Here is a 69,011-nt window from a genome sequence, read left to right as displayed (position 1 = left end):
CGTGCGTCCCAACTTGATCAATTTCCATTATTGACAGCGATAGCTAAACCCTTTTAAATCATCGATACTTGAAGTCATAGATTGATGCGAGGAATATTGTTGAAAATCATTTCCTATGTCGTCAAATATTGGACAGAAGAACTTTTCAAATAGCTGAATCTATTCATCTTTCAATTATCAACATTTCATATTTTCTCTGCAATATTCTCCGTTTGACAAAGAGGGGTAGGAGGAATGTCCCTTTCATGGTTGTTGAAAAGGGGTCATGCCTTTAGAGAACAGAAAGAGAGAGAAATGGGGTTTAAGGTCCACTCGACATAAACTAGGTCATTTCGGGACTAACATGGTTTTTAATTTTATTTCAATAATTCGCTTGCGCGTAGGCGTCTTTAACAGTGGGAGGAAACCGGAGGACCCGGAGAAAACCCACGAGGTTGGGCAGGCGACCCGACCCTACTCCTCGTCACGTACAACTGGGGATTCGAAACCACGCCAGTTGACTCAATGACAGGCCTTATAATACAGTGCGCACGTGCTAAGCATTCGGCCACCCCTCCCACCATGTAGAGAACAGAATAAAACCTACATAAGGACTTGAAAGGTATAATTCATTTTTTTAGTAACCATCAGTTATCCCCCAGTTTTGAATTTATTACTAAATCAGAAAATAATCCCCAAAGCAGTAAATTTGTCATTTGAAGAAAGAGTATTTTTCTTACTTTAATTATTCACGTTTGTTACATTAGATTTTCAAACATACATTCAGTTTAAATCATGGAGATGATAATGATTAATATTTAATATTTTATGATAAATTCAGAAGCAACTTGCACTGAAGGGCGAGATATAGGTAAACAAACAATGTATGGGTAATATGAGCAGAATGTTATACACCTACTAGTAATTTAAAAAGCTTTTAGTATAATACAATAATGGATTATAACGCTATATAGTTTATAAATAATAAATACATTTTATTTTCAAAGTATTGATACTAATATCAGTTTCGCTTGTTCTATTAGCAGTATATACAAAAGCATCACCTAGGGTGTTCAGATACCAAAAGGACACAAAACATCCCAGAACACTATTATGTATACACGAACAGATATGTTGTCCCTTAAAGGTAAATTCCGCAAAGTGTATAATTCGGCCTGGGATCATAATGGACGTATGTTACAAACTTTTCATAATACGCCGATCTATAAATGACGCAACTTCAATTTCCATTACTTTAATAATCATTCCAAAATATGAAATATTAATCACGCCAAATAGTACCCACTTACAATGTTTATGGAGTTCAGTTTTCTGACAGAGAATAAACATGTGAATATCTTATATTCTACCAATAAAGCTTCACACTGCATTAACTATTGGATTAACAAAATCCCATGTCGGAACAAGATGTAGCAATTATCAATAGGAAAGGGGTTAGGTCTAAATATTAAGGTCACCGGTAGATTTTGTCACGGTCACGAGATATAAACAGGGCTAGCGTTAACCCTAGACCTAGCCCTAACCCTTACCTTAACCCACAATCACGTGCCCTAACCATATTTACATCTCGTGACCTTGAAGAAATTTGCCCGGGAACGTTATGTTGAAAGGTCTTACAGTATACTTTAATATACTAGATCGCTTCCGAGTAGCTGTCGTTATTATGTATCTTATGAGTTACGTTACAATATAAAACATTCATCGACGAAAAGACACGCTCTTTCTTTACAAACTTGTTCTTCATCTGGCGGGTTGGGATCATCCCACACATGAGTTGGAGGGATCGCTACATATGACTTCTGCTTTCGTGTAAAGAGCCCGAGTGGTGCATCATAAACACGTTGAGCTGTACTGGATCTGTCGTACATTATGACCACAAACTTCTCCAGCATCTCTAGGTCACCATCGTCAATATGTGGCGGTTATTTGCTGAACAAAGACGAGCGATGGTTTCGCTAGGCCAATTTATCGAAGCACTGGTAATGTACTGTAATATCAAGGACATCGGTGTCATTAGCCTTGATGAGAAGACCATCCTCATCTGGCTGACATGAACACAGATTGTCGTATCTGCTTCTTCCGGGTTTCAAGAAGCCAATTCATCTAGATGGTTGCTAACAACAATTGTCCCTTGGTCACAATGACTGTGTTCGGTGCCTTCATCTCTGCAACTTTGTCGGCCAGGAAAAGGAAGGGTTCTGTTTTGTTAATGTCATCTGCTAAGTTCTAGGGCAGTTTTCTCATACCTTTCATCCCACCCCGCCTCACTCCCAGCCCTAGTTTGGACGTTGTTTCTGTCTTTAAGCTGTCTGATCGGGAGACGTGAAAGACAATGTCTGTTCTCTTTGAGGAATAGGTATCTACTGTGGTAAGGACACCAAGCAAAGTATTATCCTCAAATGTCTTGGATTTCCTTGTTGACAAACCACGCTGCCGCCCACACTCCTGAATGCAGGCAAAATAGTTTTCTAGTGTTTGGGTTAGGATCATAAAGTATAGTTTTACAGAACATGTGGTCAGAGGGCTTTCGTCGGGAAAAATTTAACAACTATTTCTTGTCTATCTCTGGGAAAGAATTTTTTACGAAGCGTTTATATCCCGAAAAACGTCAATTCAGTAATGGTAGAGAATAAATATTGTATTATCTGATAACCGAATTACATAATCGTTAATTAAATAATGGGCACTCAACATTAATACTTTATGACGATTATTGACAGTATGCATAAGTTATCGACCACACATGGGTATATATTGAACTAAAACTTGTGTCGTGGGTCGGAACTTTTATTATATGACGATGTAAAAGGTTTTCTCCCCATGCAGGAATATAATCGAAATATTCTTTAAAAAAAAAAAAAAAATGGCGGTGTTTGTATTGGGGTGTGGAGGAGGCGGGAGTATTTACGTCTACAGATGAGGAGTTTGTATTCAGCCATGTATACACGTATTAATATTTTAGTATTATTTCGACATAGAAACATTAAAAGATGCATTATGTAAGATTAAGATAAAGAGCTAGCCGTGTTTGCTATAATAGTTCAAAAATAGATAATTCAAAATTAATATTTTGAAAGTTTCATTCAAATTACTTTACTCTGAGCGAAGTTATCACTGTTTGAAGATTTGACATAGATTGTTTATTATTGTAGCAACGTTACGTTTTAATCGAGACTCAGTCTCGCTTTTGCATTTTAAATTAAATCATTAAATAGCGACCGTATTTTAATCCATTTCCATCTGCCCCATTCGATGGTCTAGAGAGTTGATTATAGGCTTGTCATGTGAATAAATGTCTAAATAATAATTTATATAACAAAATAAAGTAAAAATAAAAAGCTGTAGGCAGATTTAACTCTTGCATAGAGCACCTTTAAATGGTATAGAATATAGTAATAATAAGAAGCATCTACGTTGGGAGATATCCGATATATTTATTATTTTCAATGTTTTTAAACTGCCTATTTTACACACTTTGAAAAGCGCAAAGAATGTGTTGTATATTCAGATTCTTCAGATTTTATTCAGTTATATTGATATTTTAAGGTGCGTGGACTATTTGATATATTGCACAGCGTCAGTGTTTCGCTACAAGAGCTGGGGTGAATTAACAAATTGAGAATCATATTCAGATTGATTCCTGCGAAAAGATATTAGCAACCAGCTACAACTATTTTGACTATCATTGGAGGGTAGCGCCAGCTTGAAGTGCCTCATGTATTACAGCTGACAGGCTGGAAGTTTAACAATAAATGACAATTCATTGATCAAGATGGTCCCATCATGACTTATATCGAATTTTTGCTTTTAAACATTCATTCATGTAATTTACAATACTTGAAAGAAAAATCAATTAAATACTCAAAACTTACCGTAAGGATTTTATCTCGTATTCCCTCTAAAGTTACTTAAAACTGCTTACGTCTATCAGGCTAACTAGAAAAAAAACTTCCATTAAAGCTTCCATCAGAAAGTTTGTTACTACTCGGTGTACTAACACGTCAGTATCGGTACATCACAAGTGTTAAACAGAAAAAGTGATAAATATTATATTGTAACCAAGCAGACACTATTCACGCGTTTATTTCTGATACAATCGCCAATCAATCTTTGAATAGACAACAGATCAGCACGAGCATGCGCAACACGTGGAATTACCGCCAGTGATTCCTTGCGATGGTAATAGACTTGATTAACTAGGCAATCATAAAGAAACATATTGGGAATACATATCATCAAGGCTGAATTCTACCCGAACGACCAAAATATTCATGTTTTATGGAACTGTCATTTACCGAACAAGGAAACACTTTTATTGAACATTGTCTCCATGAAAAATCCTGCTATACATCAAAACGCGTCACAAAATTATATACTTACCTAAGTAAACTTTGCATAGCAAGATGTGTGATTTTATTTCAAATCTATTTTTAAGTTTTGTGCAAGGTATGAAAATTAAAAAAACAACGCATTAGACAATTCGCATCCTTGGTTACCAATCATTAAATAATGAAAAAGTCATTTTTTCGGAATTTAACGTAAGACTCTTTAGTTATTTTTAAAATTGAATCCATTAGGCTTACCTCATATTTTTTTCAAACCATCGATTGCCAATTTTGCAAAAAATAAATTTCACGGCTTTATCCACGCTCAAATGTATTAAGTTGATTATTTAACATTATCCCCCGGCATGGATTAAAAGAAAGACCCATCAAAGATTTTCACGAGGATTGTAGGTATGGCGCTGGCTTACTTTCACCTTTTTCCGTTTATATTGCCTGCAGAGGTTGCCGAATGTTGACAAAATTTCATTTCATTATTTATATTAATACTGAACGGAATTGAATCATATCTGGGCTGGCATTTTGTTTTTAGAGATGAAACTTTCATATTTATTGCTGTTTACAAGGGTTAAACATGTTCCAAATGACGTTCAGAGACTTTAACTAATTCGGTACGCAGGTTTTGATGATCATCTTTGGCATATGGAATTAATCCATTTTACAATTATTCATTACTCAATATATTATGTGGAACATGTGTTGCCTATGATTTAATTTAATTACAGACAGGTTGATTATGTTCGATAACAACATAAATTCCTACACATGTTATTATATATTTAACGATTTTACCAGAATCTTTTCAGTATGTGAGAATTAATAACAGTTTACCTTAGGTATATTTGAGTATAATTCCTTGTGTCATGATTAAAAATATCGCTAACCCTGACTGATTCCTGACTAGGTTTCCTGAAGGCGCCATAATTTATGTAGCCTAGCTATTTTGTCTATCGGGATTTTCGAATTTACAGATTTTGATAGATGAGAATATAAATCCAGAAATGGTTCTAATCATTAATCTTCCCCCCCCCCCCCCCAAACCGCGTGGTTCTTGTTTTCACGCCCCTCCTCTTTTCGCCGGATTCTGAAACCAAACAAAATAAAATGGTTTTTTGTTGCTAGTGAACTTTATCGCTATTCTCCGTCTTGAATGAATCTTCTTTAAAGAGCGAGCTCTTGCTATGGAACGTTTACATAAACGAAAATGGGTCTACCAGCCCATATTAATGTAATATGAATGTATATAAATGTATATAAGGTGATTTACATCCTATTTTATTGTCATTTCTAATCATCTATTTTCAGTAAAACACGCGAACAGTCCAAATTGAACAGCAGTCGTCTGCACATAAAAAATAATTGTAATTTTTAATCAATTATTTTATTATTTTGTCGTTTGCGAATCAGTCGTAACTACTTCAGTTGAAAACTACTCTACTGTTGCCTTACTAACCTATATATACAACACTATGTTTTTATCATTTTTCATAAATGCCGGATTTCTAATTGCGGATTGGCGTGACTCGTGTTGATTTAGTTACAATGTAGTTTCAGTGTGATAGATTTAAGGTGTAATAAAGCAGACATAATTATCGATATAAACACTGTCTGTAAAGAAAACTGGTTGAACTCAACGTCAGTGATCAACGTTGTCTTCCATTGAGTTTGGACCAGTCCTATTGCCGGCAGTTCAGCCCAGAGTGTGGGTGTGGGTTTTTTTTTGCTCTTCTTCTTGGTTATTCTTTTTACAAGCCTATACTTCCAAACTTCAAGGTATTCTGCATAAATTTACATTTTCGCTTTATAAAAATTACAACCTCTTATTTAATATATGAGCCTTTTATTAATACCTGAATATTAAAACGCTTTATCACCGATTTTCAAACTTGAACAAATACATGTCTCTATCTAGTTGCTTAAACATGCATTATGCAAGAGCAAAATCTGCTTATTACAAGTCTTTCTTTAGGCCTGAAATGTTATCTAAATTATCAATTAGACATTAATTAACTCATCCAGACCATAATAAACTCTCGATGTCACGGCTAGCCTGCGATGTTGGCTGGATTAGATTCCTATATGCCGCTAACGGCTATTGATAATTAAATCAGAAAAAGTGGATAATCGAGACTATGCTGTTTATATTAATGATTTTAGTAATGATGACCGAGACTATGCAAAAATTTCACCCGCTTCTTTCTTGACTCATAGTGGATCAATTTGACTGAAATTTCCAGCAAATTACCTTTACACTATCTAGTTTTTAACTATTATAGCGAGAACTGCCATCTCTTTATCTTATCTCCCATAATGTATCTTTAAACATATTCATGTAAGAGAGTAAGAGAGAGAGAGAGAGAGAGAGAGAGAGAGAGGGTTTAACGTCCACTCGACACAAACTAGGTCATTTCGGGACTAACACATAGTTCAATTTTATTTCAATAATTCACCTGTGCGTAGGGGTCTTTAGCAGTGGGGGGAAACGGGAGAACCCGGAGAAAACCAACGAGGTTAGGCAAGCGACCCTACTCCTTGTCACGTACAACCGGGGAATCGAAACCACGCCAGTTGACTCAATGACAGACCTTATGATAGAACGCGCGCGTGCTAACCATCCCCCCCCCCCCGCCCACCCGCCCGCTATTTATGTAAGAGGTGGCGCGAATAACAGCAATGATGTCTAAGTTAATATTTCGTTTTTGAAACAAGATGATCCGGAATAATTTTACATTTTTGGTTTTGAATTTTCGATGTTACACCACCTTACTAATTTCGCTTTGAGTGTCGATGTTTCCGATACTATGGTGGCTTGATAATCGTGAGTCAGAAATGTGAACCACTGAAAATCTTATGTTATGGTTAGAACAAACGAGGGTGTATAAAAGAGGGACGGCCTTGTGTAAATAAAATAAACGAACTAGTTGAATAACCAAATTCGCCTACAGTTCTGTCCATTTTCATTGGAAAATTCCAACGAGTTAACCTAAATGTACTTGCAATATACATGTATGTTGCCTGTTTGAGACGCATTACGTTATTCTTGTATCAATCGAATAGTGTCAATAATTTAGTGTTTACTAATGACGGCCAAGGCTTCTTAAAAAACAAATTGATGAGATCGTTAAATAAGTAGTGTCTTGATAATCAAGACTTGGGTGTTTGTATGTAAAGTAAAGCTATAAACAGTGTACGTGATGGTTGTTAGGAGACACTCCAAATCTTTGTATACTATAGAATCGATTAAACTATTGTCTTTGGAGTTTATATAGAAAACGTGATCTAGGTTCTGTAATTCCGGTATTTAAGAGATTATCAAAGGAGAAATTCTACTTCTTGATTGCCTAGTAAAATATAATACATACATAATGTAAAGTGTACTCTAAACACCCACGTTTTATGTAGAATTACATTTTTTTATTCTGTCGGTCCGGGGGATAATAGATACTTTTCAGTCCACTTTTAAAATAAATTTTTAAATGACCGAAGACTTTATAGTGGAAAACTCATAGATGTCATTAACTATTTATTATAAGTTCAATTGAACACAATCGCCATTAAGACACCAGGGGGTTAGGCGGTCGAATAGTCTAACATCTGTCATTGAGTCAAGAGGCGTGATTTCGAATACCAGCTTATACTGTGCTAAGGAGTGGGGTCGCCTGCCAAACTTCATTGGTTTTCTCCGTGTCCTCCGGTTTTCTCCCACTGTTAAAGACCCCTACGTGCATTGAAATAAAATTGAATCATATGTCAGTCGAGTCGACGTTACTCTCTCTTTCTCTCTCTCTCTCTCTCTCTCTCATGCGCGTCGTCTGTCTCTCACTTTCATTACCATACTTCCAAAAATCACTTAAGAGATCAAAATGACACAGAATAACCGGCCAACATTCCTTCTACCATTGATCTACTTAAAGTCTTGTCTTTCAAAATGTGTGCATGTATATTTAATCAATAATGTGTTGAGTCAACTTCAGCCATAGAGCTCACAGAGCGTCAAGGCCTTGTAGTTTACGATCATTTGAAATCAATTAAAATCATCAACGCAAAAAAATCATTCATTTCATGTCAAACACTTTGATATGTAGCGTCATGCTACACGTTTCTTAAAACCAAGACTGTGTTTCACAAATCGTGGCATAATATTGATTAATGGAATTATTATTTAGAATAAAGGACTTATAATGATCAATATAGAGTGATGTACTTTTTCAGACAAATGCATAGATGTAATAAATTTCTGAGCAAGATGGCCATGTCAAATGAAGAGCAATACTTCTGGACAGTATGGTGGTATATTAGATTCAAAGTGCTAAATGTATTATGTCGTGATATCGTCTAAATTTTTACTTCTATTCTAGACGATATTACGTACTGAACAAATTTGGAAATTTGAATCTAATCAACTGGGAAAATTTAGAACAAAAGCAGCGTCCCCGAAATAATATATCTACTATCCATTAAAGCAGCAACATTTTTATACCATAAAACAAATCCATATTATTCAGCCTGTGCAGTGAGTAAAACATAGACAAACATAACCTCCAGGTTTTCTCGAGTTTGTTTGCAGGGAGTGACGTTCTCTAAAGATAAACAAAGCATAGTCTTCAATTGGATTTGCATGTAACGGAATTTAGATAGTTAGAATTTCTAAATCAATTTGTATGATTCAACAATTGGTATGGTTAAGGGGTATTTACTGATTTACTAGAGAGTTGATTCTGGGCTTGTCATGTGCATAAATGTCTAAATATTATTTAATATAACACATTTGAAACCAGAGAAAAGGCCTGCAATAGGAAGATTTAGATCGTACATAATCTTTCTTTAAAGAAAAAAAATATATATATTCTATCTATATTTATACAATTCTCGTTTGTTTGTTTTTCCACAGCAGAAAAATTCGATCAGACTTTCGCGAAACGATTTTCTAAAAATGGGCTATTGATTAATAGAATTTGAATAATTATTACAAATTATGTTACAAGGGAGCAAAGATATCTTTCGAAAACTCCACAAATGCATTTACAGTTTAGCACCATATAAAACGAAGTTTTCAACAATAGAGATGTATTGACACCCATGTGTAATGAATACAACTCAAATTTGTAAAATAACATTTTATATTGGACTATAATATAAATTTGATGACACCGGACTTGGAAATTTTACTTACCATTTAAACTACTGCCTTGTTTGTTGCCAATATAATATTCACATCATAACCAATCCTATGCTCTGTACTATCTCTAGATATATTCTTGAATTCCAGAAGGTTACCATGGTTACAATTACATGCAAATAATTTATAGAATTCCATTAATGGGTCTTTGTGTAAATGGCAAAGTTTCTGTTTTACGATTTTTAATGATAAATAAACAAGAATAAGCCATATTTGTTTCGTTTTTCCCGTCTTTCTATCTTTACATCCAAATCATCAAGCATTTGTGAGATCGCTTTGTCTTTTTCTGTTTCAATCCTTTTTGGAAACGTCAGTCTCCAATTCATCTAATAATGATCGAATATTCTCTTTTTCAATAATTGCTTCACATACAAAGTCAATAAGTAGCTATGACATTTCGTAAGCTATACTAGGAAATGAATATTTGGAAAAATTATTTTCAAGGAATATTGAAATAAAATGGATATATTTATATAAAATGACGACATGACGTGTAAAGGACATCGGAGGTTATTTTACTATAATCATAGAACTGGAATTTCCGAGACCTTTTAAGGCTAAACCAGTCTCAACTATATAGTAATGAAGAGCCATGATATATAGTTACTGAATTTTATCACCCTTTCCCTGAAAGTTCCACTCGCAAATCATGTCATTAAATGATACACATTACTTTTCTGCCCCAGTCGGAATACTAAAGAGAGAAATACGCCATGCAGTATGCTATGAGGGGAATTTTGCCCGGACAGCAATGGAATTCCAAAGGTCATGGGTTCTATTTTGTGCATGCTACGAGGGCTGGCTGAAAAGTTCTAAGCAGACGTTGCAAGGTCTGGATACTGGTCAGGGAGAAATTTACTTCAGCCACCCTAAAATTTTTAAAAAGTCGTGCACAGCTGATACGACGTCATTATTAGGAAAATGACTCTTGTTGAAAGTGATGTCATTCCTATCGCGATAATGCGCTCAACCCTCTTATGAAAGATGCCCACAACACTAGCAATATGTCGAGTGGTCAATCGTCGATCAGCCATCACCATGCCATGCACCCGGGTAATGTTTTCTTGAAAGGTTGCTGTTGATGGCCTTGAGTGCTCTCTCTGCCACGTTTAAATTCGACAACCCACTTCCTTACTGTGGAAAAGGAAGGGACATCATCATCATTTATCTGTGTTGGGGCTAGTAATTTCAGTTGCAGGTACTTGATGACTGCCCTGTACATGTATAGCTAATTTTGGTGATTTCAATGGGTAGGTTCACAAGATGATCTGGTACGAAGACAGTAATAACACTACAGTTGCAGTTTTTATGATCATGATTCATTCAGTGATTGTACCTCTTGGTGGCAACAGTTTGTTTCAACCCAATTTATATATCCTTTTCAGGCTTAGAACTTTTCAGTCAGTATACGCTGTTCCGTGCCAGACTCTACGTCCAGCACAACTATAAAGGGAGACTTAGGCCAGAAAATCCCGATAACTTTCTCGACCAACGCAGAGAATGGGATCGAACACGTAACCTCCCAGGTTAGTGAGCCAAGGTCTTAGTCACTGAGCCACACACTAAAGTGATAATTCAGGGAGGGTTTGAAGAACTCCAAACAACCAATTTCATAACATCTACGGCAGAAGGTCAATCTAAGTTTAGTATTTTGATAGGTATATGTCCGGCATTTCTTCATGTTGATTCGTCGCTACAAAGAGGTAAGTGGATCTGCATTGTAGTCCTGGTCAAAGTGCGATATGTTTTGTGGGTATTGGATCTGGGATAATTGGCTGATGCCTTTGCTATTGGAAACAAACTTATATATTATCGACAAAAAACCCTTAATGACTACAATCGAAAGAAATACACAGTCTCTGTAGATCGGCTATACCAAGAGAGGGAGATCGAGATCGAGAGATCGATAGAGAGAGATTGTTCAATTTTATTTCAATAATTCACTTGCGCGTCTTTAGCTGTAAGGGGAACCGCACTGGGGGATCCAGACAAATCCCACGAGGTTGGACAAGAGACTCTACTCCTTGCCACATACAGGCGATGAATCGAAACCACGTCATTTGACTCAATAACAGAGCTTATGGTTTCACGTGCACGCGTTAAACCATTTACATCATGTACCGATTTACATTATTTGTATACTGATCGCATCAGGCCCTTTTAAATGTATTATTTGAATTTGTTTTTATAACATTGGAGAATATTACTATACCAAGCTGTTACAATCCGATATCCTTTTTTATAACTCATGACAAATTACAGTGTCAAAGGCATGTTTACCAAGCCATTGCCTTTGTTTAATTAATACATAAATCAATGACTAGGTAATTACTTGTTAGATTGTAAACTTAGATAATCAACTATTATAAACGTGGACAATTAGTTGTTCGAGAGTATAAATAATCTTTATGTTTATTCTGTAAAATATAACTACGTATTATTTCATGTACATGTTTTATAATCATACAAGCAAATTGTTGATAATGAAATATAACCCCGGAGGCAGAATAACCTGCATGAACCTGTACTATCCTTTATATCACTCCACGTCTGATAGACCACGACTTTGAATTTCACTAGAGTATTGGAGTTTTTACTTCGCTCTAGCAAAACGATCTTGGTCAAGTTGAATACAAAATTTATTAGCCCATTCCTGTGATGTGCATTTACAAGGGTGTTAGCTACACAGGAAGCAACTCCACTAAAAGTCGTTTCGATAATTTGGACCCACAAATTGGCACATAAAAAGTGGGAGTATAAAAACTAGTTTTATGGATCGAACAGATAATCGAAGGAAAATACCTATCGACATGTCTCATCTCTTTATAAGCAATCGAACATATTTTGAAGAAACAACTAAAGAATTGGTCAACAATTTATACAGTAAAAAGTTATATAATAACACAAATACTGCATTTTGTTCTAAATTAATAAAAGAATGATAATTTTGATGAAAGATACATACATAATAAGTATATGATGTGTTTATCACAGATAAGCTTTATTAACAAAGAATAACAATAATAAATGTTTTATGATAATATTATAATACAAATAATTTCATATTTAAAGAATTTCATATTTAAAGTGATTCTATTATAGAATACGCAAAAGATTAAATTTTCAACTTACAATTGGGTGCATACAAGGTAAGCCCCGCTCCTTCGCCTCTCGCAGTCGACCGTCACCGCCCCTTAACATTCATCGAGCCCGTACGCCTATGATTAGGCTTGTACCGAACCTTTTAGTTGTATTTTTTTAAAAAGAAAAGACGGGAAGTAAACGAATTACATAATGCTATATGCAGGCTATAGATCAACTTCCGACGCAGAAAACATGTGGATTTAGGTGGGTGACATAGGGTAAACTGTTCCCCAATCACTATTCGACCGCAAATAATATATTTTTACTATATTATACTAGAAGAGCGGTTCTTAGACTAAGAGTTGATGACTCGGTCTAAATGAGGTGAAGATGAAGACATAACATAATTAATATAAAAGAAATAATAGATAGGTTTTTTAAAATTAAAGCTATTTCTTATAATAATACTTGAATTGCGTTAAACATGCAATATGCAAAAGCAAAATTTTCTTATTGCAGGTCTTTCTTTAGGTCTGAAATGTTATCTAAATGATTACTTCGACATAAATTAACTTATCCAGACCATAATCAATTCTCGATGCCATCGTTAGCTCGCGATATTTAGTGGATTTGAATACATTTTGTGATGGATAATTTAACGTAAATTGGATAATCAAAACTTTGTTTTTTATGGTGCCAACGTTAGTAATGACGACTGAGGCTAGCCTAAAATTGAATCGCTAATATCTCGGTTCAGGGTGAATCAGTTTGACTGGAATTTTCAGCATATTCTGTTTTCATTATCTATCTTTTTTAAAAAACTATTATAGCGAGAACTGTCAGCTCTTTATCTAATCTTACCTAATGCCAGTTTAATCACCTATTAAGTCTTTCATAAAAATGTTTTTTTTATTAATTAGTATGCTTGGTTACCGATATTTCAGTCAGAAGCTTTAAAAATATACAATTATTTTATTCCTTTATGATGCAATTTCATATGCATTTTAGCTCATAGTCTGTACTTTAGAAATTCACCTTTATGTGACCGTAAACTTGTAATGATGACATTATGACGTAGAAGATCCATAAGAAGATTAAAAACACAGCACACACATATTTGGTAACTTTAGGACCACCTAGTTCAGCACGCCCAAATATAGATGTATATCGTCTGACCATCAGAAGAGCAATAGCTATTAAAGCACACACGGTGTAAAGTACCACACTAAAACTCAACGATCCTGCTGGCACTGCAAACGTTTTACCCTGAAGGAGAAGTTTGAAAAAAAAAACCATGTTAATCAGGCCTACACTGTAATTACTGGTGATGCGTCGGTAGAGGTTGAACAATGGGTTCTCTTTCGCTAGTGTTTTGTCTTGACAAAATGCATTTAAAGCTCACGAATAAACCATATGGAACTACAATGGTAGACTTGACCTACCAGGTTTCATTCCATTAGGATAACGACACCAAGTTTGCTAGAGTCTACTGTACAGAATGGGTCTGCAATTGTGCCGATTAATATTTATAACCAAAACTTCAAAAGAATTCAACCCTTTATTTTGATTTAGAGCAAAGGGGCTTGGATCCTTTAGCGTGGTAAAGTCGATTCCTCAGCTTTGAGATCATTCTTATATTTTGATCCCTGGCCGTAATGAGATAGCGAATCTTTAAAAACTTACCTTTAATGTCCAATAAATAGAAGCTATCAACCATGGTAAGCCCAGGCCAAGGAAAACGTTGACAGAATTACTTCCAGTAACGTTGCCAATAGAATTATCAGCATATTTTTCTCTGACGGCTGCTTGTTTACTTGCAAATAAATCTGGTAAACTAGTTCCTAAGGCAACAAATGTGATTGAGGTGACTTCATCCTTTAAACCTACCAGACAACCGAATGTTCCCGCCAAATCGCCAACAATAGCCGTCAATCCGCCAATCAATCCAAGGGAGGTAAAAAATGCTAACCAACCACCCCATATAGATGGAGGAGGAACAATAGCAAAAATAACCTGTAAAATATAATGTATGTAATTATCAAAAATACGTAGACCTCGACAAATAACTTGTCAATAATTCTACAGTCCTTTAAAGCTTAATAAATTCATACCATCGGAGTAAAGGATACATCTATTCTGATTTTACCTCCTAAGATAGATTTGGATTTAATCTAGTCTTACGCCACAAATCACCATTGACATCCCGATTTATAAAAATGTCTCAAAGAAATAAACTAACTTAAAATACAAACCTTCCAACCAAATGTTAGAAAATGCATAAAATAATCAAAACCTCCAGCATTCTCTATATCTCCACCATTAACATTCATAGCTTCTTCAAACTGTTGAGACCATGTCACAGTTTCTAACCTCATGGCATCTAAATTAGCGTTTGTAAGATGCACAACGCGGCTAACAACCCCTTTAAAAGCTGAAAAAAGATAAATGTAAATTTATATTTGTGTTTGCGCTCCGTCTATTTTAGATTTTTTTAATTTTTTACAAGCAATATTTTATTCAGATTTGTATCTGAATAGGGATTGGGGAACAGGCATAGCCTATATTAAACCCCTCTCCCTGTCAGATATAGATACATGTATTTACAGTTTAGAAATAGATAATCAATGTACACCTGCAAGTATGATTATAGTGAAAATATATTTACAATGAGTGTTTATAGTTGTCCCTGGAACCGTCTGGTGATTTCGAAGAACGAGTGGACAGTTTTAAAAATATTGAGTGAGTTTTTCACGTCGTCAATTCCGTGCAATAAAACAGTAGTCGATAAATTATTTATTGTTTTATTTCGGGCATCTGAACATAAGGAGCAATTCAATAAAAAATGTTCAGTGTCTTCAAATTATAGTTAATAGTTTTAACTACGGTAATATATATCACACGGGCGGCTGAAATCTACACTGTCAGTGTCGCGGTTGGGCTCGGTACGCCGTTTGGCTTGGTCCAATGTGATGTGACTTTATAAAATGTTCTTATTTATTTTAAGGTCTATTATGTCAATTCCATACTGTATTGTACAATATGTGCCTACCACTTACTCGCAAAACTTTCTTATATTCATTATAAAAAATTAAGTTACCGAACCAAAGGTACAGAACGAAACCGTATATCGCTGTTGGGTATAACGGCAAAAGTTTTCTATTTACCATCATCATTCATTATAGTAACAATTGTTCTCTTGACTTGACCAATATGTGCACCTTCAGATACTCTGATTATTGACAGATCAAAATGTTCATCTTTCTCAAACACCTGAAAATATAATCAATTTTAATCTTGCTCGACGAAAGGCTATCTCATTAAAATACAGATCTATATTTCCTTTCGTTTTTTTATACTTTCGATGGCATACATTACATAAAGATCTGACCAATTGTAGTGGGAGGTCGTGTCAGGGGTCATGCGAGCGGCTTTTGACCCTATGACGCCAGACATTGATTAATCAACCAGCGTTAACGTTTCTAGTTGTTTATCCACAGTTCTGTGCATCGCACACATCAACCAGAACGCGGCTTATATGGCCACAGATCACCAATGATTTCCCCACTCACTTTAATGTTAATTCTCGTCTCTTAGACCGGCTCTAACTTTTTCCCAAATTTCTGTTCGGTAGAACGTTTTCTATCCCGGATGGAGCAACATGTGGCAACCACTTGCTCAAAAGCACGTATGAGGTTCACCAAGGAAAACTTGAGATACACAAACTTAAAGTAACGACCAAAAAAACTTCCGCCTCATAATTTCCATGCAAAAGGGGAAAAGGGAAAGGGAGAGCAAGACTAAAAATAACCTTCGCCGCTGTGTCCATATAACAACTCTTCCAGACCCTAGTATTGTGACAAGTAAAGCGAAATTTGGAACTATAAAAAACGAAACGAAATATGATCTGTGTTTTAATCAAATTGAACGAAGTGGTTTATTTGTAAAGGGAGGCAATCGCATTTTACAACAAACAAATCTGGATTCGATCTACTAACTGTTTTGTAGTTTCATGACACGAATGTTATGTATAGGATTTTAACCTACCCGAAGTTGATATGATAGAGAACACTCCTCCGGCGAAGCCCAAGTGTTCTTTATCATATCAATCCGATGGAGAGAAGGTTTATATTCGACATATACAACGTCATAGTCTTAAATTAAATAGTCTCTTCCATTAAAAGTCAACAATGTTTGGATAATTGCTCGATAGTTTCCGCCAAATAACGAAAATTACTGAACTAATCGCGTGAATGCATGTCAATTGTTTATACTCAACTGTTTATACTGTCTCCATTTTTGGAGTAAATATAGGTTCACTTGAATTGAAATCAAAACCAATATGGACAGTAATACGTTATCAGACAAATAATCAATCCTATTTAGCCAACAGATTGACGGTGGAATAGATGTGAATGCAATTTCCGACGAGGATCTACTAGTTGCTAGTCAAAAGGATAAAGAAAATTTGAATCAAAAGGCAATCTTTTCCGATAATTCTGACAGTGAACCGTGAAGGTTTTCGGTATGTTCTGATAAGGATTTGACCGACTGTGTAAAGTGGACTGTACCCAAAATGTGGACGAAAAGAAAATTCTGAAAGATATCTTAGACATGGAGAACCGATCTAAATATGTCGATATAAGTACGCCATCTATTTCGGTGCTGAATGCTACAAACTGTAGCATACAAATTTTTAATTGTCAAAAGAATTATTTCTGTTTTCTTTTTATTATTTCGATCATCAACGTCCTCAGCGGTTGATATGAACCGAATATCAACCTGAGATGACGTCATGATAGGTTGATATGAACCAGTCAATCTATGATGACGTCATGACAGGTTGATATGAGATATAACTTCTATGCACATCCAAGAAAAAACTACCGCCAGTTACTTTTTGGTCTATAATATTGATGAAAATAGCTGATTCAGATTTTCTACCAGGTTGTGGTGAATGTTGACAATTTTGAAGCCGTGGTATCAGGAGATAACATAAATGTAGGTTGCCTTTGTAAGTAAACAGTTAAGCCAGTTCAATATTTCGTTCAGATTATTATGACATATATATGGTGTATGGCATGAAAGTACCACTGAGTAATTGGTGGACATAGCTCCGCTCATCTAGCAGTATTTAAGAAAAAAGTCCAGGTAAGTTCAGGTTAAATAATTAAACACGTGTAATTGTTTTACAACTCAACGAGAGTTCCTGTAGCCAAGGCCTCTTATGTTGTCCATTTTTTTAAAAATCAGACAGCGTACACAAAACCACATTGATGGAATATATTATATCAGATAAAATATACCTGATCATCGTGAATTTGAATTTCCACCATTTTTCTCATTTCACCATGTTCAAAGATGAGTTCACCTTCACCCCCTGTGAAGTCTCTGTTATTGATAGCCGTCATGTTTTTTGTCATCCATGTTACTACGACTCTACCGTCAGCACCATGTGATCTAATAACAGGAACACAAGCAAGACCAATACTTTCTTTAAATACATAACTTGGTTTCTCAAACTCAAACGTTCCAGGCTCTGAAGAATGATAAAACAAACAGCTCAGCATTTCAAAAATATTGTCGTACATTTCCATGTCTGGTCCTCTGCTCGTAGTGTATGTGATACCAATCGAGGTCCGTCACGAATGCAGCAGGAAAATAGAACGTTAAACAACATTTCAATTGAACAATCCAGGTTTCGTGTTGGCGTTGCTAGTGCACTAAATGATCCTTAACAGGCGGAATTCATTGAATAATAGGCGAAAATACCAACGGCCCCAAACTCCCCAAGCATGCATGCGTCACTACAGAAAATAAAAATGGCCATGTATCAATCTTAATAACGACGAATATGCTGATGGCCTGGCAGCGTAATACAGATTTATTTAGTGACTATAAGATCATAATGGCCAGACACTGGGAGCATGGTGAGAAGATCACAATAACGTCATATATGTAGATCGTGTCGATTCTGCAATGGCTTTCATGTACATCATGTTGATTCCACAACTTACATGTAGGGCATGTTGACGATTTTCTTGTAGATTACGACGACTTTCATGTAGATGATGTTGATAGCACTACATTCGTGTATATGCTGACCAGTTAACGACATGCATGCAGTGATTTATATTAGATCATGTTTTTGTGACGACTTACTATGTAGATCATGTTTTTGTGGCGACTTACATGTAGACCATGTTGATTTGATGATTATAAGATCGGGAAGATCATCCACGCGAATTTATAAAAACAGAAAAACATACCATCGTCGTTTAAGATAGTTATCTGACAAATGGATCGTGTACCAGTCACTGCTAGTTGATCGGTTTCTACGCTAGCTTTAATAAAGAAAACCTCATCTGGTTCCCAAATATTGTCATCGATAATCTCTATATCGATATGTTTGGATGTTTCACCCGGCTCTAATACAATCGTTGTTTTAACAGGTACATAATCCGAGTTAGCTTCAGCTGTTCCATCAATTGTTTCGATTCTAAAGATAAAGAATACGATGACTTATATTGCTAAAACAATGGAGCATAATGTTCAAAATACATAGGGGGGGGGGGGGTGCTAAATGAATAAGACGCTGGCTCGCTAGCCTGGCGGTCGCGGGTTCGCTCCCGGTAATGGCCGAGGTTCACCGGGCTTTCCGGGTCGTGGTTCCTCTTGCAGGTCATCTGTCTAGTTAATGTTAATATTATCATACCTGACTAAAACTCTATGTTAATGTTTTAATACCTGACTAATTATGTTAATATTATCATACCTGACTAAAACTCTATGTTCTGTATTTCCATGTCTCATTAAAATAACTTTAGCTCGACCTTCCTTTTCTAAAACAGCTGTAGAGGTAGCAGCGAATTCTACAACTCCTAAGCTTCCTCCCTGGGTTAGTTCGGTTAAGGTTCCAGTTGAACCGAAATCTTCAGAACTCAATATTTTCTCAAGTACCTAAAAATAAGAGAGGTACATGATATCCTGGGCACGTTGCTCTTTTGGAAAGTACTAGTAATATGATTCCGGAAGCGTGGGGATCAGCCATGCATCACACCATGGACCCGTTCCTCTGTCTGGAGGTAAGCAGGTGTCTTCTTTGTAAACATTAGATATATCATAAATAAAAATACTTACCGCGCCTTGTTTTTCATTGACCTGTGGTTCAAGTTTGGCACTACCAGTTAATTGTCGAATAGCGTTCATTTTATACCAGCCTGGACCATGTGACATATTCTTAGCAATGATATTAGCAGCAATCTTAGCTTCATCTTCTTCACTAAGGTTTGCTTTACTACCCATCCTCTGTATAAAAGAAAACTAAAACTATCAGTTTGCTATAGATAATACGGTATTTTCTGTATTTGTAATATCAAATATGCTCTGGTTATATCGTTGTGGTTCCCTTATGAAATTAACTCCACAAATTACATGGATGCATGCAAACCGAGGTTGATATCGCAGATAAGTTGTCATATTTTTTTTATTTTTATCATCTTAGCGCACACGCAGAGATCTTTCCTGTGGGAGGCAATCGGAGTACCCGGAGAAAACCCACGAGGTTGAGAAGGTACCCATCTCAAAGCCACATACGCTCACATCGGAGATCGAGACTACGACCGCCAAGGTGGCCGACCAGCTAGAGCATGAAGCGCGACACTCTAGACCACTAGGTCATCCCAACCCTACCTTCGACCTATTTTAGCTAAACATATACTTATTAGTTGTAATTTTAATGATGTCACTTTTGCGCAGAAATATCAATCTGAAAAATAGTATAATTATCCATTAAAGGACAATATTCGTGCCAGTCAATATAATATATGTGACAGAACTGGTTAAACACGTTCCAAATATTATTTCATCACAGAGATCATTGCTACGATAGATGTGGAATCAATGTTTCAACAATCGGAAGTGACGAACGCAAAAGGAAAACACATGTTATTCCTCTATATAACTGATTGAAGTGACGGGTGATAACAGGTACATGTGCGAATTTCTGACCACTAATAATTCCTTCGAAGACCAAAAGTTGTTGCGTGAGACTGTGAAAGGATATCTGACAATTAAAAAAAAATTGACTGTCACTAGGTAAGAGAACATGAAAGAAAAATAGAAAAAGTCCGTGCATTACCATGTTTTTATAAGGATAGAATGAATAAACACGCGTGAATGTACGGACTGTTTCTATTTTATTCGTGTTCTCATATCTAATGACATTCAATTACTTTTTTAAATTGTCAGATATACTCTTACAGTCTCATATAACAACTTTTAGTCTTCGAAGGAATTATTTGTGAGCAGAAATTCGCCCATGTATCTGTTATCACTCGTCACTTCAGTCAGTTATATAGAGGGATAACTCGTGTTTTCCATTTTAGTTCGTCATTACCGATTGTTGAAGCATTGATTACGCCTCTATCGTAGCAATGATCTCTGTGATAAAATGATATTTGGAATGTTTTAACCAGTTCTATCACATATGTGATAATGACTGGCACCAATATTGTCCTTTAACGATTTGCGCTCGAAAGCGACCCCAACCCTATTTAGGTAAATATATCTCAAGACTTACCCGAAGCACTTTGAGTATAGTTTCTTCATCAGCATGGACAATATTACCAACATCAAATTTAACTGAAATTGAAATAAAATATTTTTGTATTCCTTTTTTCCAACACGTCTTCAATATACCGGTCCAGAAAAGACGTTAAACCCCATTTCATTTCCATTCTCAAGATATTATACTAGATCAGAAATGCTAATTATTGGCCGCAGTCAATGAGTGACCAATAAAATTAGTTTATATCCAAACCCATTCATTCATAAATATAACAGTTAAACAATAAATTCAATTCATAATATATTTCCGGATTGATATTTAAATATGATTTAAATGTTAATGTCTATGCTAGAACATGCTTGGTATATTAATAAATTAGTAATAACATAAAAATATAATTTAGATAATTATGTACCCAAGGAGGAGACGTTTATAAGTTAATGCAACTTTTGTCTAATCCCCGTGTATTGTACAATATAATGTTGATGCAATAAAATAAGTTTAAACTGAAGTAAACCACACAACTGTTATGCAAGAATACGTGTACAGTAACATGCCTGTATAAAATTGTGTATCGTAGATATCAATGTAAATATCCAATTAAATATTATTGAATAATGTTAATTAGTAAAAAAAAAAAGACAAAAAAAGAAATTAGTTAGTAGAGGCTAGTATATGAACTGTAAAAGTGGAGTAAGGTACCATTCTTGCCTGGATCTCTTTCAAATGCTGTATATAAATAAACAATAAATAATTTTATATGCGATTTATGATAATACAATACATATTGTTTGTAGTAAATTTGTCATTGCCCATCTCCAACCGCCGCGTTATACCATTGGAATTAAATGAATGATGTTTCCCTTTGATGTTATTTGCGTTTGGCGTGGTGGATTCGGTTTATTACATTATTCTTATTCGGAATTTTGATATTATCATTGCAAACCTTAGATATTGAAAATTACAATGTTGACGTAAGCGTATCGACTGTTACGGTCAACAAAATATGTGTAGCATGTGCGTAGCGACGCCAAAAATAAATAAAACATTATCAATAATTCACGATCATGAATCTGATTAGAAGGTTATTACCCATCTAGTACTGATCATAATCGATAAATCGATAAATCAATAAATTAACCGTGATCTTTGGCTTCAGCCACAAGGAACATGTTTATGACACAAAGTGAATATCTTTAACAACATCTTTACACAAGCATTTCTTTTGTCAAAAGCACCTAACGAAAGGTGGTCGACAAGGACACATATGTTATAATTGAAATGATTTCTTGAAAAAAATGATAAAATTATGGATAATTGAAATTTTGACAAAAACGGTCCAATTAAACATACATTATGCAAGAGCTAAATCTGTCTATTGCAGGTTTTTCTTTAGGCTTGTAATGTTATCTAAGTTTTTAATTAGACATTAATTAACTTATCCAGACCATAATCAACTCTCGATGTCATCGCTAGCCTGTGATATTTATTGGATTAGGTTCCGATTTGCTGTTCGACTTCCATTTTAATCGTATCGACTTTAGTAATGATGATCGAGGCTAGGCCGAAAATTCAATCGCTAAAATCTCGGTTCAGAGTGGATCAATTTGACTGAAATTTTCAGAAAATCCCCTTCACATTATCTAGTTTTTAACTATTATTATAGTGAGAACTTCCAGCTCTTCATCTAATCTCCCATAATGTATCTTTAATTACCAACAAGAACGGGTAATTGGTCAATAGCGCCCAAAGTATTGCAATAAGTGAACGACAAGGAAAGGTATGATATAGATATGCATATTCTACACATCTTATCGAAAACAGGGGGGTTGGATGGCCGAATGGTTAGCACGTGCGTATTCTATCATAGGGCCTGTCGTTGAATCAACTGGCGTGGTTTCGAATCCCCGGTTGTACGTGACAAGGAGTAGGGTCGCCTGTCCAACCTCGTGGGGTTTTCCGGGTTCTCCGGTTTCCTCCCACTGCTAAAGACCCATACGCGCAAGCGAATTATTGAAATAAAATATAACCATGTGTTAGTCCAGAAATGACCTAGTCTGTGTCGAGTGGACGTTAAACCCCATTTCTCTCTCTCTCTCTCTTATCGAAAATTGAATGATTTCATAACAAATTGATACAATTATGGATAATTTAAATTTTGACAAAAACACTTTTACTAATCACCAACAAGAAACAATCGCGAACCCTTTTGTGTAAATAAAGGTATAGCAAGATCAAATATAGCCTCATTAAGACATTGGTCAAACAATCATATCGATCAATCCTAAAACATAAGTAATGACCATTTAACGCATACATTTACTTGTGTTGATTTCTTGGCGCCACCTTTTAAATGCAACTGTCAACATTAAAAATATGATTGATTTGTATCCGGTAACATCCAGACCAAAGGATAAACAAACCATCATTTTGTTTCGTTTTTTTATTCTTCTATAGATTAATATTTAAAATAGCCCCCAGTTTGTTTGAGGTGTTTGTGTATATTGTGTCCTTCCAATAGGTTTGTTTTGAGTAATTGTGTGTGGTGTGATGCGCCCCCCTACACTTACTATTAAAGTAGCTAAGTCTCTAACTCAATATCATCAAAAATCTTCGACATTGAAAACACGAATTAGTTGTCAATTCAAATCAACATTGGTCTTGTGATCTTACAGGGAAAGGACGGGCTTCTGATATCCAATATTCAAGACAAAATAAACATTTTATCATTGGTACACGAATCGTGTACCATAATGCATTTCAGCGCCATTTGGAACACGGGACTCAAAGAACAGGGCTAGACATATTCCACAAGTCATGTCAAATGGTGACGCTATATTCTTATCTGGAGAGCATACGCAATAAATACCATCGGTGTAGACTGGAAAAAACAGACGCTAAAGATTGCCATTCACATGAGACTTCTGGCGTATTTCGCCGAACATAACTGATTACAAATTACAGTAAATACAGAAACGATTGAATGTAAATCAGTTTATATACATTCATATTACATCATTATATGCGTTGCGACCCATTTTTGTCAATTTCTAGGTACCAAATATTAGCGAGTTAGCTCCTTTAAATAACAGTCTCCAATCAATATTTGCTTAACATGTGTCACTGCCCTTTCTGTTATTACCCTCTTTAATAAAAGATATAGTCTATACAAGGACGATCATGAAATAAGTGAATGTTGACTTCATCCTTCGCTGAATCTAAAATCATTGGTCTTAATTTGGACACTGAGAAAATTGGGAGGTCCTATATCTTTATTTTTATTAACCCACCACCGAAATCGTGTCATGTGTTTCAAGTAAGCATACTCTGCCTCATAAACAATCCAGATAATTCTAAAGACAAAGTTAGAATTTTATTAAAGATGGATCATGTAAGGTTAGCTAAAGAGCTGAACGTTCTTGGTATAATGCTTCAAAACTAGGTAATGAAAAATGAATATATTGAAAATTTCATTCATATTACTGTATTCTAAACGAAGTAATGACTGTTTGAAAATATAGTGTAGATCGTTCATTATCGTAGCAACAGTATTTGACAATATAGACTTAGCCTCGATTGTCCATTTTATCGCTCAAATTTCAAATCTCGCCGATTTTTTAAATCCATTTAAATCTCGGCCATTCGACGATTTAGAGAGTTGATTATAGGCTTGTCATGTTAATAAATTAATGTCCAAATAATATTTGAAGCCAAAAGAAAGACCTGTAATTGGCTGCTAAAGGCAGATTTAGTATACATAGTGCATCTTTAACAATTGCGGTATCAATAGTAGATGATATAACCCATATGATGTGTCAGACAAATGCAATTTCTGTTACATTATATCTCATCTTATTGCAAATACGTGTACATGTCTCTATATCTTTTATTCTTATATTAGTATGTTATCTTGTTTTAGTGTTTGGCTTGTTGCGTTCCCCGCTCTTGATCGAGTGGGTCATATTACTGAATGTATTTATAAGTGTTCTATATAATATGAAGAAATTAACAATTTCTATTATATATTTACACATAATAACAAACCGTGTTACTGTCTTACCTACCGATGTCAATAAACTATAATAAGCACATAAAAATAGTAACAACACGTCGAGGCCTATATTTTACAGAAAAGCTGAACTGGGAAAATATGAAAATTATTAATTTGCTTAAAATCAGACTTTTTACTTTGACCCCAAAATATGATAAATTTTTATTGTCGTTAGTTTTATATATCAAATATACACCAATCGATTTATCATTTGGATATAAAGATGGTGAAATGCATATGGAATGGGTCGGTAGTTGCAGGAACTCCCTCCCTGTCGACAAATAATGACGCCATACGATAGTATAATAGGCCGCTATCCTCAAGTCATATTTGAACATACAATTTCAAGATATCCATAGTCATAAACTGGAAACATACATATAAAGCGACATGCAGTTAAACGGAACCTGTATCCAAGTTTAAAATAGGTCGTCTCACAACCTATGATTTCCGAAGACGATGCACCGCATGACCCCATTGTACGTAAATTAAATCTATGTTAAATATTAGCGTGTATGATTGTCATAGAAACAGCATACGGATTGATCTTTTATTGAAAATTTATACGTGACCCAGTCTTATTATTGTTTGAAATTTAACCCCTAACTTCTATGTGCCAGTATCTTTCTTAAACAAACAGAAGATCGATGACTATGATATTACTATCAATTATTGTCAATATAGTATATTGGTACTTGGGGCCCGGATTATGTAACGTTACGTAAGTGTGATTATGTGCAATAGGGTTTTATAGTAGTGTTCGATTTATAATCTAATATGATTGTACTTTGGATCAACGCCCAGATGCTGTATACTTTTGATAAAACCTAATAAAATAACATGTGGCGGTTGGTTTCATGCACGTGGCAGTTTAAATATATATATCTCTCTCTCTCTCTCTCTCTCTCGCTCGGAGTACACAGTCCATATAAGTTGCTGATTAATTTTTCAAGAAAGTAAGGAATGGTGGAGTTCGTGGTGAATAATTCATTATTGAACTGTTTAAATGGTCTAACATTGCCTTGTATTTGTCCTGTACGTATATGCACTATTCGTGAATATAATTTAGTGACAAGCTATTAGTTCAAGATATATTCAATAAAATTCATTTCGCTGAACGTTCATTTTCTATTTACTCTTCCGTGTCTGTATATTTATCGACGGATTATTACCACACCCAAAATGTCAATAATATAAATTAGTCCTTTTATAATTTATCATTTGATTTCCTATCATTGAGCTGTTGTATGCACGGTTAATTGAAATCAAAGTTTAATTGGGATTATTCAAGGAGATGGTCCATCTGTTTCTGTATTCTATCAACGATGGATGCCGGTGATGCCAATGGGATAAAACATTCTAGATGACCCTAAAAGTTAGATACGTCATCAATACTACCAGGAGTCTTTCGATATCAAGCATAAATATCAGTAAATCAACGAGTTGTGTTTATTTTGTGTATAAATTAACACTGCTTTCACCGGTGATCTCATAAACGCAATCAATCTACATGTAAATATACACCTGGATTAATAATATAAACACAGAACCTGTTAGTCGTCAAAGAGAGTTTCTGTTAAAATTCATTTAATGTAGTTCGAGGTGTAGTTACTTTCCTTGTGCCCTTATTTTCCATCTGCAGGGATTTACAAATTACAGAGCAGAAAGGAAACCCATTCATAGATAGGATATGCAATGATCAATTTGACTTTTCTGCTGTTGTCTTTTTTTTTAAATCATTTAATTTTGCCATATTGACAAGATATCTAATTAGGTCGTGAATTAATTAATAAATACAACAGAATTTCGACTCACCTAATCCAAGTTCAGATTCACTAGAACTAACGGCAGATTTTGATTTTCCACAAAAATCTTTATCAGCTATATAAGCTAGAATCACCATGACTGGAAACATTAAGAAGGTGACAACAGCCTCCCATACATCTACGTAGTTTGGAGAAATAAAGACTAAAATAATTATCAACCAAATGTAAGCAAAAACTGAAAATGTGCTCGTAATAGCAAACACTTTTATACTTTCAATTCGCCGCGTTTCTTGGTCTGGTATGGCCATTAAACAAATGCCAGTAATACACAATAAGTTAAATGCAGCAGACCCTACAATAGTTCCTGGTCCAAGAGCACCAGCTTTGAATTGGTTTCCTGTTATTTCTATAACAGAAAGTAAGATTTCCGGAGCACTTGATCCCAGAGCCATAAGAGTTAAATTAGCAACGGTGCCGTTCCATACCCTAACAGTGGTTTCCTTGGTGCCAGACCCTATATCAGCAATAAAAATGGTCTTTTCGTGAGATGTTATAGTCTCTATGGCTCCCATGAAAATGTCTGCTATTATGGATATTCCTAAAAAGGAATACAATAACGCGAAGAAATATATAGCGGCACGTCCAGGAATTGGCCATGTATATTCATTAATTAATGGTAAAAGTAATCCAACATCCGAACACATGTACGTGCTGACATCGCACGTGGCGTTGGTGGTCATCTTCAAAGTCAGTTTATATATACGAATCTGAAAATAGGGAATATTGCCTAATTAATATATATTTCAACATTAAATATTTTAAATTCAATCAGACATTTTTAAAGTATTTAAAAGCTATTTAGGTAACCAACTCAACAAACTTTTAAATGGTATGTTGATTGTCAGTTTAACAATTATATCAATCTGAAAGGTAATGGAGTGGCGTTGAGTATATTGTCAACACAATCCATCGGTCATTTTCAGACTACATGTATTAACATATGGGTATTTTTTTTCTATGGTTACGTGGCAATGCAAGGAGGTGAATTTTATCAACAACACTAAAACAAAAAACGTTTAGAACAATTACAATAAAGGAAATTTGCGGATATTTACAGTGTGTAACGTATAATATCAAAACCCTAAAAATGCCATGCGGACGAGGAAAAAATAAATTCTGAGCATTCTTATTGTGAAAAAAAAATATAGAAACTAATATATTTTACCTATACCCCGAGAAAAACGTATACTGTTTTTTACAACTTATATGATAATAAGAATAACTAAAATACACAGACCAACTACTAACGAGGGGTTCATTTAATGGATATAAGACCCGGTCACACGTTGTGCATGTTGTGTACGATCTAACTTTATTAATTACATTAATTATTGAGAGATCTGAGACACGAGCTGATTAATCTATTGTTTCTCGTACACTGATCGCATGTAATTACGGGAAGTATTGATGTAGTATTAAGGAAGTTTCATTTCCATGTCTACTTGGTTTGCATAGTACGTTGCATGCAAGCACATACCAAACGTATTTGAACCCTTAAGTAATAGGGAACACCCCTGTTTGGACGTGACTCGTTTATGTCAGAAACCTCCCTTTAATCGAGGACTGAAAGCTTTATGGCATGGATTTGTCACATGGATATATTCAATCCGCTAATTCTTATAGATTATAAAGTAATTCACAGTTAGTTAATCACTTACGGAACCCACCACGCATTAAGCGCTCTAAACTAGGCTTTTAATCCGTTAATCCCATCGTATGATTTTAGCGTGGATTATAAATCTCTATTGGGTTCAACTAAGGTCGTTCAATATAATTATGATGTGTTTCCTCAGAGTCAGATCGATAGGTTATTACTAACAACAATGTTCTATTATTTTTGACATCCCAGAATCTAAAATATATTAATAAAGGAGCAATACTAGATCGACTCATTGCAATTCTGAGAGACAAAATGTACATAAGCTGCTTTATTTAATTCCTTCTTTCTTCTCATTTGCAATTAATATTGCTATGCCATTTAACCGGTTTTAAACAAACACAACAAACACGTACCCCCGTAGCTGGAGAAAAATCATCCAGAAATTAGAATATCTGAATGGAACTAATCGCTTCCGTTGAATATTTTAATAGAACAAACATCCGAACGTTTTAGATATTTTAGAAACAATTAGAAAGACTTCCAATTTTACTAAACATTCATCCCATAAAGAAGATGTCTTTCTGTCCCTTAAACGAGGATAGATAATTTAAAAAAATTTATGACAAATTTAATCCTGAATGGTTTTAAAATTAAAGTTATAACGCTATTTAATTTAACAATTTTTTTTTCTTTAAGAGTACTTTTTTTTAAACAGTGATCGATATTTTTCGTGATTTTGCCAATCAATATGAGAATGACTATATTAAAACTAGTTGAACATACCTCTAAAGACGTTCTACACGCTTCATTGCCAGTTGTTGTAAAGTATATCCATTAAAATAGACCGTACTGTATTTTTGGTTACTAAGTATACACATGATTGTAAATAGTGGGCGCAATAGATATCAATAGTAAAGGTACATAACTCTTTTCGCGCCAATCAAAAGGTAAAGTGGTATCCAAGCGTGCTGTGTTTTGATCAATAATAAATGCAATACCTGGTGTTCATAAGGATACATGCGATAAATATTTAGATGGTGACGCAATCATGTTGTACTGACGTAATCCTACCTAGCACTTGAATAAAACATCTGTAAAATTAGCTTTGGAGAATAAAGAAGTATGAACGAAATAAAATGATATTCTTTTGCAAGCTATATATTAAAACTAACAGCTGTAGCTGAAAAGCCCTGTTCATTATTGCAAAGAAAATCAAAGTGTTTATTTTTTATGAAAGTTCAAAAATATATTTTTATTAGTTTATATTCTGATTCCTTGGAAAACGCAATAGGTATAGGCTTCTGATTGGTTTAAATATCGTGGCCTCACATTGTTCCCACTTGTCGGAAAATTAAAAGAGTATTAAAGAAATTAAAAATACATCACACAAAAGAATTGGGTTTAACGCCCTACCTTTTTTTTCGCACCAATGGTGCTAATGGAAACTGTTTTGAACTGACTTTTTCTATAAGTATGAACGAAGGCCACTTTCAATAACAAAGAATAAAACGTTTTGGGGAACAGTCTAGTTCATCTGCAAATCTATAACGACTACGTACTTTAATGCACTTCTGTGGATCGCGAGGTACGGGTGTGAGAATGGAGTTGGCATACATAAATGATTACTGAGTCACTTCCAACTTTAGACTAGCCCCCAGTTTTCGGAAATACTAGTTATATTGTAATACTGTACAAATTTGTTCGGTTTATTTCATTATTTTTTTTTCATAGAATGGCTTGAGTGAGCAGAAATCAAATCTTCCACCAATAAGATGTTTTTACATAAAACACCATTTTCGGGCAACAAGTAAATTATGATAGACTAATGACAGATGGGAGTGATGGGTACTGTAATAAAGAATGGTTGACATCTCAAACGAGTAACTTATTGACGACTTGACCTGCCGATTCAAGCCAGTAAAAGGGGATGGTTTTCATAGTAACGAATGAAAGAACGGCATAATTCTAACCAGATCTGGATGGTAAATCCCATCACTGCGCAAAGGGTACAGTCTTACTTCATCGTGAAAAAGTTAGAGATAGAAGAAACAACAGTAAAACGAAGCAGGCTCTTATAATCTTTTCATTCATAATAAACAAAATTTGGTTGTTTTTTTTATCTATGAGGGCGGTTTTCTTCCAAAGGTTGAAGGTGGACTCCTGGTCTGTTTTTTTTTGGTTAGTTTTTAAGCGAGCCACTTATTTATTGACTATAAGGTAGGTTGATAGTACTATGTCCGTTATTTAAAAGTCTATTATTAACTACATATATTCTTTCCCGGTAAACCGTTTCAATCTATATATAAGAAATTTTCAATATTCAAATATATATTTTGACAAAGCTTCCAATATAGATCCTTTTTTGGGCCCAAGTGATTGAAATAACATAGATTTCATGTTCTACTTTTCTTGCTAATGAAGACAGGCAGTAGCCTATAAAGGACAGTTTGCCTGAACAACAGTATTTCCATCTACTCTTCTTAGAATTCCATCTGTCAAGACTTCTTTTATGTGCAACCTCGTGGGTTTTCTCCGGGTGCTCCCACTGCTAAAGACCCCTACGTGCAAGCAAATTATAGAAATAAAATTGAACCATGTGTTAGTCCCGAAATGACCTAGTTTGTGTCGAGTTGACGTTAAACCCCATTTCTCTCTTGTGCACACTGGTTTTTCATCACATCTGAACCATTAGATGGCACAGGGCACCAGGCTGGAAAAGTCTTACTCACCAAGTAAGTTGAGCTAGGATATCCCAGTATATGTTTTCATCTAGAATTTTTCCAGATACCCTACACAAATACCAAGAATAGTGGACTTATTTTTGGAGGTAGAGCTTTCATAATTTCGAAGAATTACTACATTTTCAACCTTTAGATTTGGGGTTTTTGTTCTATAAAACTACTTTCAAATATAACTTTGGGATTCTGCACCAAAACATTATTGAAAATATGATATACATCAAATAGTTTATTTACACAAAATATACAAGATAACAACAATAATATAATATATATGCTAGGAAATAATTTCATCTCTAAATGCTAAACAGACAACAGCTTTCTGATGACCACTATATTCTCTTTTTACTTTTCCAGTATCTACATTCCATAATCTAGCCATGTTATCTGATGAAGCTGAAATAGAAACAATAATTCTCAATTTTAGGCCATACAAACAAAATATTCTGGTTCTCAGACAAAACTTACCAAAAATCTAATGTGGGGTGGGAGGGGGGTATTTTGTGAAAGATTCACTACTTGGACTAAATGATTTAAACATCAAATTGTGTATAGGAATGCATGATTATGCAGTAACATTTATCAGGGTATTCATTATACAGTTTATGCTGATATTCATTATACAGTTTATACTGATATTCATTATACAGTTTATACTGATATTCATTATACAGTTTATACTGATATTCATTAATCATTTTATACTGATATTCATTAAACATCTTATACTGATATTCATTAAACATCTTATACTGATATTCATTAAACATCTTATACGGATATTCAATAGGCATTTTATACAGATATTGATTAAACAGGAGAGCCATGGTGGCTAAGTGGGTAAGATGCTGGCTCGCTAGCCTAAAGTCGTGCGTTTGATCCCTGAATTAGGTGAGACCGTTCATCAAGATTTTCTGACTTGGTTTCCCCTTGTCAGTGGTGCAGGACAGAGGCCTGACAAGGACAGCTGTCTAATCGTTTGGATGGGACGAAAAACCGAGGCCCCATGTATACATTGGCGTGCACATAAAAGGTCCCTTGGCAGCTGGAATTCGATATAAGAGTGGGTCATAGTGCCCCGCCTGGGCAAAATTTCCCTCATAGCACACTGTATGGTGTAGGAGCGGAACAGTAGGGCGCTAAACCCCATTTCATTTCATTAAACAGTTTATAGTATACTGATATTGATTAAATAGTTTATACACATATTGATTAAATATTTTAGAGTAATATTCATTATATAACATTATATGCTGATTCATTATATACTATTCAAAAAAAGTAGGGGATATTTGATTTTGGGGGCATAATACTAAAATATGCAAATGACTACGAAAAAAGTCACTATAGAACCTAACAGAAGAAACATTTCCAGTTACATGTGACGCCCAAACGCACCAATAGCTACCGCATGGAATGCAGGTGATGCTTGGGATCATCATGGGGGTCCAACCCAAGATTTGCACGACTCTGACTTTGAATGTTACAGTCATTGTGGCATTGAATTCCAGGGTGGAAACATCAGTTTAATTGTTTTAGTGACCAGAAAACAAATTTTGATATGCGTCGGCTTACCCAAAATGAAAGGTTACGTGCCCTTGGCATGCTACAGATCTGCACAACACAGGCGGTTGTGGCGCGGACGATGAATGTTTCTCAGTCTGTCATAAGCAGGCTATGGTCCAGATACCGTGATACACAATCTGTACAGGACAGACCACGCTCAGGTCGACCAAGGGCGACAACTCAAGCCCAGGATCGATTTATCCGTACCTTGGCCTTGAGAAATCGTGTCATCACAGCAAATCAGATCAGCGCTCGTCTTCAAACAGACACTGGTGTGAGAGTGAGTGGCCAGACGATTCGGAATCGACTGCATAGGGGTCACCTTCGCGCCCGACGTCCTCGCGTGATCCCTTGTTTGAGAGATCATCACATTCAGGCAAGACGTCGTTGGTGTAGGGATCGTCAACACTGGGATAATCGACGCTGGAGCAATGTGATGTTTTCAGATGAGTCAAGGTTCACTGTTGATTTTTTGGACAGACGTAGGAGGGTGTGGCGTCGTCGAAACGAGCGCTTCCAAGACGTTAACGTCATCAGACATGATCGATTTGGGGGTGGTTCTGTTATGGTGTGGGGAGGCATCACTGTTGCTGGAAGAACGGCTTTACATGTTGTTGCAGGGCGTGTTACAGGCCAGTACTACCGGGACAACATCTTGGCAGTCCATGTTGTGCCGTTCGCACGACGTCATGGCCGCCGTTTCATCTTCCAGGATGACAACGCAAGATGTCACAGGGCCAGGATCGTTACAGGTTACCTCCAACAACAGAACATCACCACATTACCTTGGCCAGCACTGAGTCCCGACCTCTCCCCCATCGAGCATGTCTGGGACATGCTTGGACAGAGGTTACGTCAACGTCAACAACGTCCTGCCAATGTCCAAGAACTTGCTGCTGCGTTGCAACAGGAATGGGACAATCTGGACCAAAATGACCTTAGACGTCTCATTAGGAGTATGCCACGTCGGATCAATGCTTGTTTGGCAAACAGAGGAGGATTTACCCGTTACTGACTTGGTTGTGATGCTGTGGTAACTTTGCTGTTTGACCCCGGGTATCATTTTACCCTTATCATGGTCAGTCTGTGCCTTACTTAGTCTAATGATCATTTGGAATAAATCGATGAATGTGAACTTCATTTCATTTTGTCATTTGTTTCTTCGTCAGTTTCATTTTGTGACTTTAATAACACTTAAAAATCAAATATCCCCTACTTTTTTTGAATAGTATAATTTATATATTCATAACACATTTTATAAAGGAGTATGAGGCAACAGAAAACACCGATTATAAGAAATAGCTGCCTTTTCGCACAGACAAATACAGACGAGTGAGTGAAGCAAGCCTTTGCGATTCTAAGAATTTGGAAGTGGATCTAATTCATTTAAGAGTATAAGAAATTAATTTTTGTAATGCAGGCAGTAATTATAGATCAGTTATCAAATATCAATTATATTATTCAAAGTGATCAAGAAGAATTACTTTGGAAGTAATTACCAGAAATCACTGAAATTTAACGGGCTTCTTTGCCTCACTAACGTATAGACTATATTAGGAACGGATGATAAAAAATGTTTCTAAAGGGTTCAAAAGAAATAGTTGATGACCATCAAACATATTGGGTGGTATAAAAACTATAATATATCTTACCAGTTATTATATATTCTGAATCATCACTAAATGCACAATCCCACACCCATCTCTGTGTTTTTTCTCGTAATTCTGTTAACTGAGTTAAATCTGTTGTTCTCCAAATTATACAACTACCATCAGCTGAAGTTGTAGCTAATAACCTGAGAAAAAAATAATTCACTTGATAAGCTTTGGATTTAATTTTGTTAATGTGGTAATTTTACTTTCTGATGTGTAAACATTTATTTTTCAACGAATCTTGTCTGTAGATTGGTGTTTCTGTGTAAAGTGTCAAGGAATCTTATCTATGTTTTTGTAACAAATTATATCCAGTGACCTGAGCTCTCTTCAGAAAATATTATAAGATTGTGAGTTAAAAAGCAAATATAAAGAGATACGTACGTGGAATCTGGACTAAAGAGACATTTCAATATGTATTTATCATGAGCTTTAAAATGATTTTTAGGATGAAGTTCTGTTGGTTTATCACCTTTACCACCTGTTAATGTCCATATAAAACAATTACCCTGTCAAAAAAAACAAAATATAATATACAACTATAATACAAGATACAATCCCTGTCAAAAAAACAAAACAATATAATTAAACATACATTATGCAAGAGCTAAATCTGTCTATTGCAGGTCTTTCTTTAGGCCGGAAATGTTATCTAAATTATTAATTAGACATTAATTAACCTATCCAGACCATAATCAACTCTACATGGCATCGCTAGCCTGCGATCTTTAGTGGATTATGAGCCGATTTACTGCATAACTTTCCTTCACGATTTAACGATTAAATGGATAATCGAGACTATGCTGTTTATCGTACTGACTTTAGTAATGATGATCGAGGCTAGGCGGAAATTTCAATCGCTTAGTTCTCGGTTCATAGTGGATCAATTTGAATGAAATTTTCAAAAAATTGCCTTTACATTATCTAGTTTTTAACTATTATAGTGAGAACTGCCAACTCGTTATCGAATCTCTCATAATGTATCTTTAATATACAAATTACAATCACTATTAAAGTTTATCATTCATTTGTTGTTTATTGTTTGTAATTTCTAATGTCTGTGTAGCGGTGTATTCTCATATCAGTGCTTTTTTAAAAGTACAAATATTGCAAAAGGGCGTAAGGGTGAAATCCATCGACTTTCTCATATGAATGTCTATTATTATAACAAGTAAATTTATAGTGTTAAGAGACTTTGTTTCTAAATTTTTACTTAAAAGTTTAAACAGTGTTCATGGGTTTGGTCGAATTGATTTGGTTGTTGCCTACAATTTGAAATTTGTTCACTCATAAAAAAACCCCATAAAGAATCAATTAAATCGTATATTAAACCATCCTATATGATGAAGAAATTTCCAGGCTACAAAAAGGTGAATGGTTTGATGAGAAAAAGGCTCCAATTTCATCAATGCCATCATTCGTTGCAAAGTATGGATGATATTCTCCTTCCCAATAATATGTACAGGAGATATATTCAACTTTAACTTACTTTAATATTAACAGCAGCCATCATTGTTCCCATTGGATCAATTGTTATAGATTGTATAGCTGCAGTACCTTCAGGTACCTAGAATGGATTAAAATACATGTCGGTCTTCATTAACCTGGTTAAACCATTAATACCTAGTTCATTTACACGGTAATTGATTTACATGTATTATATATCAGGTAAATTATGCTTAATTTTCATTTCTGCAAAGAAATTTTATTAAATAGGCCTATATTCATTTTCTATACAAACAAGTTTATCATAACATATCCATCCATGATCCAAACAATGAATTTACTGATTATAAAATTAGATCAAAGCATAGCTCCTTGATCTCTTCAATGTTAGCTGTAGTGTATAAATCTGTTTGCTAAACTTTTTTATTTAAGTAACTACTTACAAGCCGTTCATTTTTATCTGTTTTTAAATCCCAAATGTGAATAGATCCTCCTTGATCACCAACAAACAGTTCAGCCTGTTAAACAGAAAGTATAAAAATGAAATGATGATTGGCTTTATCATTGCATACATTTTTTAAATAAATATTTTAAAATTTACACAATATAAGAATTGAATATATTACTTGATGACATACCATACCAAGTACCGAAATTGGTAGTATTTGATGCAAATCAAGTGCTTAATTTAGAATGCTCTGTAACTACTGTAACTGGTTCACTATAACATGTATTTAGGGTAATGTATTATACAGTGTTGGAATTGAATGACATTTGAAATCAGTCAATGTTATGTGACATACCTGATTTGGGTGTAGAAACACACAAGTGACTGGAGCATGAACTTGAAATATTCTGGAACATTGTAAATTTCTTGCTCTTAAATACAAAAAATAAAATACTGGAACATTCCAAATTCCTTACTCTTAAATAAAAAAACAAACAGAGTAACAGTAACAGGCTAGTCTCTCTTAATTACCGGTAAGAATCGCCACTTGAATTTTTACAGTTTTCAACCAAATATGTCTGTCAACAATTAAAGTAAGTTCTCTCAAGGTTAGTTATGTCATCTAGTGCAACTTCAAAACTTATTGTTAACTAAAAGTATATTTCTTATGACCTAGAAAAATAAAATTATTGATTGAAAGTCATTTGTAAGCTCACAATAAATAGAATAAGTAAGAAATCCTTAAATGTCAATTCCAACTTTGGTAGTGGTAGAAGAATGTTCCTCCTTGGTAAGTGAAGCTGTGTAGTAAATAGCTATTCTTATATGCATATGCTACAAACACCCTTTGTCTATTGCTACATAAGTGATGTCTGTACATGTATTACTTTGAGGACCTATATCTTTAAGCTTTAATGCATAACAATAATATATGACAGACAACAGATTTATATATTTATAATAAGCCTGCATAAAATAATTTCTCGACAAGTTTCACCTTTTATTTGTAAAAAATCCAGTTCAAGTGTGACTTGCCTATTAAATATAATTTCCTACCTTAAATCCCATATTCTAGCTGTACAATCTTCTCCTCCAGTGAACATCCAGTTTCCTTCATCATGAAATCCAACTTCAACAACATTCTTAGACAAACCATCATAATTTATTATAGCATTAGGGTTATTGGAATTTATATCATAAATTCTTATATGCATATAACCTGAAAATAAAGAAAGTTCTGTTGGTTTGAAATGAATTACGACACTGCTTCCATGTCTATGTGGTAACTAATACTCACAGACTGTACAGAATATGTTGTAGGTAAGTGAAACATGTAGGGTGGTTGAGAAGCTGAGTGGTCTAACATGTACGTTTTATATCCAAAACGTCTGTCATTGGGTCATGTATTTTGGTTTTGATCATTTAATTGTAAGTGACAAGGTGTAGTTTCGCCTGCCTAATTTTGTGTGTTTACTCCTTTTTCCTCTTACAACTAAAGACCCCTACACTTAAGTGAATTCTTTAAATAAATATATACCATGACCTAGTTTGTGATAAGTGGACATTAAAACACAATTTCTCTTACTCTATGCGAATTTCGGAGAGGGACCTCTGGAATGGTTTGTCTCGGATTAAAAACGGTGCGTCACATTACACCTTATTCGTATTGAATTCAAATTAAAACGTGCCAAACTGAATGCGCATAACTAGCAGAAGTGAAGATCATTCATATGCAAGATGGATACGCTCGTCATTCGTATTCGTTATCTTCTGTTGCTATCTTGTATCTTTGGGTCTTGTATCTTCGACATATTGCCATTAAGCGCTGTGCACCAGAATCAAAAACGAATGAGGGTGATTACTCTTCTGGTCACGTTTCCTAGGCATCAACAAGTATTACATGCACTTTACTCTTGACTCTATACTAGCGAAGATACATTTCATAATTCAAATCCTTTCGGCACTTAACATGCACAATGCAAAGCAATGAATTTTGTTGTCATTGTAATCGAACTACATACAATACATGCTAGAGACTAGGCCTTAAATGAACGTCCGTGATCTGAACACACCATATCTTTGAATTTTTAACTGGTTATATTACCGTAGACATCAGTGAGGTAGGTCTACAGCTATGTAGGCTATACACCAACTAATTTATGTTTGCAATATAACTTTTATCTATTTGCAGACTATTGGCCCGGAAGATACACGTTTCCCTCCAAGCGATAAAATGGAGGTAGAAGTGAACATACGCGCAAAGTTATTCGGTTCCGGTAAACCCGTTGATCTGAATCAAGTGAGCCATGCTCAAATTTTGACTGCGAATAGCTCGATCTGAAAAAGTTGTTCCAGATTGAATTCGGAAAAATATACGGATTCGTTATTTCAGATTGAGTTTGGGTTTTAGTGAATTGAGTGTGATGCCTAAATCCGGAATAAGACTAAACCCCCAGTGTGAACGCACCTTTAGTATGAAGTGCTTGAAAAGTCATCTCAAATTTAGATGGGACAATATATATTTTCATAGAAGTCTTATAATAGATCGGGAGAATTTCATAGGTTATTATTAAGATGATATCCCATACTGATTGATGTGGTGTCACTATTATGACCAGGTAGTATTTAATACAGCCATTCACCCAATACAGGGCTAGACTTACACCACAACTTGGCTCCCAAGATGGATTATCTATAGTAAGTTATCAATGGTCAGCTATGATAGAGATTAGAGACAATAGTAGTAATGAGATAATCCATCTATAAACATTAGTCAACTTAGTAAATGAATGAATGGATGTCACTTAAATACTACCCATTAACAACTATAAAATATTCTTAAGTTTAAATATATATAATTACTATGTATTGTTTATTGTTACCAAGTAACCTCTAGTATATTAGAGGAAAGATTGTAGATCATACGGAGAACCCCACAGGCAGGCAAGGGACAGACTGAAGGGCAGGTCTCTGATAAGTTATTTCTTAGATGCTGTTCCTTATTAAGTTACTTAGCCTGTGTGTCAGTATTATATACATATATTATCATTGTTAAATATTGTTACAGAATATAAGATTATACTAAGAGAAGTGAGTTATTGAATTATTGTATGTTCAATCGTACACCCCCAAATAGATTGAACATACAACCCATCGTCGAAGGTTGGACCATAAGTTGGTCCATAAACCCCGGATGATACTATCTTTGACTTTGTATAACTTAATAACAGTTAAAGTACACAGCAAAACACAGACACAAAAACAATTAAACTTTCTCTCCTATTATTACATACATTGTAAATTCAATAAGTGGCTATTGGTCATCTAGCAGTAACCGTCAGATTATTGGACTTATCAATAACAGAGAGCAATTGAAGGAGTTAAACAATGTTCAAAAGTTTACCAGCTCATTTTCCCAGTTGACTTACCTGCTGCTGCTATTCTCTTTTTATCTGGGGTAATTTCTAAAGCATTGACTTGCTGTATTTTGAGTTAAAGATAAATCAAAGGTTAGAGGTGTTCTCATTAGAGTAATTAGAGTCTTGTAAGCCTTACTCCAAATAACACCCAATCTGCTATACTTCAAAATCTTTAAATCTATTCTTAATTCAGCTTTTAAGACAAATGATGCCAAAACCTATTAAATATAATGTTTTTTTTCCCCGTTCACCTGGTATGTCAATATTTATACAAAGCTCCAATCATTGTAATGATTCAGGAAAAACAGTTACAGAAAAATGAACAAAAGAAGGCAATAGTGAAGTGTTTAAGCATGCTATTCTATTCTCTGTAACAAAGCAACTACATGTATTAATGTTCTACTCTAGTACTTTTTTAGGATTTCCTGTTTTTTGATTGAGGTTGTGTGAGAGCATGTTTCTAGGCCATGCCTACTTCATATGTCAGCTGAAATGAATTGAAATGGGGTTTAACATCCTACTGTTCTGGTCCAACTAGGCTAATGAAGACAGGCAATACGCCTTATAGTGTGTTATGAGGGAAATTTTGCTTGGACAGTGGCACTAAGGCCTACTCTTTTATAGCGAATTCCAACTGCAAAGGGATCTTTTACATGCACGCCAATGTACATGGGACCTTGGTTTTTCGCACCATCTGAACGACTACACAGCTGTCCTTGTCAGTCTCTCTGTCCAACACCACTGACAAGGGGAAACCATGCCGGAAAATCCCGATGGACTTTCTCGGCCAACACCGGGAGCATATGTCAGCTATTCTTGTAGTATAGTGTGAAGGCATAATATCGAACCTTGAGGTCTTTGTCAGTAAGGAAATATTTTTGAGTTTTTATGAATTGATTGTACTGTTGTTGTTAATGACTGGTCTGATGCCCGAAATGAGGACAGGGTAATCATCAGAGTGCCACATGCATTAGTGGTTTGCATTAGTGGTGTGGGCTGACGGGGGGGGGGGGGGGCATGGCCCCCTGGATCCGGGCATGGCCCCCTGGATCCGGGCCTGTCCTATAGTGAAGTTAAAATCCATTGATTCAGAGGAGTAATATAAAAGAAATCGATGGTCGTAACAATAACCACAGGACTATTTTTACGACTATTCAGTTTTTAACTTCGCCGATGAAGGGCTCTGAAAGCATCGTTGTAACAATAGTCTGAGGACTATTTTTACGACTCATCATAACAAATTAACAATGTCAATAATAATAGCCACTGGGCACTGCCTTCTGAAAAATATCTTAGTCTAAGTTGGTCAGTGTTTGTATTTTTGATAATATATTACATTAATATTCTTGGTGAGGGTAATAATGCCTATTTAATTTATAGATTATCTACTTATTTTATATAAATTTATTATTTTATAATTTGCAATTTGCCAATATTAATAGGCCTATGGCTATTATTGCAGAAAGCAAAAAAAGATACAGAATCTGGATGTTGCACTGTTCTGTAACAAAGACCTGTGTGGGCCTGCCAAAATCTGATAGTATGGTCATATCCAGCTGTTGCTAAAATCACTGGTTCCGTAACTGCACTCATTTCTAATATCTGATCACTGAAGTGTACTTTATGAATCAAAAATATCAACTCCCTCTAAAATATTGTCTGCTAGCCAGCCATCATAACCGGATGTAAACATTTTAAGGTCTGCTGTAAAGAAAATACACCGATCTGATTGGCTGTTAAAATCAGAAAATAACTTCCGGCTAGACGAAGGGAAAGCGTTTTTGTAAACACGTGCTGTTCAATTTTCCTCAGTGAAGCGAACTTTCGCAGAGAGGTTAAATAAATCAAGTTTTTATCAAACCCACATTTGCTTCAATTAATAATAAGTAATGGTAAGTTTTATTCCTAACGAAGGCTTCGGTGTTCGTTAAAGGAAATGGGCGCAAATGTGTATCACGGTACTATAATTTTTAAGAATACCAAATCAGTCACAGACTACAGAGTCACATCAACTTTCAAGGGGAGTCGGGATGGCCTAGTGGTCTAGAGTGTCGCGCATCGAGCTCTAGCTGGTCGGTCACCTCTGGCTTGCGGTCGTGGTTTAGAACCCAGCGAATGAGCTAAGATAATGAAAACGTAGAATCGATAGATTAATACTTAATACTATTAATAGCAGTAAACTATTAGCTTGACTCTGTCCCTTAGTGCGCCTAAGTGTTTTTTACTTATTTTTGGTATTGATGATCGATATTATGGGACAGGATAATTCAGTCACCTGCCGCTCACCTGAATGTCGACTGAGTGGATTTTATTTTTCCCTCTTATAATTGAAAATCGCTCTCCTTTACAAAGTCATTGGGGGTTTATTATCATTTATCAAACCAGGAATGACCCCATTACATACAGTAATTGATCTTCAGAACCATTTCCCATATATATATATACACAACTAATCACTCTCCTTAATATCAGATTACTTTCCTTAATTTCTAATTCACTCTCCTTAATTTCTAAATCATTCTTCTTATCGAAACTGGGAGAGCTTTTTTTTTCTCAATTTGTTGATTGAGGGGAGCTTTTTTTTTTGGCTCTCCTGAAATACAAAAAACAATGACTGATAATTACTCCTCAGGAGCTCGGCAATCACATTACTAGCATATTATATAGGATAGAATTAGAACAAGTTTTTTATTCCTGTGTATAGTCTTGTGATATCTTATGAAAAGGACTAGAGGTCTAAAACTGTCAAAAGTACAGTTTATTCATATCAGACTACTTTGTATATTAATAATACATAATTAGGGGGTCTCACATGAAATTTTCAACACATCTATCAACTATTAAAGCCGTAAGAAATCTATTGTTAACAATTCTGAATAACAGTAGTATTTAGCTGTTTCGTTGTTACAGTAGTATAAGAGCTTTAGAAAATTACATTCCTTGTGTATTTTTTAAATTTGCTTTGTTATGATCTATACGATTAGGGACTATACATGTGAGAAATTAGGTTAAGGCTTGTTATTTATAAACATATGTGGTGTAATTGTTAAAATAATTAGAGATATTTATTTATGGTGGGGCACCCTAACATAATAACATTTACCCCTCACCTGTCGTGTGTGTGTGTGTGTGTGTGTGTGTGGGGGGGGGGGGTCCAGGCTACATGACATTTAAGTACCTCAACATTTCACGTTTTGGACTTGTGTAGATGACTTTTCAGACTTGGATAAGATGCCATTTTTTAGACAAATGTAGATGACAGTTAGGACTCCAGTAGATACCATTGGGAATCAAGGATTTCTGTCACGTGATATTTCAGACTCCCTACATTTCGACCTCAATGAAAATATGCCTTGACGTTTCAGACTTGGGTAGATGACATTAATTAAGTTCAAAAGGTCTGAATCACCATTTTTGTGGAATTCGAAAGGTCCCAGGACCAAAAATGTTGTGCTACCGTAGCTGCATGATCTAATGTGTGTGCTTTAATAAATTATAACTTGTGATCTAAAGTGCACACAATGCACACATTAGACCATTCAATCATAGTTAAGTAGTATTTTTTCGTTGACATGAAGTGGGGTTGCCTGCCAACCTCAAGATTTTCCCTCCCACTGCTAAAGACCAGTATGCGCAATTGAATCATTGAAATAAAATTGAACCATACATATATGTTAATTTTTATTTGCTGTGAACCAAATTGATGGGCCTGTTTTTAATCTGATTGAATCCAGGTCGGGATATTATTTAGCATTGTGTCTTGATTTTGTTTTCTGTTGGAGTACATATTAGGGTGGATTTACTGGTGAGGAAATGGATATTTCCGAAAAATGCAAATTACTCATCATCATTATGTGATGTTTAAATCTGTTTCTATTTTACAGGCAGAAGAAGTAAACCCTAAAGCCTATCCATTGGCTGAACCCCAGTTGACCCAGAATATTTTGGATTTGGTTCAACAGGCCACAAACTACAAACAAATCAAGAAAGGAGCCAATGAAGGTAAATATCACTGACTGCAACATATACTTACTATTTTATTAACACTAATTTTGGGAAAAATGTTAGACTCTTGTCCTCATAAGAAGTCATTGTAAACAAATACAATGTATATATATTTCTTTGAATACAAGACACCTCATAACGTTAGGGAAGTTGTACACAAGTAAAGTCGTAACCTGTACTTATCTCTACCAAATTCTCTTGTGATCAGTTTTCGAATCCAGCTCGCAGCCTACTTATACAAAAGGGACTTGTCCTGCAGCTTTTTTTGGTTTTTTTTATCATTTTAGCTACTACGTTTGTATTGCGATTTTTGTTGTCTTAATCTTTCATGTATGTCATTATTTCAGCAACTAAGACATTGAACCGTGGTATTGCTGAATTTATTGTAATGTCAGCCGATGCCACACCACTAGAAATTTTACTTCATCTACCTCTTCTCTGTGAGGATAAGGTAAATATTAAACAGGCATTATGTAAGTTAAGTCTGTCTACCGGTATTTCAGGTCTTCCTTTGGGCCTTAAATGATGTGTAAATTATTAATTAAACATTTATTAACATGACAAGACCATTATCAACTCTTGATGCCATTGGATGGCTCCGATTTTAAGTAGATAAGAACGCTTCGGTCATATAATGACCAGTGCATTATCTATTTTAAAAATATTATAGCGAGAATAGCCAGCTCTTTATTTAAATCTTACATATTCCCCTTTAAACTTAATGGTTCTTTAGATTGTCGTGTGTCTGTGTGTGTGGAGCCACATTGGCTCAATGAGTAAGATGTTGGGTTGCTAACCTGGAGATCATATTATGTTAGATGCCAGTGTTGGCTGAGAAAGTTCATCAGGATTTTCTGGTGTGGTTTCTCCTTGTCAGTGGAGGGCCTGACAAATGACAATGTTTAGTCATTTGGAACTGACAAAAAACGAGGTTCTATGTACACATTGGCTTGCATGTAAAAGAACCCTTGACAGTTGGAATTCGATATACGATTAGGCTGTAGTCCCGCTAACTGAGCAAAATTCCCTCATAGCACACCCTATGGTGTATTCCCATCTTCATTAGCCTAGTCAGTGCAGAACAGTGGGCCGTTAAACCCCATTTCATTTGTTATGGGTGTTTGGAAACTAATCATTTGTCTGCTACACAGTTACAACTGACTTTGAATCTAATTGAGGTCAGTTTTAACAGTGAAAAATGTTTCTAAAGGAAAGTACTGGTTATACTACTTTTTGTTTTTCAGAATGTTCCATATGTTTTTGTGAGATCAAAGCAAGGTAAATTAGTGAAGTATTTTTTGTTCCCCCGAGAACTTATCATTTTTATACGCCTACATTTTCTAGTGGACGTATTATGCCGTCGCCCCTGTCCGTCCGTCCACAATTTGTTTGTGGACACTCTACGGGTCACAATTCTTATCTGATTTTAACGAAACTTGAAATACAGGTGTATCTCCAAAAGATCTCGGCTTCTTTCGATATTGGCATGTATCGGATCGAAACTTCATGGATTATGGGCCCCTGTTTGTACGAAAAATCACGTTTTTGGCTTGTGGACCCTATAGAGGTCACAATTTTTATCCAATTTTGTTGAATCTTGAAATGTAAGTTTATAACCCAAAGATCTCGGTTCCTTTCGATATTCGCGCATATCGGCCCGTAACTTCCTGAATTATGGCCCCTGATTGTACGAAAAATCGCGTTTTTAGCTTGTGGACCCTATAGAGGTCATAATTTTTATCCGATTTAAAAAACCGTATTATTATATCACCGTTCCACTACAAGGACGACTGAGTTCGAATTTCGTGAAAATCGACCTAAAATTGACAGACAAAATGGCCGCCGTTCGTTCTCAAATAGCGTAAAAATATGGTATATCAAGGTTGTGGACCCTATAGAGGTCACAATTTTTATCCGATTTTGTTGAAACGCAAGGTTATAACCCAAAGATCTCGGTTCCTTTCAATATTTGCGCATATCGGACCGTAACTTCCTGAATTATGGCCCCTGATTGTACGAAAAATCGTGTTTTTAGCTTGTGGACCCTATAGAGGTCATAATTTTTATCCGATTTAAAAAAACGTATATTTATATCCCCGTTACACCATAAGGACGACTGAGTTTGAATTTCGTGAAAATCGGCCCAAAATTGATAGACAATTTTTATCTGATTTTGTTGAAACTTGAAATGTAAGTTTATTACCCAAAGATCTCGGTTCCTTTCGATATTTGCGCATATCGGACCGTAACTTCCTGAATTATGGCCCGTGATTGTACGAAAAATCGCGTTATTAGCTTGTGGACCCTGTAGAGGTCATAATTTTTATCCGATTTAAAAAAACGTATTATTATATCACCGTTACACCCTAAGGACGACTGAGCTTGAATTTCGTGAAAATCGGCCCAAAATTGACAGACAAAATGGCGGCCCTTCGTTCTCAAATAGCGTAAAAATTGGGTATTTCAAGGTTGTGGACCCTATATAGGTCACAATTTTTATCCAATTTTGTTGAAACTTGAAATGTAAGTTTATAACCTAAAGATCTCAGTTCCTTTCGATATTCGCACATATCGGACCGTAACTTCCTGAATTATGGCCCCTGATTGTACGGAAAATCACGATTTTAGCTTGTGGACCTTATAGCGGTCATAATTTTTATCCGATTTAGAAAATCGTATTATTATATCACCGTTACACCCTAAGGACGACTGAGTTCGAATTTCGTGAAATTCAGCCCAAAATTGACAGACAAAATGGCTGCCCTTCGTTCTCAAACAGCGTAAAAACATGGTATATCAAGGTTGTAGACCCTATTGAGGTCACAATTTTTATCTGATTTTGTTGAAACTTGAAATATAAGTTTATAACCCAAAGATCTTGGTTCCTTTTGATATTTGCGCATATCGAATTGTAATTTCCTGAATTATGGCCCTTGATTGTAGGAAAAATCACTTTCTTTTTAGCTTGTTCTCTATCCATCTCTCGAAAATGTGGGCGTATTCTGCCTGGCAGCCGCTGGTATTTGTGGAGGTTGGGTGGCCAAATGGTTTAACGTGCGTGCTTAAGATCGTAAGGTCTGTCATTGAGTCAAGTGGTATGATTTTAATTCTCCACTGGTACGTGACAAGGGTTGTCTGTCCAACCTTGTGTTTTTTTCTAGTTTCCTCCTACTACTAAAGCCTCCCCGCTTGCAAGCAAAGTATTTACATAAAAATTGAACCATATTAGTCCCTAAATGACCTAAATTATTGATCAGAATATTTCATTAACAGGTATGAACTAAATTTGAAGCAATCAAAAAAGATGCCTCCAAAAATGAAATGCATGTCAAATAGCTATCATTTAACCTAACAAATTGTGGGTGTAAATTTCCATAAGTATGTGCAGTATAATAAAATTGTTAAATGAATCCATTGACCCTTATATTTCTTTCAGCTCTTGGCAGAGCCTGCGGAGTATCCAGACCAGTAATTGCTTGTTCAGTGACTAAAAAAGAAGGTTCACAACTGAATAACCAGATTGCTGCCATTCAACAGAATATTGAGAAACTCCTCATTTAATGCGAAGTCTGTTGTGGTTAATTGTTATATAACCAAACTCTTATGTGACATGTTTTTATCATTTAATGTAAAATGATATTTTATATATTATAGAATTTATATACATGCATTTGTTTTCATGTTAAATATTCTAGGCAGATAATTCATTCAGAAATTATATTTTATTCTGCTCATTCACACATCATGAATCGTGACTATTAGTATTAATACAGTTGATTTTAATTACTGTATTATCATTCTACATTAACAAGAGTTTTGTATATTTTGAAGAATAAAATGTTATCAACTCTTCTACTCATCATTTATCAATATGTCCGAGGTGATTTTTTTTTAGGATTATTTTTTCAAAATTCTTCAAAATCCAGACAGTTAACATCCCCATCAATAGGTCAGAGATGTGTGTTTTTTTAAAAAAAAAAACAACAAAAACATGCCAGGATTACTGTCTCTTTCACAGAAACCTCTTTCCAGATCATTATGAAATTTAGTGCAGCCATTCTTAGTTGTTGCCTCTGTTAACGAAATATCTTCTAACCACTGTACTATATACATGCCCATGTGCTTCTTTTCTTTATATCTCAGGAGTCAGGGGTTCTACATTCAATGTTAGGTTAGAATGTGTTGAAACCAGAATTTAACTTTTCCGTTCAAAAAACTTCTTTGCAACTGTTTGGGATCACAAATTAAATTCTTTCAAATGCAAGGTTGGCCTTTAGAGGGAGTAAAAATCAGTCAAAACTCTGAGGTATGCATATAACTATTACGTCTTGAATATCTACATGTATTCTATAAAAGTTAAAAGCCTTTACAAGGAGTGAAACTAATGAGATCCATGAACTTGTGTTGATATACCAGAGACTATAGTAGATATCTATAGGCCCATTTTCTGTCAACATGGGGCCTTGTTGGGTGTTAAACCACATGTGTCTTTGTTCTTCAATTCATAGCTGTGTGCTCCAAACTATGACTTGGGATCTGCATATTTTCAAAACCATATAAATTTGACTTGGAAGTAGAAACTGATCTGAGCTCACGTTTTTTTTTTATGGTATACAGTTTGAAAGACCAATAATAACATATAAGGGTGTATTCATCAACTGGTAATCTAGGCTTAAAGTCTCATTGCATCATAGTTCAGTGTTTACAAAGATATGTTGAATTGAAATTTCATCGAGCTATGCTATATACATGTAATAAGCCTGACACCATCTTGTACTTTAGAAACAGAAATGACAGGACTATTCTAAATCAGATTGAATCTGAGCCAGGAGGTTATCTGACATTCATACTTTGATTTTGTTTTCTTAATTCAATGTTAATCAATTTGAATACATATTAGTGTGGATTAAGTTGTGAGAAATTTTATATTTTAACTAAAAATGCAAATTGTGCATCGTTACTTTAAATTATTTTTAAACCGAAATTGTGTCTAAAAGCACATTTGTAATGATATGAGAAAATCAAATTATCGATTCAAAATGTTTATGGAGATTGATTTAAATAATTTAATATATTATAAAAATAAAAATGGTTGGGGTGCCCAAGTTTAGATTTGTCGTTGATTCCATAAAGTAGTTAGGTTTTAAAATGTTAAATACTGTGTAATTTAACAATTTTTATTTTACAATTCTCTACCCCTGACTGTTCCAACTTTGGATTTATATTTAGCCTTATTATAATCCTCTCATGGGTGTTACCTCAACACCCATGTCTATATACAGGGTTCGTACACTAAAATGTGAAAGAAATTCCATGACTTTTCCATGACTTTCCAGGACCAAAATTAGAGCATTGCACTGAAGTTTGTCTATGCATGTTTACTGAATTAAATCTGCACGAATAAGCTAATCTACATCGTCATGCAAAGAAATCAACTTCTTGCAAATTATGAAACTTTCATTAATACCAATATTCACTTAAATTACCAAATAAAAGTCGGGCTACAATCTGAGTAGTAAATGTTATCTTAAAGCATCAAGTACTTTAAACAAAGTTCAATTATTCACTGCGAAGTCAATGATTGGGATTTCCTACTTTCGTTTTTAGTGCCAAAACTATCACAACGTGAACTAGAAATTTCTGTTGAAATTTCAATTGTACTACCCCCTGTTTGACCCGAAGATGAGGCAAAAAACAGACCAATAGGAGTCAGACCACACTCTTTTAATTTTCTGTAATTATCTAAATGTTTTTCGCTCTTCATGACGTGGCTTTTTACAGCCGCTTCCCCCATATTACTATTATATAATATCTAAAGACTTCTGACATGCGCAACATCGGGCTTTTCGTGAATTAGTTTTGTCACGCATTAACCATGAATAGAAATCAGTTTTTGTCATCCAACAGTCTTGAAATGTACATTTTCCGGGTATTTTAATATTGTTGTAGTTAGTTGGGTATATCAAAGAGAATTCATCACGCTATTCGAAAGCAAAAACACAACTCACTAGTTGAACTCTGACTAGCAGACGAGTAACTGAAAGGGAGATAATTCAGCGCGACTGCTCCAGGACGTAGTCCAGATTATCAAGCCAAAAAATTGATTGTCAAGCCAATGACTGTTACGTCTGAAAAAAAAAAGACTACGAAAGTTTGTCTACTCTTGGATCTATTTTTCTTTAAGGTGCTTTTCTTTCGTATAAGTTTTACAAATTGAATAAATGGGATCAAATTTCGGAGAAAGGGTGATCACTGGACGGAGGTGAAAATTTCATGACTTTCCATGATAAAATACTCATATTCCAGGTTTTCCAGGCCTGGAATTTTCATAGGTGGAATTCCATGCCTTTCTAGGGAGCGTACGAACCCTGTATATACTATCCCCCTATTGTTATGACAAGTAACAATGTTACAAACCAACCAAAGGCATCCTAGTTAGCAAAATTATGGACACTGGCACTTCAATCTAAACAATCAGTTGTCAAACCTCTGTACAACCCCGGCAAGCGAGCTACCTACCCTGATAACAAATTCGCAAACCCCACCAGTATAAATAAAAATGCCTGCCACGCAAGTCCGTGTCTAGGATATCACCCATGGTGGAAGTAGACGTAAAACTCAAGGAAGGAACGAACGTGAGTCCGATCAGTCTGTAGGGTTCAGTACAAACGAAACTAGTCACTGACACCCAGGACAACCAGGTCTTCATAGACACTCTTATCTCTAAAGTTGAATCTCTAAAAACAAAATCAGTCCTGAAATGGTTCACGCATTTCGTTTGGTATTTACAAAGATATGATGACTTTAACATTTGTCAACATTCAGTATCTTTTGCAGACCTTTTACAGTCAGTCTTGCACAAATTCCACAAAAGTACATTCAAGCAGTTTGTTTACAAATCCTGTGTGTCTTTCAATGGTGGGAAAGGAAAAAAATAGTTTATTATGCATTTATTGTGTGATTTGCAAGCACAAGCTTAATCAATGAATATACAAAAAGTTCTTTTGACAAGATTTAACAATAACTTGTCCCCAGTATTTTGAGAACTTTGATATGAGTCCAGACATAACAAATGAAACAAGTTATTACATACATGATAAATAACCAGATTATTGATTTGGGCTTTATTAATGGACATATTATCATAGACACTTAACAGGAATAGTAATAAATTTGGTTTTGTATACGTTCCATGGTATACCAAAGAGTTTCAAATTATTTGATACTTCATAACAATGGAGTGTATATTATTTCAAAGTAGTACATGAACTACATTTGTTTTACAGTATCATTTATATTAAATACCTAATGTAAGTGTCAAATTTTTCAAAATCTATTACAAATAATTTATTGGGTACAAGTAATATATGAAGCTCTTCTCCAAACAAATATACTAATCTTTACTACTAAACGTGCCCCTCCCACCTGTTTTTGCCTTGTACACTACCCATATTAAAATAGTAAATTTGGAAAGCAGAAACTGAATTTTCTTTTGACTCACACTACTTCATCATTTCGCTTTTGGTATTATCAAAGATAACTGTCTAAGGTAACAATAAATGAATACTGGTACTAGTTATGCCTGTTTTGGAGAAGAGCTCTTTTTTAACTTGAACAAATATCCGTACAAATAATTAAAGATCTACTCCAATGTGTTTTTAGATCTTTTGTATTTACAATAGGAAATGCTAGAACATCAACTATTTTTCAATAAAGCATCATTATAATTACTTATTTATACATATTTACATTTATATTTACAGTAGGTTATGACTGTTAACATGTATTTAATTCATAAACATATCAACAAAAACATTTATTTAATTCATAACCATATCAACAACAAACATATTTAAAAAAAACAAAAAAACCAAACCCTCCCCTTATTTTATATCAAAACAAACTTCGTAACAATTAATCTTGAAAATGTATCAATGATCCTTGTATGCCTACATGTAAATATATTCTTTAAAAAGTTTTCCAAAAATTAAATATTGTAAAAATTTATAGTTAATAAATGATTTGATTTTATTTAATGGTGTCTTAAATTGGGTTGCATAAATCATTTGGAATTTGTCCAAACAACTAATATCGGTAGTTGCATGGTAAAATGATTTTAACCGAAGACAGCTCCACAGTTAGCACATCGCCTCTGTCTCATAGCCAAACAACATAATATACCGAGCGGGAAAAACACTATAGCACAACATACTCCAAGGCAAGTAAAATCCTCCTCCAATAGTCCAACCTGAAATACATAAATATTAAAGGGATGTAGTTCATTCTCTTCTCTTATAAGAAATGCCTAAATCTAAGCATAAATGACTTGAGTTCTAACAAATGACCTTACTTGAAACAAAATCTGAAATGAAACCAACCCATGTTTTGACAAAATATGAATACTGTGTCTCCTTCAGCATGCAAATGTATTCTGGGCATATCTGACATGGAGATAGAATGTCAAAATTATTGTTAGTAACGCCTGTCTGAACGAAATTCATATTGGGAGAGGGGGCTGTCAGCATAGTTTAAATACATAAATTTGCAAATTATTGGGGGTGAGTCCCCCCCCACTTGCCCTGTTTCGACGGCATTAAATAATATCAATAAACATATACTTACCCTGCAAGCAGGACAACCCCCTACCATGACCACCTGCGTCTGGGGTGGAACTGTGACATTATAAGTTTGATAACTTGGTGCCGAACCAGCTGGAGGATATTTTGATGGATCGTTGTATGAACCAGGTGCAGCTCCTGCAGGGTAACCGTGTGGTGCTCCACCAGGACCTTGATATGCTCCTGCAGGAGCAGGGTAACCTTGAGGTGGTGGTCCTCCTGGACCTTGGTATGCACCGGCAGGATAACCTTGAGGTGGGGCAGCACCCGCAGGCATAGCTCCATAATTTGGCCCTCCTACAATCAATCATTAATTTTAAAATTAAGGTCATATTAAAAAACAATCGATCAAGTAAACATGCATTTTGCAAGAGCTAAATCTGCCTATTGCAGGTCTTTCTTTAGGCCTGAAATGGTATCTACATTATTAATTAGACATTAATTAACTTATGCAGACCATAATTAACTCATGATGGCATCGTAGCCTGCAATGTTTATTGGATAAGGTTCCGATTTGCTGTTCGACTTCCATCTATAATTTAATCATTAAATGGATAATAGAGATTATGTTTTTTATCGTAATGACTTTAGTAATGATGATCGAGGCTAGGTCGAAAATTCAATCGCCAAAATTTCGGTTCTGAGTGGATCGATTTGACAGAAATTTTCAGCAAATTCCCTTTACATTGTCTAGTTTTTAACTATTATAGTGAGAACTGCCAGCTCTTTATCTAATCTCCCATAATGTACCTTTAAGGTGATTCTAAATAGAAATAATAGACAGGTTTTAAAAGTTGATATTCACTGAGACTAATTTATGACAAGGACCAAATTCTATTTTACATTTGTGCATTAAAGATACATTAGTTGATAGTTTAGTAAAGAGTTGGTCATTCTTGCTATAATAATTTAAAAATAGATGATAAAAAAAGAAAATATTGAAAATTTCATTCAAATTACTTCATTCTCAGCCAAGTTATCATTGTTTGTAGTTTTGACAAGATGTTTGCACAGTGGTAACCAGGGCGCTGGTATAATCGGGACTTAGCCTCGCTTTCTAATTTTTAATTGGCGAACAGTTTTAATCTAGTTAAAATCTCAAGTATCCGATGCCATCGAAAGTCAATTATGGTCTTGTTTTGTTAATAAATGTCTAATTAATAATTTATATAACATTTCAGGCCTAAAGAAAGACCTGCAATAGGCAGATTTAGCTCTTGCATAGTGTATGTTTAGGCGGAGCTAATAAAGACGGAATCTAGTAGTTCAACAAATTGTTCATACTGTACATTTATGTGTTAACTGGTTAACTGCTCTTCACATTTTACAACACTCTTTCAAATTTATTTGTAATCCACTGATTGTCAAGTGCTTTTAACTTCCCATTTCCTTATCTTCTGACATAAAGTTAGAATATATAAAAAGTTATTATAAATACATGTATATTGAAGTTCTACCTTGCGTATTTATCGCTTCTGTATAAGATGGCGGTTGATTAGACATAATGGTGGTCCACTATCTGAAACAGATATATATACATATATATAAATAATGAATGTTGGTCAAAAACACAACATTTGCCACAGACTTCAAATTGATGATAAATAGATCCATTGTTATTTTCTTATTTATAGTTACATGTATTACATAAACTACATAGACTATGCTATGATTATCGTTTTTGTTTTGTGAAACAGGGTCCACTCATTGGTCCGATGAGGGTATAGATGCTTTATCACTGCATTGTTAAGAGAAATTTGCATGATCTTCGGTGCATCATTGCAATTGGGCCTTTAATACTCGCTTGCTACTAAGAGGAACATCTTTCTTTCCAAGTTATTCAAATTGACTAAATTATAATTCTAAGAATATATCTTATTAGAAAGAACCTCTAATATTGAATTTAATTAAAAAAGCTAAACCCAACCCTAAAATAAAGTAAAGATTTGGATTAATCTGATTAGTGGTAGACACCAATTAAAATATTGTTTTGAAAAGTAAATTTTAGAAATCAGTTTGCCTAAGCGTACTAATTTAAGTTTTGTTTTTGAGTTTCAGTGTAAAACTAAGTATGCTAAGTGAACAATGACCAACAATTTTAGATATTGACAGGATTACCCACTTTGCAAAACCAATCAAATTTAATTGATTCACTTCTAACATGAGGTCTATTGGTCATTTAGAAACACCGACATGTATCAAATAAAATCATTGAGATATTTATATCAATTTCAAGTCTTTGAAATGTAACGAGGAAGTAGACCTGAGTCTCTGGGAAAACCATGAGTTTTGACACACACATGGGCTACGGTCTACTAGTTTAGTAGTTAGTACCAATACATGGAATCAGCATCATAATGATAAAACACACCAGTAATGAATGCCAAAGTTTTCTTACATCTAGATGATGACATGGAGCAAAATAGAAAGATACATACTTCAACCTGTGTGACTCGATAGAAATTAACGAAAACAGTTGTTGGAAATTGAACAAAATTTACTGATCAAGTATCCCGTGATCGTGTGTTTACTATCTCAGGTCACATGATCACGAAAAGGAAATAACAAAGGGATATATTCGGGCGTTTTAAGAAATAACCAATTGCCACTTGGAAGTATTTCCAATAAATGGCTTCATATTTTATATTCGGCAATAATAACTAATATAATTATTGAAATATAACGGACATGGTCCATGACTATGTTCAATATAATACAGAAATTTACACAACAAAAAGTCTACATTATATAGATCAGTGGTAGAGTATCTGCATGGCAAACGACCGAAGCTAGTTTTACCTTCGTGTCGTGTGCAAAAAGAGTATTTCAAGAGCCACCTCCCTTTGAATATTATAGGGATTGCACAATAGTAAACAAAAGTATCAGGTTTGGCAATTTTCAATTGGAAATTAAATGATAAAAACCTATAGTGAACTAACTACGCCGAATTCTCAATAATTTAAATAATATTTAATCACCCACATCAATATTTAATTTCATTTGATTGACTTCGACCTTCTGAATATTAAATGATCACATTTTTTACGTACCGGTACTACTACTAGTACTAGTCTACGGAAACGGGCCGCAGTCTGGTCAAGTGTCGTGCTACTGCAGAAACGTGCTGGGGCCTCCGAAGGAACTGTCAGACGAAACGCAGGGCACTTGGTGGGGGTGGGCGTGTGGGCGGTGGAAGGTGTCAGCGCCTGCCAATCTTTGGTAGTTTGGTTCTGTGGCACATGCTAGAATCACTTAAATTTGTGGAGGGATCATGATTAAGTCATGAAAATTTGACAGCATGAAATCATGAAATGAAATGCAATGGATTACTCTTAAAGAAAGGAAATGAAATGAAATGGGGTTTAACGTCCTATTGTTTTGCTCCGAATTGGGCTAATGAAGACGGACATACGCCATACCATACAGTACGTGTGTTATGACTACTATGAGGGAAATTTTGAAATCTAGATTCCCGGAGATTTAATCTGAGACCCGATGCCTATCTTCAAGGAAATAAAGTCAATTGATACTCCAAACAAACTTATAATAAACTTCCAAAGTTTTGTGTACAAATTGTCCAAGTCAGCATTGCTCAAGATTTGCAGTAGAATAGGTAGAATCGGTGAACCTAGTCAATTCTCTTGACGACGGGCCATCTCATCCAATACACCAGTAAACCGCGTAGTGTCTCTCGTGTGTCCATATGAATGTGTCATCACGAATACTTCGGCCGTCAGCCAGTCGGTGTGGCAACGTGTGGCGGTGTATCTTGTTGGTGTTGAAACCTTGTCTATACCACACCACCCACTCGTCGTTTTCGCTTTGTCTAGAAACTCCACGAATTTATCCGGGGTTCTCAAAGAGGTGATGTAGTTTTTTTTAGAGTGGCAACTGCAGAAACCAAATCGATATCCTCGCGCTGCAGATATTCGGAGGCGCTGGTAGGGCCGTAACTAGCTCAAGAGAAACGAGGGGGCGGGAAGTGTTCTCAGGGGTGCTGTAAAATTGACGGACAGTGTATATCTATGGTCGACAATTTTTTCACAGGATGGGGGGGGGGGGAAGTTGCCCCTGCGCCCCCTAGTTACGGGTCTGTGTGCTGGAAAACCGTTTAACAGAGCAGACTGCTGCAGGTTGTCCACTCTCGCTGTCCATCGTATCTGAAAATGATCTCAACGCCGCACTCCCTTTGCTTGCAGAAGCCCCCATAGGGGCTTGTTGTAAACATCCAAACGTACACTTCCATCAAGGTGTAAACGGAACCAATAAGAGTAAACACATCTTTGACCTCGGGAAATGTTTCAGCACATTTCGAGAAAAAGATTTAAACAATGATCGAAGCAATGTAAATATTGTGAATTTATGACTGCAGCATCGCTTGGAATTTACTGTATACCCATGCCTTACCAGACATATCGCTCGCACCGTCAAAACACTTTCCAACCATATCACAGAGTGGGAGATCGAGTTGAGTCAGTTTCCGAATCTGGACATCAGCTAATGATCTCCATGTGAGGCTGACAACATGTTATAAAGAAACAATTCGCTCCCGAATTTTGTAGTTATACATGTATACATAACGAAATATTATCGAAATGTATGCATTTTTGTGAGTGATCTGTGAGTGAGGTGCAGGAATAGTGATTCAAACCTGTTTTGTTTTCTCGTCATGTTACGTATTCTTCGCCGCGATTTAGGGGCGGTGAGCAATGAAACAAGAGTTAACCAGTCTGCCCTGACAATTTTAATTTGGGGCTAAATGCCAAGTTGTGATTATAAATGACTGCAAACTGCGAACTTTTAAAATCGAAACCGAAATCAGAGAAAATTGGATACCAGCCAAAAGCAGTCGATTAGCAGCAGCGCCAACTGGTTTCCAGTCCCACCGAGACAGAGATCCAACTACCAATGTATACATTGGGCGCGTTTTTTTTTCGTATCGCTGGATCTGTTTGGAACATGGAATGGACAGCAAAAAAAAAAAAAAAAAAAAACCAGAACAAAAAGGTTGTCGTTAGGGCAATTTGAATATGATGACATTGAGGCGGGCATTTCCCTGATAGATACAAAATAATAAACATCGGCCAGGTAGAATAATAGATTACCATGACAATGGATTATCAGCTAAAATGCAACAAAAGAGTTTTTATACGCCCACATTTTCATGTGGACGTATATTGTCGTCGCCCCTGTCCGTCCACAATTTGTTTGTGGACACTCTACAGGTCACAATTCTTATCCGATTTTGACGAAACTTGAAATATAGGTTTATCTCCAAAAGATCTTGACTGCTTTCTATATTGGCATGTATCGGATCGAAACTTCATGGATTATGGCCCCTGTTTGTACGAAAAATCACGTTTTTAGCTTGTGGACACTATAGAGGTCACAATTTTTATCCGATTTTGTTGAAACTTGAAATGTAAGTTGATAACCCAAAGATCTCGGTTTCTTTCGATATTCGCGCATATCGGACCGTAACTTCCTGAATTATGACCCCTGATTGTACGAAAAATCGCGTTTTTAGATTGTGGACCCTATAGAGGTCATAATTTTTATCCGATTTAAAAAACCGTATTATTATATCACCGTTACACCCTAAGGACGGCTGAGTTCGAATTTCGTGAAAATCGGCCCAAAATTGACAGACAAAATGGCCGCCGTTCGTTCTCAAATAGCGTAAAAAATACGGTATATCAAGGTTGTGGACCCTATAGAGGTCACAATTTTTATCCGATTTTGTTGAAACTTGAAATGTAAGTTTATAACCCAAAGATCCCGGTTCCTTTCGATATTCGCGCATATCGGACCATAACTTCCTGAATTATGACCCCTGATTGTACGAAAAATCGCGTTTTTAGCTTGTGGACCCTATAGAGGTCATAATTTTTATCCGTTTTAAAAAAAAAACGTATTATTATATCACCATTACACCCTAAGGACGGCTGAGTTCGAATTTCGTGAAAATCGGTCCAAAATTGACAGACAAAATGGCCGCCCTTCGCTCTCAAATAGCGTAAAAATATGGTATATCAAGGTTGTTGACCCTAAGGAGGTCACAGTTTTGATCCGATTTGGTTGAAACAAAAATTGAAATGTAAGTTTATAACCCAAAGATATCGGTTCCTTTCGATATTCACGCATATCGGACCGTAACTTCCTGAATTATGGCCCCTGGTTGTACGAAAAATCGCGTTTTTAGCTTGTGGACCCTATAGAGGTCATAGTTTTTATCTGATTTAAAAAAAAACCCGTATTATTACCGTTACACCCTAAGGACGGCTGAGTTCGAATTTCGTGTATATCGGCCCAAAATTGACAGACAAAATGGCCGCCGTTCGTTCTCAAATAGCGTAAAAATATGGTATATCAAGGTTGTGGACACTATAGAGGTCACAATTTTTATCCGATTTTGTTGAAACTTGAAATGTAAGTTTATAACGCAAATATCTCAGTTAATTTCGATATTCGCGTATATCGGACCGTAACTTCCTGAATTATGGCCCATGATTATACGAAAAATAGCGTTTTTAGCTTGTGGACCCTATAGAGGTCATAATTTTTATCTGATTTAAAAAAAACCGTATTATTATATCACCCTAAGGATGGCTGAGTTCGAATTTCGTGTTAATCGGCCCAAAATTGACAGACCAAATGGCCGCTGTTCGTTCTCAAATAGCGTAAAATATGGTATATCAAGGTTGTGGACCCTATAGAAGTCACAATTTTTATCCGATTTTGTTGAAACTTGAAATGTAAGTTTATAACACAAAGATCTCGGTTCCTTTCGATATTTGCACATATCGAATTGTAATTTCCTGAATTATGGCCCCTGATTGTAGGAAAAATCACTTTCTTTTTAGCTTGTTCTCTATCCATCTCTCGAAAATGTGGGCGTATCCTGCCTGGCAGCCGCTGGTTGAATATATATGACATTTCTTACTTCGTTTTCCGCGAATAATTTGTCAAGAATCTAATACTAATTTATAGAAGTAATGAGATGAAATAAATGTCAATAGATCAGTTATGTAACCTGTCTGTATAATATAATACGCAGATATCAGGGTTTCACATAAACCTTGCATATATGAATCTGAATTAGAAAAATTAAGAAATGAAATGAGGTTTAACGTCCTATACTTTCTGCACCAACTGGGCTAATAAAGACGGACATTTTGCCTGTACAGCGGCGCTACGGCTTACTCCTATTTCGATTTCCAATTACTGTCGATGTTTTTTTCCTTGCAGGCTAATGTGTAAACGGTTCCTTTTTTTTTCGTGCAACGCGAACGACTATAAGTTGTCTCTTTCCAAACCCTCGGTATTGGTACACCACTAACAAGGGAGACAAATTAAGCATTCAAGTCTGGTAATAAATGGTCAATGAAATTTTATTCCATGTTCCTCCTCTTGATCGTATCGTAAACTGAACTTTATAAAAAGGAAACAAAGAGAATAATATCTAATTTAGCACAAGTTTAGAAGCTTCCAGAGCAGGATTTATCTGTGCGCGTAGTTATGTGCCAGATTTATCAATATTCATAATATATTAAATCTAAACTTATAATCAATAATTATTAGAAAAGGTGAATTTAGTATCCATATTCATACGTTGGCAAAATTTACAAAGTGGGCTCTGATATTTGAAAGTAGAAAACGTAACATTATTACTACTAGTTAAACATACATCATGCAAGAGCTAAATCTGATTATTGCAAGTCTTTATTTAGGCTTCAGATGTCATAGAAATTATAAATTAGATCTTTATTTACACAACAAGCACAAACTCAACTCTGTAGACCCACGGATGGCTTGGATTCAGCTTGGATTTAAACGGGATTTCGTTGACTGATTTAATTTTAAATGGCTTATGGCTTCGTGAGCTGAGATTAACCGTTACGTTGACGTCATACTCCCGGATCGAGGCTAAATGATAGAGTGTACGAAGCGAGGACGCTGTTGAGCGATGCCCTAACAAATGACATCTAAACTATTTAAAGTAGCTAAGTCCGTAACTCAATATCATCCAAAATCTTCGACATTGAAAACACGAATTTTTTTGTAATTTAAATCAGCATTGGTGTTGTGATCTTACCTGGAAAAGATGGGCTTCTGATATCCAATATTTAAGACAAAATAAACATTTTACCATTGATACACGAATCGTGTACCATAATGCGTTTCAGCACCATTTGTAACAAGGTGCTCAAAGAATGAGGCTAGACATGTTCCACAAGTCATGTCAAACGGTGATATCATATTCTTATTTGGAGAGCATGCGCAATAAATAATATCGGTGTTGACAGGAATAACCAGACTCTAGAAACTGACTTGCGGTTGAGACTTCTGGCGTATTTCGCCGAACATAACTGATGACAATTCACAGTAAAACGGACACGATTGAATGTAAAACAGTTTATATAAATTCATATTACATTAGTATATGTGTTGCGACTCATTTGTGCCAATTTCTAGGTCCACAATATTAGCGATTTAGCTCCTTTAAAGTGCAATAAACTAAACACAGATAATGACAAATTATACAATTCCTGGAGACCGTGTGATGACTAATACAGACGGACAGGTCTTCTGTCTTAATAATATCAATAAAATTATTTTTATTTCCCCAATAGGCACGACGCCACTGGTGTATACCTATAGATTTATCATAATTGTATTATAATATTATGTCCTATATTCAATTGATTTAATGCATGCCCAAAATACAAGTAAGAATGAAAATTTACCCTCTCACTTATTTTGTCCAATTGTTATAAAAATCCAAAAAGGTAAAACACAAATTCGGATGCAGACAAAAGACAGCTGAGATTATGTAGGTGGAGTTAACGCCTATCAATCAAACGATCGGCCATACTGTCTTAACTATGCTGTAAAACTTGCTATATTGAGGAATGTGTGTCGATATGAAAGTAATATATGTGGAGATATTCTTTTCTCCAGTCGCTCTTATTGTTTCAGTAGTTAGTCCCCTGACTTTTCAATCTATATGTTAATAACCGTTAGCATAGATAACTCTTTTTCAAGAAGTTTGATATCAATTCATTAATTTAAACGAGATTATCTAAAAATTCAATTTCGTTACAATTAATTTCATTAGTGAAATGACTTATCACTTAGTTTTATTTTGTGAAGCATTAATGGCCAGTCAGATGACGAACTCGACCGATATTCATAGTTCCGCGACCTGAAGTTCCGGAGTAACGCCCCCCTTTCCGAAAAGCTTGTATATAAGACCACAGTTTAGTTTTTCTCCACAGTCTTAGTACAAATAAAGCCCAAACTTCGTAATATATTAGCTTGTTGGAAACAAATGAAAGTTCCCTTTAATACGAGTACCTGAATGCAAACCCCGAAAAGTCATTATCGGAATATCAGCTCTCTCTTGTTCGTTTATTCAAGGAATCATGAAACACGAGACACTCCATGGCTCTCACAGTGAGCAATTTTAAACTATAATGATGTATTCGGCATAACTCTATCGCAATTCCGAAAGTAAAGTAATTCATTAATTTCAGAAAGTTGCTGGGAAGAGGTCAGAAAGTATCACGAACATGATTAATTTAATCAAAAGGGTAATTAGTCTAAAAGATAACTGTAGATATCAAATGTCATCATAATTACCTTCAATAAACATGACCACACAATTTAGAAATCCATTTTGGAATTTCTTATGTCACGAAAAACAAAATCACTTTCTGGGTTCTTAAAGGAGCTAAACTCAGTATTTTAAATTATATTCGAAATTAAAAACATGAATTAGAATTCAATATTGACCGATTTCAATCAATGTTGATGTTGTTATCTTAACGTGAAAATTGGGATCACAATATCGAATAATATTATTAAGACAAAATGGTTTCGGACGCCATTTGCAATGGACAAAGAAAAACACACCCCACAAGAAAACTTGTAAGTTATTATGGCTGATTCCCAAACGACAAAATAATATTTTTGAAAATCGTGTAGAACGGACTTGGCAGGCGTAAATGACTGCCGTAGAGTGAACATTTGGGATCCCAATATCGAATATTAAGACAAAAAGAAAATTTCAAATTCAGTACACGAGTCGTGTACTCTATGGTTTCGGACGCCATTTGCAATGGACAAAGAAAAACACATCCCACAAGAAAACATGTAAGTAATTATGGCTGATTCCCAAAAGACAAAGTAATATTTTTAAAAATGTTGTAGAATAGACTTTGCAGGCATAAATGACTGCCGTAGAATGGAACTGTTCACGTATATCACCGAACGTAAATGAAATGAGTTTTAACGTCCTACTGTTCTGCTCTGAACTGGGTTAATGAAGACGGGCATATACCATACAGTGTGCTATGATGGAAATTTTGCCCGGACAGCGGCACTACAGCCTACTCTTATATCGAATTCCAACAGCCAAGGGATCTTTTACGTGCACGCCAATGTGTACATGGGACCTCGGTTTTCCGTCCCATCCGTTCTGCATCACTGACAAGGGGGACCACGCCGGAAAATTGGGATGAACTTTCTCGGCCAATGCAGGGATTAAACACCCGACCTCCAGGCTAGCAAGCCAGCGTCTTACCAACTTAGCCACCGTGACCCCCAACACCGAACGTAATTGATAATAAATCTTTTAAGAATTGAAATATAAGTCACTTTATTACATTAATTTGTGCTTTCAGATCATTTAATCTATTTTAAGGTTCCAAACAATAGAGCCTTATGCTCTTTAATATTTAGAGATTTTAAGTTGGTAAAATATAACCCAGAGATTCATTTTGGATTTTTTTTTTATGTCACGGCAAACAAAATATCTATTTGAGCTTATAATATTTGTAAGTCTTCCCCATACATGCACACATGCAGCCCCCACCCCACCCCCCTACAAATCAAAATAGTTGTCCAAGGGCATTATATACACTTATTTAGAGATGGATAGTCCTATAAATGTATGTTTTATTAATATATAACATATGATCAATGTCAACATAATCACATTTCCCTCCAGTTGTAGACATTGGAACCCCCATATTTCGAAAACGCCCCCTCAAACGCCTGATCACCACACATATTCAGAATCTACGCAAAAAACTGGTCTAGAAAAACTTGGTCTCATAAATTCACAGCTCTGGTGGCGATTCGCCCCCCCCCCACCCTTCAGCCACCGGACTATTTAGACACCGTATCCGAACCACCGACAAGGGAAAATCTCGATGAACTTTCTCGGCCAACACCGGGAGCGAACTTCAGGCTAACGAGCTTTTAAATGAAGACAAATTGTTATCACATAAAACAAAGTAACATAATACACCACGTCGAAATCGACAATTTATTTTTGGACTTAACTAAAAGAGGTGTAACCATTTTAGATAAACATGATGAAGGTGATTGGGAATTCTTGAGCAATATTTACATGTACCGTCGGAGATGAAAAGTCTGTGGCGAGAAACTGGCCTGTCGACGACAAATAAATCTTGGTGTGTACAGGCCTTAAGTTTACAATTAATTGAGTCAGATAGGATTACAACAACTAATCTCATTGCTATTCCAAAGATAACTACCACTGATTCAATCAAATTTTATTTAACATTAGACTGTTAACAACTTGGTATGGTTTTAATTCAAAGATGTCTTTGAAAACGTGTTTGATTTTTCTTCTTCCATTTGTTTCGTATGCCCAAATTCAAGATACGAGCTACTTGTCGGTAGATATTCGTGTAGACAGATTTAGCATTGAGATCGAAAATACTCTGTCAGAACTCATGAAAGAAATTGAAATTGAGAAACAAGAAGTTGAAAAATTAGTTCAAGAATACCAACCTGTCTGTGGTGACAATAAAACGGACGTGGATGAATATGATATTTCTAATGATGTTTGGAACTTAAACCAGATAGCCAGCAGGTGTCATGAAAGAGTAGATCGACTAAGAAAACAAATGAGAGGAACGGGTCTTTCCTTTCGGGCTGACGTAAGTTAGATTCTGTCATATTTTTTCCCTTTGGCTAAAACCAAAGTAAAAATTGAAAGGCATGCTCATGTAGTTATGTTCTAGAAACCAAAGGTTTTTTAGACTACGCCCAAAAACAGAAAATCGGTTCTTGTAGGATGTGAAAACAGTGCCAATGAAATGTCCATACCAATAAAATCACCCGTCTCAGACTCAAAAAGCAAAACGCACAAGGACGCGCCACGATCTTAATTTTTAATGTCGGCTATCTTCACGTAATAAGAGTTCAAATCTTTAAAAGAGATTTCTTGTCATGAATTAGCATGAGCTTTATGTTGCTGATCTTCTAATGCTGAGTGGGCCGATTTTTTGATATCCGGTATACCATGTTTGTTTAAACATAGTTTATTGTACTATAGAACATAAATAAAGTACAAAAGGATTGGGACAAAAGTTACGAAAACTTACCGATGCCCTCTCCACATACATTGTAATTGACAGTTATGATAGAACAATTGAAAAGAACATACAAAAACGGAGGATATAGATGTTATAATAGATAGTTAAAAATCCCATTATAAAGAAATTCTTAGATATTTGGTTTATGAAAGTAAATTTTCCGACATGCTCAAAGAATCTCACTGGGGGATTTAGTATCTTCTTTTGAAATTTAATATGAGTAATCACCCTTGCGAATAAAAATCGAAATCGAAAGTTTGAAGGGGAAACTCACAAAGTAGTAGTATTACGTACACAAAAATAAACAACAACAACAATCAACACATTTTTACAGTTGTGCAAATAGAAAAACAAAACAAAAATGAAACTACACTACGCATACTTATAAATTGAACCTTTTAGTTGATTTAATATATTTTTGTACTTGATTAAATATATAAATGTTAATGTCAGTATTTAAACTAGAATCACCCCAAAGAAGTATATTTAATAGAAATGGCGGTACCATCCAAACAAGTGTATATCGGAAGCCCACACACACCGATCAATACATACATTATCAATCTAACCATCCCATCAAAGTCAAAGCAGCTATCATTTCAACCCTCACCCACAGAGCCAAGAAAATCTGCAATCCTGAACTCCTCAATAAAGAACTAGAACATATAAAACACACATTCTGCAACCTCAACCAATATCCTGAACAGTTAGTCAAGAAAGTCATCAACACCGCTACCAGCAATGAACCTAAACTAGCTAAGACTAAACAAGATTCACAAATTCGCATCTCTATACCATTCCACAACAAGCTATCCTACCAAATCCGGAGGCTCCTTAAGCCAGCGGGAATAGACACCAGCTTCTACACTGGTTCTACAATAAAAGATATCCTCAGCGCAAATGGTAAATGCCGACCAACAATACCTCTGCAACCAAAGGGAAGTGTTTACCAGATTACCTGCTCCTGCAAGAAATTTTACATAGGTGAAAGTAAGCGTCCATTAGATATCCGTCTCAAAGAGCACCAGTCTAAAGGCACCACCAATGAATCAGCTGTATCAGAACACCTGAAAAACAACCCCCGCCACAGAGTGAACTGGTCAGCTGTAAATACCCTTAATATCAACATCAATCAAAAGAAAACTAGAAAATTAATGGAGGGAGTACAAATAAAGAGACATCAACCAGAACTTAACAGAGACAGTGGTTTATATATCCCCAGAGCCTATGATGAATTAATTAAAACAGACTAAATTAATAATTAACATAGACTTTACTTTCACATAAATTCTTAGTATCTTTTACTCAGTTTAGCAGTTTAGTTTAATGTATTGTTACATTATATGCAGCACATAATTATTATAGTACTTATAATTTATAAAAACAAACAATAAGATATTCATTAATTTTTTTCTGTAACCTATAAACACATAAATATCAGCATACAGTTTCACGGTTAGTATTATAATTACTAGAGTTAATAAAATGGCCTCGCCTTTTATCTATTGTTATGGTAATTAAAATACATCAAGGCAATAACCTTATATTAATAAGTGGTTTCTACCTAGTGTACATTACAATTAAATGCTTTTGTTAATCTATATGGTTTCATTATAAGAACAAGGGTCACTGTTTTCCCAATTATGTTTTCATTGAATGTTGTGATTGTACATAGTATATATATCTCATTCCTTCTATCTGTATCAGTATTGTGCTTGAAAACGACAAGAGAATCATTGTTGAAACGTAGCTTTAATAGAAATATAGTAATTGTTATCCATATAACTTTGTGTTTATTTTTTAAAGTATATTTAAGGTTATGGTGGTGAAGCTACGTATAGAATTGAAAAGTTCATTTCTTTCAATATCAAACAAATTACATTCCAAAAGATAGTGCTTTGCGTTTTCGGATGACGCGCCACAAGAACATTCAGGATTTTCAATTAAATTTATCCGAAAAAGATCTGAGTTGAGGGAACTGCACCCATGACGAAGTTTTGTGTGTAAAATACACAACTTTCTATTACCACTCGCATAATAATTTGGAGCCTTTATTATCTCGAATCTCTCAGACAATTTTATTTTGAAAGTTTTGATATTTTCTATTTTCTTTGTTGATGAATCCAATAAGTTCCAGTCTCGAATTGTTGACGGAAAGAACGAATTTTTATATAATGATGTTCTACAGAAGGGTGGGGAAATATGATCACTATTTCTTAAATTATATCTAAGTGTGTTTCTTTCAAAGGCATGGATAATATCTAGTAAGTATTGGGGTGCGTTATTGTTTAAGATTTTATTAACTATACATGGAATGCAGACACATTAACACCATTTTTTCTATATATGGAAACATTTTAAGATAAATAGAACCACGCAGCGTGAGTTGAATCAGTCTGAAGAGTAAAATATGAACGAAACTAGTCACAATTTATCTCTTATAAATGTATAGAACTATGATAAAATATGTGTTAGAAATAAACTCCCTTCAGCTGTGAAGAGTGACTGGTTAATTACGCCTTCGAATGCGATCATTATCAGGGTGTAACGTTGATATATATTATTTGAACGTTTTTTTTTATTTTAAAATCGGATAAAAAATTGTGACCTCTAAAGGGGGGGGGGGGGCAAAAGCTAAAACAGCGGTTTCTTTTGGGTACAATCAGGGGGCATAATTCAGGAACTTACGGTCCGATATGCGCGAATATCGAAAGTAATCGAAATATTTGGGACATAAACATATGTTTAAGGTTTCATCAAAATCGGATCAAAATAATAATTGTGACCTATAAAGGGTCCACAACCTTGATATTACACATTTGCGTACATGGAGCGGCCATTTTGTCCGGTAGTTTCGGTCCGATTTTCACGAAATTTGAAATCAATCATCATTATGGTGTAACGGTGATATATTATTATTTGAACTTTTTTTTTAATCGGATAAAAATTGTGACCTCTAGGGGACCACAAGCTAAAACTGCGATTTTTGGTACAGTCAGAGGCAATAATCCAGGATGTTGCGGTCCGATATGCGCGAATATCGAAAGGAACCGAGATCTTTGGGTTATAAACATACATTTCAAGTTCCATCTAAATCAATTGTGACCTCTGGAGTGTCCACAAGCTAAAAACGTGATTTTTCGTACAATCAGGGGCCATAATCCATGAAATTTCGGTCCGATACATGCCAATATCGAAAAGAACCGAGAACCTTTGGAGATAAACCTCTATTTTAAGTTTCGTCAAATTCGTTCACATGTCCACATGAAAATGTGGGTGTATAAAATCGGTGGTGTTATCAAAAATCGTTTAGGACGTTAATTCAGCATCAAAACCGCTATAAATTTCCGCTCAGTTAAACAGGTTTCTTTTAGCGTTGATGGATATTAAAGTTAAAATGACGCGTCACCGTTAAAGTGGTTTGTACTTTGAAAAAATTGGCGTTATAGAAACCGTTACTATATTTATTGAAAATAAGAGCCTTGTACGTCTACGCAAATTTCTCTGTATCAATATTGAGTAATATTCGCCTGTAATATTTAATTTTTATTTTCAGGACAAAGCTCGAATAGAGTCTGACTTAAATGAAATTAAAAACGCTTATGATGAGATTAAAGGTGATGTGTCTAAAACAGAAGAAAATGGTATTGATGAAGAAATAGAAATAATTAGACAACATCAGTTTTATTTTACCCACATGGATGAAAATAATCTCAAATATATATTGACAAAGTCACCATGGAAACCAGTTCTAACTCGTCTAAGTATGGTTAATTGTAAAATAATATTTATTTTTCCCATATTAAACATACCTTATGCAAGAGCTAAATCTGTCTATTGCAGGTCTTTCTTTAGGCCTGAAATGTTATCTAATTTCTATTAATTAGACATTAATTAACTTATCCAGACCATAATCAACTCTAGATGACATCGCTAGCCTGCGATCTTAAGTGGATTGTGAGCCGATTTACTGCATAACATTCCTTCTCGATTAAACGATTAAATGGATAATCGAGACTATGCTGTTTATTGTACTGACTTTAGTAATGATAACCGAGGC

The 69,011-nt window shown here is 35.2% G+C and overlaps 3 protein-coding genes and 1 long non-coding RNA gene across 4 annotated transcripts in view; 1 reads left to right on the top strand and 3 right to left on the bottom strand.

Moving 5' to 3' along the window:
* Positions 1 to 12,384: 12,384 nt before the first annotated feature.
* On the bottom strand, positions 12,385 to 29,494 carry LOC126810484 (sodium/calcium exchanger 1). Its single transcript, XM_050535573.1, has 12 exons — positions 29,433 to 29,494; positions 27,039 to 27,756; positions 21,875 to 21,901; positions 21,185 to 21,246; positions 19,744 to 19,911; positions 19,379 to 19,563; positions 18,873 to 19,102; positions 17,910 to 18,142; positions 15,771 to 15,876; positions 14,859 to 15,037; positions 14,290 to 14,619; positions 12,385 to 13,872 (listed from the first exon to the last, which is right to left on the bottom strand). Exons 2-12 carry the CDS (start codon positions 27,727 to 27,729, stop codon positions 13,630 to 13,632), a joined length of 2,454 nt encoding a protein of 817 aa, XP_050391530.1. The 5' UTR covers positions 27,730 to 27,756; positions 29,433 to 29,494; the 3' UTR covers positions 12,385 to 13,629.
* Positions 29,495 to 31,601: 2,107 nt separating this feature from the next.
* LOC126810501 (target of rapamycin complex subunit lst8) lies at positions 31,602 to 41,629 on the bottom strand. The gene is made up of 9 exons (XM_050535608.2): positions 41,398 to 41,629; positions 39,928 to 39,979; positions 37,556 to 37,718; positions 36,855 to 36,930; positions 36,495 to 36,569; positions 36,095 to 36,172; positions 34,990 to 35,114; positions 34,606 to 34,748; positions 31,602 to 31,783 (listed from the first exon to the last, which is right to left on the bottom strand). Exons 1-9 carry the CDS (start codon positions 41,509 to 41,511, stop codon positions 31,665 to 31,667), a joined length of 945 nt encoding a protein of 314 aa, XP_050391565.1. The 5' UTR covers positions 41,512 to 41,629; the 3' UTR covers positions 31,602 to 31,664.
* Positions 41,630 to 52,670: 11,041 nt separating this feature from the next.
* Positions 52,671 to 55,093, bottom strand: LOC130010911 (uncharacterized). Its single transcript, XR_008786199.1, has 3 exons — positions 54,980 to 55,093; positions 53,999 to 54,060; positions 52,671 to 52,838 (listed from the first exon to the last, which is right to left on the bottom strand). It is a non-coding gene; the product is annotated as an uncharacterized LOC130010911 (long non-coding RNA).
* A 9,010-nt stretch (positions 55,094 to 64,103) lies between these two features.
* LOC126810496 (uncharacterized) overlaps positions 64,104 to 69,011 on the top strand; it is an 8,906-nt gene continuing 3,998 nt past the window's right edge. Inside the window, exons 1-2 of the mRNA XM_050535593.2 lie at positions 64,104 to 64,513; positions 68,508 to 68,715. Coding sequence (XP_050391550.1) covers positions 64,172 to 64,513; positions 68,508 to 68,715 — 550 coding nt within the window. The 5' untranslated portion in view covers positions 64,104 to 64,171. The remainder of the gene's footprint in view (positions 64,514 to 68,507; positions 68,716 to 69,011) is intronic.

This window comes from Patella vulgata, chromosome 2 (genome assembly GCF_932274485.2).
Source record: "Patella vulgata chromosome 2, xgPatVulg1.2, whole genome shotgun sequence".
In the NCBI taxonomy this organism is placed as follows: Eukaryota; Metazoa; Mollusca; class Gastropoda; family Patellidae; genus Patella; species Patella vulgata.
Note: the sequence above shows the minus strand (reverse complement) of the source record. Positions and strands in the feature narration are given on the sequence as shown.

Coding starts and splice junctions, on each gene's coding strand:
- LOC126810484 (XM_050535573.1), bottom strand. CDS start 27,729: ATGACCACCAACGCCACGTGCGATGTCAGCACGTACATGTGTTCGGAT. Junction 19,912..21,184: donor CTATACTCAAAGTGCTTCGG/GTAAGTCTTGAG, acceptor TCTTTTATACAG/AGGATGGGTAGTAAAGCAAA. Junction 14,620..14,858: donor TTCTAACATTTGGTTGGAAG/GTTTGTATTTTA, acceptor TATATTTTACAG/GTTATTTTTGCTATTGTTCC.
- LOC126810501 (XM_050535608.2), bottom strand. CDS start 41,511: ATGAGTGCAGTTACGGAACCAGTGATTTTAGCAACAGCTGGATATGAC. Junction 36,931..37,555: donor GCTAGAATATGGGATTTAAG/GTAGGAAATTAT, acceptor TTTGTATTTAAG/AGCAAGAAATTTACAATGTT. Junction 35,115..36,094: donor TGGCTGCTGTTAATATTAAA/GTAAGTTAAAGT, acceptor TTTTTTTGACAG/GGTAATTGTTTTATATGGAC.